The sequence below is a fragment of the Paroedura picta genome, chromosome 14, assembly GCF_049243985.1.
Source record: "Paroedura picta isolate Pp20150507F chromosome 14, Ppicta_v3.0, whole genome shotgun sequence".
In the NCBI taxonomy this organism is placed as follows: Eukaryota; Metazoa; Chordata; class Lepidosauria; order Squamata; family Gekkonidae; genus Paroedura; species Paroedura picta.
The window spans coordinates 25,926,880-25,998,968 of NC_135382.1; the positions used below are offsets into that span (position 1 = coordinate 25,926,880).

Consider the following 72,089-nt stretch of genomic DNA (forward strand, 5'->3'; position numbering starts at 1 on the left):
CAGCAGCATATGAATAAAATCCTACAGGGGGCACTGGAGGAGGTGTGTAGTTAGCATAGATGGAACTTCCTCTACTGGGGATTTCCTGCTCCTTTGAGGAAACTTCCTCCCTGTTTGCCTTTAGAGGAAGATGGATAATTAATCAGTTAGACCGCTAGGACTCTCTCTCGCTCTCCAAAGTTGTATCAGTTCTCAATAAGGCTACTTATTCTTTAAGTACTTATTCATTTTTCTGTCCCTTTGCATATTTATACTCTGCCAACAGTATATGGATGAAATCCTAATAGTACTTTCCTGGGGGAAAACCCTATATAAAATGTGGGGAAGTAGACCTGCTTAGGATCACTCCTATCATTCTACAGATAATGAGTCAAATGAATAATAATTAAAAAGACTTAGATTCAGATCTTCAGGACCCATTACCTCGGAGAACGCAACCGCCTTAACTCAATACCGGTCCTTTTTCTTTTCAATTTGTAACTGCAAATATAACTTCTGCATCTTGAATTCATGTTTATCCTGAGGCAACACGACCATACGAGACCAGCTAAATCTATCCCTCTCCTTGGAAAGTTACACCCTGTTGTTTGGTGCAAAAGTGCCGGTTTCATTTGAAATGAAATGCTTAGCTGGAAACTTTAATGTGAAAATTGCTATCTGTTTTTGCCAGCCGTGTCAAGGAAAACAGTGTTTAGGACCTAGTTGATGCCTCGAATCTCACCTCACCCATTTTTAACAGTTGGGCTCCTCGAGCCATGGAGAGAACCAAAGTAACACATTAAGTCATACTTGGAAATTACAGTGCATACGCTCTTCTTCCACTGTCTTGCTTCAAAGATGTGGCTCCTAAGCTATATTTGATGGATTTAATTAATGCATGTGCAACATTTCTCATGTAAGGTACAAGAAATACGTCTCCTCAGGAATAAGCACATGCCATAGTCTGTACACCAATTCCCTCATGCTGGTCATGGTGGATGAGAAAGCACGTGACAGCAAGATGGATCCAAACCTTCATTCAGAATAAGATCTAGAGATGAAAAAAAGTTGCAGTTGAGAATGGGATGAAGGCCATCATCCTACATGGCTGGCACAGTGATACCTTCTGGCCTAGCCTAAAATAGTGTACCACAGTACCCCATGGTAAATAGAAGAGGTTCTTGTGAGTGGGGGCCCTACATGTATCTTCTGGAGTTCCCATACTTACCAATGCTTCCAATAGATAAGATATCACTATCACTAAACATAATAAAATTCAAGTTGACAACACATTCCCTACCTGATTGGCCCTCCCTGGGGGTGTGCCACTAATAGGGAGAGAGCTTTCTGCTAATGAAGACCAATCAGTTCAAATTGCACTCTGCCCATGAGGGCCAATCAGGTCAAATAGCATGACAACTCACTCCCTACCTGATTGGCCCTCCCTCAAGGTGTGCCACTAATAGGGAAAGAGAGTACTCTGCCCATGAGGGCCAATCAGGTCAAATGGTATGCAGACAACTCATACCCTACTTGATTGGCCCTCCCTGGGGTGTGCCACTAATAGGGAGAGAGAGCACTTAACCAATGAGGGCATATCAGTTCAAATTCCATTCTGCCAATGAGGGCCAATCAGTTCAACTTGTACTCTGCCAATGAGGGTCAATTCTGCCAATGAGGGTCAATCAGGTCAATTTGCATGCAGACAACTTATCCCTACCTTATTGGCCCTCCCTGGGGGTATGCTTCCAATAGGGACAGAGGACTTTCCCAATTAAGGGCCATTATGGGGCTTATCTGTCCACCTCTTCCTGTTGCTTGCAGGGTAGAATGTGCTGACCTCTCTGAAAGATCGTGCTGTTGGTAAGTTGTCCTATTCTCAGCCTCTTCTCACACTCCATCTCCCCCAGGCAAATGAGGGAAGTTAACTGTTTCTTTTGCCTTCTGTGCTGGTGTCAGGTTTCAGCTCTCTGTTGGAAGGAAGCACAGACAAGTTGCCAAGAAGGCAGAGACAATCAGTATTTCTAAAACAAATGCAATGAATGCCTCGACTCAGTCCAGTGAGTTAAGGGCTCATCCAGGCAGTCCAAGGGCATCAGCAGAAAAGGCAGCTCCATAACCTAGGCCTCCTAGCTGCAAGTTAATATAGGCTTTCAGCAGTCTCTCAGTCCTCACTCTGTGATAATTCATAGTCTTCTGCAGTCAGCAATTGCCTTGCTAACATGGTGTAATGCCTTTTAAACTGGAGCTCTCTTCCAAGATATAGCTGTCATTGTTTAATTGGCTCAGGTGAGTCAAGTGGCTGACAAGGTAGGGAGCTGCAGCTGGAGGCTGGGTAGAGTATTAAGGAGCTCCTGCAGCAACTTTGGAATCTAAGCCCTTGTTTCTTTTCAGCTCCATTCTCTTATGCTGGTCAGAGCTCTCTGCCTGTTGAACATCTGGCTAGGCTAAGCTGTCTTCCAGCTGAGGCAAGACTTTTTCTCTGAGGTGTCCTCCCTAACAGGATCTAGTCTTTGCTTTCCCCCACCCTCCCTCTTTTTGGAGGGGCTAGGGGAAATAATTTAGGAAAGGTACTCTGAATTATCTGGAAGAAGAAAAAGATATATATGTATGTCATGCAGACAGCTGCAGTGGTATACTGATAGTATTGGGGAGACAGGTTAAAATCTCCACTGAACACAACATTATTATTATGTTTGCACCTCTGAGTCATTTGATTTGGAAGAGAAGGAGAAGGATGTGATTTGGATGCCCTTAGGCTAATTACTCTCTCTCTCTCTCCTCTCATTTATTTCTTTTTAAAAGATTCATACCTTGCCTTTTTGAACAATTCATTTTTATTTATTAAAAATACAGTCCTTGAGCCAAGGTCCAATTGGGCTAATTATTGGGTGTGAAAATACTGTTTAGGAACAGCCCAAACCCATGGTTTGCTTCCAGTGCTCAATTTTTGCTCTTTTCCTGGTGCTACATGTTTGAAAAGTTCCAGAAGCAGGAAGAGCTCCCTAAAGTCACTGAAGGGGGAAGATGTGTTAAGATGACTTTCAGATGGCACCTTTGAAGCAGAAACCAATGAAGAGCTCCCATTTGCACGGCCTCCTTGGATCCTCCTTTGTCAAAGCTGCTCTCTAACTTGACTCAGTTGCATTTCTTAAAGAAAGAGGCTCATGCCTATCAAATGATTAGCGTTAGACTGATTGTTTTAAAATAATTCGGGAAGCATCTGAATTTATTTACATACATGATACAAGCTGCCATAAACACAGCTGGAGGCAGAAGGCCCATTGAGCAATATTTTTGGAAGTTCCGGGTTGATCAATTGGCACAATTATCTGATAAATAGCTTGATTGCAGATTGAAAAAAAAGAGCATGCGGATTCATTCAGAAGAGGCATCTTTGCTCTCCCACCACTTGCACTCAGACCTCTGTGTTCCTTTCTTACAGGCACCATCCCTTTGAAAACTGTCTCTTCCATTTTTCTGTTGCTGTGGGAAGCTGAATGCAGAATGGCTACAAATTGACAGGCTGTATGTCCCGCTAAAGTGGGATGCTGCCTACAGGAGTGCCACGGGACTTAGGTCGTCTAGTGATCTGCTGAAGCATTTTAGGATTAGACATTTTCACAGTGTTTGTCACTGAAACAAGAGTCCCTGACAGGTCAGCTTAGTGTCTCCAATGCTGGGTTGGGAGATTTGGGGAGCTGAACCTGGGAGGGGCTGCGTTTGAGATGAGAGGAACTTTTGTGGGGGGGAGTTTTATGGGGGGGAGTTTTATTGTTCCCTGAGAGTGGCAGGCTAAAAATCTGATAGATAGATGGATAGGAGGATAGATGATGGATACTGGATGGATGGATGGATGGATGGATGGATGGATGGATATCACTCACCTTTCAAAGCATCTATTTTCTATAGGGCAATTGATCTCCATTCTCCCTAGATGAGTTGTAATTTTGGGAGACGCCAGGGCTCTCCTGGATGTTGGCAACCCTACATTAGCTGGTGTTCTGCTCAGAAAGGTGAGCTGAACTGAGGATTCAACAACTTTGATTTTCAATGTGTTAGGACTTTTTCATCCAAATGCAGGAAAGAAATTAATATTTTTCAAGGCAGTTCAGACAAAAGGGACTGAAATGAATAGTTCCCGGAATGGGGATGGTGTGCACCCACCCTTAAAAGAAGTCACTAAAAATGTAATGTTTTATGCAAAACTGCACAAAAACCTTAAGACCAGGATCTCCGGAAAGCCATCTGTGTTCTTCATGACTTCCCAAACCTCCACTGAATGTTCAGTTTCTATAAGCCAAAATTAATTTTAATCGGACAAAACTTCCCTTAAACGCAAACACTTCGGTTTGGCTGGGTTGTGGGTTTAGTACGTGCTGAAACATGCCGAGCCAATAAGTTTGACTGAGGGGGAAAATTCATCTAACAACTCAATTTGCAAAGGGATATGTTACTGATGTGCCTGAAGGGCTTTGGAGATCTATATATACTTTCACTGGGCTTGCTGCTTGAAAGATCTTGTTTACTTGTATGAGTGAAAAGGCAGCATTCGCCCCGGTTAAACCCACCCCAGATCTAACTTGAATACCTTCTCTCAAGTAACAAAGGCCTCTAGAGAGATGATGTATCCTTGGAATCCCTTATTTCCAGAAGGAGAAGGTTTGTGGCACTGAGTCACACACTTCATTTGCCTCCTTTCTGCAAGAAGCTGTTGGAATGTAAACTACAAATAAATCTGCATATGGAATCCGTCTCCTTAACTATCTCATTGCTCTGCAGATCCTCCCCCCCCCCTCCACACACGCACACACATCTGCCTTCTTGGAGAAGTATATGCCATCATTAGCTGCTATCTGGAATTGACACTAGAGTAATTTGAACTCGGCCTCCCAGGGGCCTACTCCTTTACTTCCTGCTCTAGGAATAAGGTGTGTATTGATTAGATATCAGACTGTAATTGGGCTCCAGTCCCCTGGGCTCAAGATATATGATGGAGATGACAGGAAACAGATACCCTGTTGCTTCTTGTAAATAGTCTGGTTGAACAAAATGGTTTGTAACCTCTTCGGTACCGTGGTCTCGGATGGTGATTGCTTTATCATTCTCTTTGATGGCAAGCCATAGCAGGGAGGAGGGATCTCTCTTTTGCAAAGAGGATGCTGTCATTTTAAAGGCCTCAAATTATCCTGCAGGGGACCAAGAAGAATTACCTAACCATTCTCAGCTTGGAGCAATTCTATAACCAAGTATGACAAAGACATAGAATTAATAAGTCTATGGCTACAAGGAACACCCATTGACTCAGAGGCGCAAAGATAGGACAGAGGGGACATTGTCGGGTTTGAACCTTACCCCCAGGTCGGTAGACGAAAAGAAATCCTAATTATTGTTTGGGGCCTGGCAAGAGAATAGGAGTGATAAAGCAGGAGGAAGAAGATCAGTTTTGACCTTAAACGGTCTCAGCCTCACCCACCTCACAGGGTGCCTGTTGTGGGGAGAGGAAAGGGAAGGTGAATGTAAACCACTTTGAGCCTCCTTCCGGTAGAGAAAAGCGGCATATAAGAACCAACTCTTCTTCTTCTTCAGTAATCTCAGGGATTTCTCAGCCTCACCTCCTTCACAGGGTGTCTGTTGTGGGGAGAGGAAAGAGAAGGCGATTGAGAGCCACTTTGAGACTCCTTCAGGTAGAGAAAAGCGGCATATAAGAACCAACTCTTCTTCTTCTTCAGTAATCTCAGGGCTCTCTCAGCCTCACCTCCTTCACAGGGTGTCTGTTGTGGGGAGAGGAAAGGCAAGCGAATGTAAGCCACTTTGAGACTCCTTCAGGTAGAGAAAAGCGGCATATAACTCTTCTTCTTATTCTTGATCTTAGCCAAAAGGGCAAGAAACTATGTTGGAAGCATAAATATTTTTGAAGGAGATCTCCTTCAAGAAACATAATAGCCAAACGAAGACTCTTCCAGGGCCCAGGTAGCTCCAGTTCTTCTCCAGTCACATCACTTCCATGCTTAGGGAGTGTTCTAAGCAGGCTCCAACCAGCCGAAGGCTAACTGTGTTCAGAAATAAGATAGGGGCGAGATGCCAGGAATCCAAGTTAGGCTTCAGAACGGTCCACTAAATGTTGGCATTTCAAATACAAAGGAAGGCCCATATTTCAAATTTATATGACATCCAGTCCTGGAAATGTTAAGAGCAGATTCTGACTTCAGGCTGACATCCCCATAATCTAAAGGAAATGCAGTTTTTATCATTAGCTAGAGACTTGGAAATACTTTCAAACACATAAAGCTCTCAGTCTCCTGAGAAGCAGCAGACACGGATTTATTTTGTAATCCAATGCTCTCCCCGACCCCCCCTTACCTTCTCGCAAAAAAATCTAGAACGGACAATTAGTTTATTCTGGCCTATGATTTATCGGTGACATTCATGGACAAGTGGAGCCGAATACTGTGGATGGAGGTAACAAAATGTGTTGCTCTCATCTTCTGCGCACAATAAAGCAACCTATTAAAAAATACGAAGGGGAAAGCCCCACAGAGGGTACCCTCGGTGGTGGCAACATTACTAAATGTTTCAAGTCAGGGAGCAGATCGCTTTCCCCTCTTTGTATGCGTTGCAGATAAATCATCAATACTAAAGGAAGTAGAATACAAAATCAATTCCAACCTTCAAGGGGATTCAGATGACAGCAAAATATATTGATAGGCTGTTTGTACAATGGCAGGGGCTGGATTTCAAAGAAACGTTTCCCCACTTCCACGAGTAGCTGGAACTTCTGGGGTGTGTGTTGGGGAGGGGGTGTCATAATTTAAAAAGACAGTCTCCTTGTGGAGATAGAATTCTGATGTTTTTGTAGCTGGTTACTGTTATGTCTGTGGGCATTTGGCCACAGATGCAAATGAGGGCTTCTGCCAGTCAAGGAACTCACCAATCAAAGGAATCTGATTGCTTTGCTTAGAGCCAATCCGATTGTTCCGCGAGGACCAATCCGATTGCTCTGCTTAGAGCCAATCAGAGGCAGCAGCTGGCTGCCTGAAAAAATGCATGATTTTGTCTGTTATTCAGGGCTCATGGGAATTGTAGTCCATGGACATCTGGAGGACCACAGGTTGACTACCCTTGATTTAAATCATAGAATCATAGAATCATAGAGTTGAAAGGGACCATACAAGCCATCTAGTCCAACCCCCTGTTCAACGCAGGATCAGCCCAAAGCATCCTAAAGCAAATGACTAAATGACTAAATGAATCACATTTAATCTCACATTTATCTCACATTTATATTCTGGTCATCTGCCTATGAGCTCAGGTCTGCTTATATGAGAATTATTTGATTTTTATCCCCAAAGTTATCCCTTGCGGGTGGTTATACTGAGACCATGTCATTGACCCATGATTCTAGTTGGGATTTGAAACCCAGGACCTTCTGCTCCAACTTTCTCATTCCAATTATTAAAAAATATGGTTTCCTAGAAACATTCCTGGAGAAACTCCCAAAGGAATATGTAAGAATCCACTGTCTAATCTAGCTGGCCTGGGCCCCAGTGGGTTAGATCCATTCCCAATCAAGACAAATCTCCAAGAAAGGACTGCCCTAAATGAGACCTTTTCTAGGAAGAACCCAAGTGTGACATCAGCTTAATCAAGATGTCTCCCAGGGAACAAACTAAATAGTCAGTGACACTAAATGGTGATGACAGCTTCTTAATGGAGATGGTAATTCTGTTTAATGGAGATGACTTGAGGTGATTTAATGTTGCTCAGAGGCTTTTGTGTGTCTTTGTGTTATGCCAGTTCTGTTTGTTTTCTCTTCTGACAACAGCATTCTGTAACCCCCAGTGCGGTGATAGATGTGGGAAGCCCATCAGGGAAGCCCTGTGATGTAGGGGAGGTTGAAAGAGCTGTGAGAGAACCATGCTTGACCCAAGATGTATGCTGGCTGCACACAGAGAAGTGGGGAATCAAACCTGGTTCTCCAAATTAGAAGCCGCCACTCTTAACCACTACACCAGGGTCAAATTGAAAGTCAAATTGGGGGCCTGCCCAGGAAGGAGTAATTGGCAGAGATTATCCCTCCCTTCCATTAGTAGAAAATTTAGCCTAGATCCTACCCACAGAATATTGGCAGGTTGCATGAGGACACTGATAGCGCTGTTCGGGACTAATTGCTTTGGGTTTTATGTGCATATGCTCTTCTCAAATGCTATGTTCATGTTTGTGTTTTTTGTGGCCTCAGAGATGGGACAGATAAGCAGCCTGAAGATGAAATCTTACTTAGGGACCACAGGCATGGAAAAGAATATAGCCAGACTGGGCTGGAGTGTTTCCTTCACTTTGTTGCTCTTATATATCCTATTTCCATATTAAGAGAATGGTTTTTGACTGGCTTCTTAAATAGGTAGAAGGTGGTCCTTATGTCCCCTTAAGTATTCAATATTATCTTTTTGACAGTGGGAAGAAAAAAGCACATGAAAAGGATATATGGATACATTCTGGTCAAGAGCCCACCTTTGGCTAGCTTCTTGGAAAATTTGACTATTTTTATGAAGCAACATGCAATTCTAAGTAGGAAGATTTGCTTTTGACCTTCTAAGAACACTTAATCATTAAAAAAACTGATTTATTGAAATGTTCCTCACCACCAACAACCTGTAAGGCTGCCAAAAGTGGTCATGACCGCAGAAAGTGACCTACAGTGACTTTGAGAGTTGTGTCATTTATAAAAATGTGTTTACCTTGGGAGCCAGCTTATGAAAATATTAAGGAAAAATAATTTCAGCTGAAATAAAGTTTATTTTCTTTTTTAAAAAATCACACTTAATTGTTATCGAACACGTCTCTTTTATGGATTTTTAAAGGAACTTAATTTTGTGGGTTCATCCTTAGGCACATGGGCACCAATAATCCTGCTTCTGAATTTATATGAATATCTGTGTGCTGTCAACCTATGGAACTCATTGACACAAGAAGTGTTGAGGCATCTGAAAGACTTGAATGCCAGGAACAGAACCTCATATCCACCCTGTTTCAAACCACAAGTTCATCCTTTCTTGCTTTCTTTGTCTCCAAGCTCCCGATATGCTTTAAAAAAAAGATAGTCAGAGTAGACCGCTGCTGGGCTAGTCCATGCTTCCTCTGTTGATCTCCTTGGTGGCTTCTTCTCTTGTGCTTGCATCTGAGCATACAAAGCTGCTGAATACTGAATCACATTACTAGCCTATAAAGTCTCTGGCACCAGCATCCAGGGTCTTAGGTAAGGCTGTCTTCCATAACACTTTCCTTGGAAATGTACAATGGTCTCCAGTGTGGTACCCACGGGTGCCATGATGCCAACTGGTGTGTTTCTTGATCACCGTTTTCCTTTCCCCAAAGTGTCTTCTCCTCAACTTCAAGAGCCCTCCCAGTTTTTCCTCCAACTCACTGAAGCAAGAGATGCTTCAAAAGAGCCCAAGAGGCCTGGCATTTGCGGAATGGAGCCTAGGGAGGACAGAGACCTCACTGGGGTCCAATGCCATATAGTCCCCCTTCCATTTCCCCAAAAACTGTTCCCAATACATCCATTTTCTCCAAAGGAACTGCTCTCTGTCGTTTGGGTATAAAGTGTAATTTCAAGGAATCCCCGAGCAATACCTGGAGGCTGGTATCCCTGTCATGGCTGTCAGTGTTCCTCCAGAGCAGTGACCCGCTGGGAATTTTCCCTGTAAATAAGATAACCTGTCCATCTTTGTAATCCAATTTTTATCTCTTTTTCAGGATTGCAGGCAGTAGTCTCTTCCAGCCCTGCTCTTTGATGCCCTCACCTAGATATGAAGAGTCCTAACTATGGTGAACTTAGATACAGAATTGGCGATAAACAACAGGGTTGGAAGCACGGCCTGCTGATAAATGTAGTTTTGGTAGGGCAGGAAACAGCAAGGAGATTTGACTAGGCCTACCCATGCTGATTTACAGAGCAATGCAGAAGTTGTTTTGCATGTTTAAGATCTACAATAAATGGGGTCTGAAATCCGTGTATACTCAAGTTGCTTGATACAATACTAACCTATGATCATCTGCTTGCCCACTTTGGTTGTCTCCATCTCACTGAACTTGTCTATTGTTCCTTTTTCTAGTTTTCTCTCTTCATTTAGTTCTTTTCCCAGCTTTGTTACTTTCATCAGATCCTGCCTTCACATTCTTGGCCTATCTTATATTTCATGGACATAATCTTTACCCAGCTATACCAGCCAACTTCTAGGTGGCCTGGAATTCTTCAGTGTTTAGAGTAAGCCTGAGAGCATCCTGACACAATGTGGAAGTGAAAATGGGTCACTCTAGGAATCACTAGAATCCATGGTAAAACCATAGAGTTTCTGGCAATTCCTAGAGCTAAACCAAAACCAAAAAAAGGAACACAACCCAACTTTTACAAGTGGGAACTCAGAAGTTGAGCTGTACAATAAAAATAATATAAAAACAGAAATTATTTATTGCAGTGCAAAATTTAAAAACAGAATAAAAACTACATGAAAACTATACAGAACTAACTGCACATAAGACCAAACGCGTTTCGACCCTACTGGGTCTTCCTCAGTGGTCAGAATTATAACATACACTCTATATCAAAAATCTAAACTCATTACAAAGTGTAGCTGAGTGGGATCTGTAGATTATGGTTCCAACCAACATGTAAATTTTTGACTTTTTGGAGAGCACCTCCTATGGCATATGTCTAGGCTCACCACTCTTCGCTATCATATAATTCTGTGCTGAGAGTGTATCAGCAGTTTTTTATTTTTCTGTCTCTGGAACTTGGAACAGTAGCAAGCAACAAGGACAATTGTCAGGAAGCCTCCTACCATAGCTATAGTGGAACCTTCAGAACACCACACAGTTGCTCAACCACTGCGCCATGGCCCACCCAAAGCAGAGAGGATTTCAGGAAAAGAGTTTTTTCACCTCATCTTCCATCTGATCTTTTCAAAGTGAAATGGATTCGAACTGCAATTTAAAAAATGAATGTGAATAAATGGAGCCTGGTGTTCCAAAGAGATTCTTTGCCTTCTGGTCTATGGCCTGCTGCAGACCCACTAACGGGGGCTCCATAAAAATGCCTTCTATTCACTCAATGGAGTTTGAGAGAAGCCCTTGAAAGCCTAAAATGAGCTAGTTTGCCATACAACTGTTGTCTGGAGTGGCTGTTGTCAATGAAGTGGATTTCTCCTTTTACCCTTTAAAAGGCATCTATGACTTGTCACTCACTTGGAGAATGATAATGCCGGTGATTACTGTGGGATTAAGATGTTAAGCAAACAGTAGCTTTGTTAAATCACCCAGTCTTTGCAAATGCATAGCAACGGGTTATCCCGGTTATAAACGCTCGTATATAGCATACTTAAAAGGAATATAGCATAAACCTAAATATAATTCTCCCAAGGCACACAACATGAATTAAAGTCTTCCCACCACCACAGCGGTGTCCTAAAAAAGTTACAGAAGGTGTCTAAGGTCCCAGAACAGAAAGTAGGGAAACCTGATGTGTTTTTAAGATACTTACTAAACAGGATTGTACAAGGCATTAGATGCTGCTGTTCCTTTTTTTTTTTACCAAGAACAAAATGCCTTTGAAAACCATTTCATGCTCCAGGTATCTTCTTCAACTGCACATCTGACATGGATCTAATTTGCATGTCCAATAACATCATCATTAAACCATCACCCATCACAAACAACATCTTTATCATTGGAACATTACTTTCCCTGATCAGATTTAAATTGTGATGTTGAAAGGGAAGAAAAAGCAAAGTCACTGCATTTTAAAGAAGTCTAGGCTTTCTATAGGACAGCTTATGAAGGATGGATGAAAAAGATCTTTGCCATTTTCTTTAACTCTTTCCATGCCTGCTGAAATTCACACAATGTTCCTAAGTGTACTTCTGTGATAAACGGGACCAGGGACCATATGGAAGTAGCAGATTTCCTTCATCTGTCTGACAGTGTCTGATTTATGGCTGGAGGGCTGTTGTTTTGTAGGAGGCAGCTGAGACGCTAAAGAATTTGTTAAAAACTTTTGATTGCCTGCATATGTTATGGATAGATGGAGTCTTACTACAAAGTAGGAAAATATGCCCATTCTCCTCAATATTATTCATTACCTTGTTATTTTTCCCTAACGGGGACCTCAAGAGGCTTACAGAAACAACTAAATATCATTTAAAGGAACAATTTAAGCAAACAAAATGCAGTTTTAATAAACATAGCAAGAAAAAAACAAGGCCGCATCCTGAGCAGGTTCTGAATCCTGAGTGGCTTTCACAATGGCTATAAGTCGGGAACTATGAGCCAAAGACCAAGGACCCTTTAGCTCATGTCCTTAGGCTTGTACCAAAAGGCTCATCTCTGTGGCCATACCTGTAGCCATATGTAGGGATGCCAGCCTCAAGGTGGGGCCTTGGGATCTCCTGGAATTATAGCTCATCTCCAGACTACAGAAATCAGTTTGCCTGGAGAAAGCTGATACTTTGGAGAGTGGACTCTTAGGCATTATACCCCAATGATGTCCTTGTTCTCCTCAGGATCCGCTCCTAAATCCCTAGCAGCTTCCCAACCTGGAGCTGGCCATCCTAACATTATGCAGCTAGTAAGAGCCAGCTTGGTGTAGTGGTTAGGAGTGTGGACTTCTAATCTGGCATGCCAAGTTCGATTCTGCACTCCCCCACATGCAGCCAGCTGGGTGACCTTGGGCTCGCTACGGCACTGATAAAACTGTTCTGACCAAGCAGTAATATCAGGGCTCTCTCAGCCTCACCCACCTCACAGGGTGTCTGTTCTGGGGAGAGGAAAGGGAAGGTGACTGTAAGCCGCTTTGAGCCTCCTTCAGGTAGGGAAAAGCGGCATATAAGAACCAACTCTTCTTCTTCTTCAAAAAAAAATCTCCTATATATTATGCACTACATGATTGTTTTCGACAAATGTAATTATGTTGTATAACCCATCCCTCCCCCTTTTTCCTTTTTCTTTTTTGGAACCCTCACTGTTTTTCTAAAATAAATACATCTTAAACAAAAAAAAAACTTTGTGTGGATGGTTGGTTGGCTAGTTTTGCTATCATTTCCTCCTTTTTGATAAAAATGGTACCTTTTTGTAAAGCCTGATATCACGAACAAACAGTATAGAGATATGTAACTGCATAACCCGGAGAAAAACAGAAACCCAGTTCCTTTAAAAGATTCATTCTGGTTCTTCTAACTACAGCTTGTTCATGTTGTGGCTCGCTACTGCCTTTCTAATGAGACATAAAACAACCTCATTACTACCTTGAGAAAAACAGAGCGGGCGATCTTCGTAGGATGATATTTACCATGCTGCAAAATGTTGGCGGAATCAGCCTCCGCCATGACCCCTACACAAAATCACTTCCATTCACATTATTAACTTCTGCCTGTGGGAAAAAGCCAGAATCTGAATGTCCTTTTATCTCAACAGCTGTATTTTTTTTATATAGTACTTACGCGGTTCCTGTTCTAATGCATCTAACCTATAAATGAACAGCCCCCTCAGTGTTCAGTCCCCACATTCTCCAAATATCCACATTCTCCAAATACCATCTTCTTCCTTATTTTCTCAATTCTCCATTTGTTTACTTTCAAAAGCCTCTTTGTGGCTGCCCACACTCCGTTGGGTAAAATATATATAGTTTAGCTCGTTCTTTCTCCCTTCCTTCCTCCCTCCCTCTCTTCCTCCCTCTTTGTCCCTCCCTCCCTCTTTTTCTTTCTTTCTTTCTTTCTTTCTTTCTTTCTTTCTTTCTTTCTTTCTTTCTTTCTCCCCCACTTCCCATCCCCTCCCCTCCCCTCCCTCCCTCCCTCCCTTCTTTCCTTCCTTTCTCTCTCTCTCTCTCTCTCTCTGTCTCTTTCTCCCTCCCTCTCTCCTCCTTTCTACCCCTGATTCACAGTAGAATTTCAGTGCTTTCATTCGAAAAATGTTGCCGGAGGACAAATTCATACACCAATGAAAATTGTGTTGCCAAAATGTTCCCTAAAGTACATAATGTTCCTCAAATGAATTGGGTTCCATGGGGCATTTTTCCTGTCCTCATCACAAATATGCCGGAATCTGAAATATAGAGCTACTGTTTGCGTTAACGGAACATTAGCACATTTAAATCCTAGAGTATTTGGTGGCGAACATTTCCCATATGTATTTACAATAAGGTATCTTGAATTAAGCCAGGCTTTGCCTTATGCCATGATTATTATTTTCTCCTGGATTTGGAGAGAGAAAAGGTTCCATGGAGCCATCAGTTTCAAGCATGTTCCTGTCACTAATTCCAGTGATATTAGCCTTGATGTCTCCACTGAAATACATAAATAAAAGCTCATTGTTAGGGAGAGGTATGCTGTGCTGCATACTAAAACAGAGCACTGCTCCTAAGCTCAGTCTTCCCACAGAACCAAAACAAAAGTGCACTTCTGCTGAAATAAATAGAATCACAGAATCATAGAGCTAGAAGGGGCCAGAAAAGCCATCTAGTCCAACCCCCTGCTCTATGCAGGATCAGCCTAAAGCATCCAGGATAAGGATCTGTCCAGCTGCTGCTGCTTTAAGACTGCCAGTGAGGGGGGGGAGCCCACCACCTCCTTAGGCAGCCGATTCCATGGCTGACAAGGCTTGTGCGTTTCGGCGGGTGTTGGCCACTTCGGTGGCCATTCAAGCCTGAGGCAGCCAGCGCCGTAGCACAGAGCTCTGCATCTGCGGGTGGGTGCTGGGTTGCACATCGCCACAGGCACTGCCCCTCCCCCCTTCACCATGATGCTCGCCGCCTCAGGCTTGAATGGCCGTCAAAGTGGCCGAAGCGCAGCAAAGCGCACAAGCCAAATGACTGTGAAGGACTAGATGCAAGTGAAATTTTCCACTGATAAATGGAGTTGCCAGTTTCATGTTGGGAAATTCCTAGAGATTTGGGGGTGGAGCCTGCGCAGGGGGAGGGGAGGGACCTCAGCAGAGTATAATGCCCTAAAGTCAATCCTCCATTTCTCCATGGGAACTGATCTCTGTAGTCTAGAGCAGGAGTAGTCAACCTGTGGTCCTCCAGATGTTCATGGACTACAATTCCCATGAGCCCCTGCCAGCGTTTGCTGGCAGGGGCTCATGAGAATTGTAGTCCATGAACATCTGGAGGACCACAAGTTGACTACCCCTGGTCTAGAGAACAATTGTAATGCCAGACCTCACCCGGGGGTCCTGAAGCCCTTCCATCTCCTTGAAATGCTGCTCATGTTGGGGTCCTCAGAAATCAGGGGTCTGCAGCACTTTTGCCTTCACCTCCCCTTCTGTTACTGGAAAATTTAATTTAGATCCTAACATTTTACATTTCTCCAGCAATATTATTTGATTTATTCCAAATATTGAATCCCACCTTTACACTAGAAATAAGATCTCTCCACAGTAGCAAACAATCAAATTAAACGCAGCCAATGGAGTAAAATATTGGGGGAGGGGTATTTTTTAAAAATGTAACATACAATCCGTTTCTTTTCAAGCAGACATGAAGCAATTTTGACCGTATATGTGTATATGTGCATGCATATGTGTACTTCCTTGTTGCAGGGGGCGACCATTTCTCAGTGGCAGCACATCTGCTTTGCATGCAGAAGGTCCCAAGTTCAATCCGTGGCATCTCCTTTTCAAATGATTGGGTAGCAGGAGACAAGAAAGACCTCTTCCTTCCTGAGATGCCAGTAAGCTTCCAATCACAATAAACAATACTGATCTTGATAGGCCAAGGGTCATAGTAAAAGAAGATCCCCACTCAGGGGAGGTGTCATGGCTTAGTGGTAGAGTATCTTCTTTGCAGGCAGAGGTCCCAGGTTTCAGTCCCTGACATGTCAAGTTGAAAGGAGCTTGGCAGCAGGTGTCAAGAAGTACCTCTTCCACCCTGACACCAGTTGCTTGTTCAAAGCAGACAATACCAACTTCTGTAGACCAAGGGTCTGCCTCAGTAGAAGGCTCTTTTTGTTTTCATGGCAGTTTTCAGGTAGAGTATTCTGTATTCAGTAATTAGGACCCATCACAGGCAAACAGATTGTAATGCCTTATTATGACTTCACTGCCGTCTCAAAAAGCTGGGAGTGGCCGTGCTGGGCGGAAGGAGGACATATGCACATGAGGCCTTGTTGGAGAGGGAACACGACAAATTATAGGCTCCCTGTAGATCATCTTCTTGGTCTGGTATGGAAGTCCTACAATCAAGATGTGTAATGATAGTGTAGGCCTCTGCCCCTACAAGAACCAGACCACTAACTGCAGACATGGCACGAAGATTTAGAAAGAGAGGAGGGAGATCTACAGCCAAGCTGGTTAGAAGGCTTGGCTGAATTGTTTGATTACACCACCAGGATCCCATATGCATTGTAATTACAGCTGCTGTTTCTCAAACCTTTTGAACTCTGTCTCGCTTCTCCATTTACTCTACCTCCCAACCACCATGCCAAGACCAGCCATCAATTTGGTAGGAAAGGGCACTAAATCACTGTGCACAGCTGCAGAGCCTTTGTGTGTAAGGATCTGTGGCAGAGGGCACTTCTCCAGTACTGTCTTTAGAAGAGAACTATAAGGGGGCATCTCAGACTCCCAGAGACAGAAGCGGGAGCATAAGAAGGTCTGGTCAAGTCCCCATCTCCTTACAACTTCCATGATTTGTAAGAGGCAGAAGTTGTTGGTTTCTCTTCAAACTTTGCAAAAGCCACAAAAACAGCTGAGCAACAAACAGCTCAAAACAGCTGAGAAGTGGGAAGAAGGCTGCTTTCTGTCACTCAGCTGTTTCCCAGGCTTCTGCATACCCTGTTTAAAGGGACTGATTCCCCGTTTAAAGGGACTGCAACCTTTCAACAGGATTTGTGGGGCCATGAACCACAAACCAACATGAACAACATTTTCTTGGACTGTGCCCATTCCTATTTAGAATGGACAAAATTATATACATCTTTATACATCAAGAGGATGTAATGATGGCAATAGGCAAAGACAGCTCTAAAAAGGGGATTCATCAGATTCATAGATGACTGTCTATAAGTGGCTAATAGCCCTGGTGATGAAAGGGAATCTCAAAATCCCAGTGCCAGGAGGCAACTTCAGGGGAAGGTCTTGACTTTGCTGCACCATTTTTGGACCTCCAGATGAACTAGTTGGCCATTCTGTGAGAAATGATGCTGGACTAGGTGGACCACTAGTCTGATCCAGTGCTCTTCTTATGTTCTTCTGAAACAAATAAGTTCATGTAATAAAATCAAAGAATCACAAACTGTGAGATGGGAAGTGAAGGAAATAAATATACCTGCCAATTTTGATATATTTCCTTCACTCTGTGTTCCCATGGAATTAAACCAGCTTGGTGTAGTGGTTCGGAGCATCAACTTCTAATCTGACAAGCTGGATTTGATTCTGCACACCCCACATGCAGCTAGTTGGGTGACCTTGGGCTCAACACAGCCCTAATAAAGCTGTTCTGGCTAAGCAGTAATCTCAGGGCTCTCTCAGCCTCATCCACTTCACAGGGTGTCTGTGGTGGCGGGAAGAAGGGAAGGGAATTGTAAACCACTTTGAGACTCCTCCTAGTATAGAAAAGCAGCATATAAAAACACACTCTTCTTCTTCTAAACCCCCCCCCCCCACACACACACACACAAATGGTGACTATATAAACTAAGGTTGTTATCCCTGTTTGGTCTTTGCATCTGTTAAAAACCTTTATTATGCAGTATGCTAATTTGCTGCTCACCCTCTGTCTATAACTATGTACTATTAACTTCCATTTCAAAGAATCCGAAGAACTGTTCATGCACACAAAAGCTTATACCCTGAATAAAACTTTGTTGAACTTAAAGATGCTGCTGGACTTGAACTGGAATCAGACATTCTCCTGGTTAAGACAATATAAAGAAGGCACAAGATACAGAATGGAATGGCATTTAGGGGTAATCATGGTCCAGAACCAGGAGAATCCATTCATCTTTACTTTACGATTTTCTGGTTGCATCGAGCTAATCAACTTTATTGTCCCCATTTGTTGCTTTCTGTTTTATTCACAAAATACCGCAACTTGGTGGAAGAAGGGTCCTGCCTTTCCTTAGATTTTTTATTATACAACATAAAATGGTTGCCCAAGAGGCAAATCATAAAATCAGATCAAATTGGCTCTTTCTCAGCTACCAAACTTCAACACTGCACAAGTCTGATCCTATTGTACTAAGGCTAAGAGAAACTGCAATGGCACGCCCATATTTTTAAATATTTGTTTCAGATCAGTTTCTAAGTTAGAAGAGATGCCCTTGACATCATTCTGCCTTTGTTAATCTGCCAAAGCTCATTCCTTTCAGAAGCCCAAGAACATCATGTTGTTCCATGTGCCAACATAGATTATTGTCCTTTTCTTCCCACCATTGATATACAGCAGTTAATCCTGCAACGTAGCAATATTTTGTGATGTCTAGAAGAATGAAACCATCTTTTTTGCTACCCTTCATCACTTTCCTGGAGCTCTGTTGCTCTAAATTAAGTTGTTTACATTGAATTGAGTTTCTTCTTCAGTACCTTTGCTCTCATCTTTAAGAAAGCAAAGGAAAAATGTGAAAAGGTTAAGTTTATTTCCCTGGGAGAAAATGGACACTTTGGAGCAGGCTTTCTCAACCAGAGTTTCATGAAACCTTGGGGTTCCTTGACAGCCCTGGGGTTTCTTGATGGCCCTGGAAGGGTATCCCAAATGGGTAAGATTTAATTACAGGAGACATGGTGCCGTTGAAAACCAGAACAAGATGACCGGTGAATGCAATTGCTTCAAATTTTGAGGAAATCCAAAGGACAGTATATGACAGAACTCACTCCAATTGGCCTTGGGAATTCAGTGGCTTATGGGAAATGAGACTCATGTTGTGTTTTCCAGTCTTCTGATAATCAAGTCGGCCTTTTGTTTTTTGGAATTACAGTTTTGGCTGTGATTGCTTTTGCTTCCAAAACAAGATTCTACCCCTCTGTTTCTGCATGACTCACTGTTTTGGGTATCCTTTCCGACTGGAAGAATGCAAAGCCAAAGGATGCTGCAATGCCCATTCTTGGTGGTGGGAGGGGAGGGGTAATCCCCATTAAATAAAATACTTCTGAGCAGGCCTGTTTAGACACACTTCCACAGTGGAACAGGTAGAGGTATGAGACATCTTTTCTGTACAGTCATTTGTTTTGATCTCTGTAACTGTGTGGTTGAATATTCACATCCAATGCCTGGGGATGTACAGAGAAGCCATTTTATATTTCTTCTAGAGTAGTGAATATTTTCATTTTGGTTTTTTTTTCTTTGATTCTCCCCACCCCCGTTGTGTCTGTTTGTATGACACTTTACAGAATTTTAATGCCATTTTTCCCATATGTCATATCTATGCTATTTAATACTATTTATATTCTAAAGCAGGCATGGATTTTACCATTCGTTTTACTGTCAAATTATACTATTGGTTAGGAAAAAATGGCCAGAAAAAAATGGATCTGTTCTTGAAGGCAATAAGTGCTCCCAGAATCAGGGTATCCACTGATAGATCTAGGGGGAGGGCAGAGTTTACAAGCCCTAGTATAAAAGATACTCAAGTTGTTGCTCGGAAATTGCTTTTTTGTTGAAGTCTTTGTTATTTCTAGACCAATCTCCCGATGTTTTGTTCTGACTTAATTTTACTACCTAGTTTTAGCCTTTGTGATCCTTTTTAGAAGGGAAAATGTACAGAGTTTACCTCTGCAGCACGTAGACAGAAAGGCAGACAGTGTCACCGGTCAGCTAGTGCTTCATGATGCTGAGGATTCCTCAGAGGAGAAAGGACCATGTCTAGTCAGTCAAGAATCAATAGAAGCCAATCAAAAGAATATGAAGAGTTGGTGCAAAATCATCTCCACTCTCCACCTCTTATCCAGTAGGTGAAAATCAGTTGGCCATTCCCAGTCCTCCGAGGTCATCTACACCTTTACAGCAACTCAGAAGAAGGCTGAGGATGGAGTTACAAGCTCGGCAGCAAAGTGCATGCCTGCTGGCTTGATGCTAGTTACTAGTGAATAGTGAAGATGAGTCTTTGCAACAACAATGACGTCATGCGTTTCTTAAGTTGAAATTTTGCCCACTCCTTTACATGTTATTAATACTGAGGGAATCTCTAAAGAGCCATTTATAAAGCCCACTATTATTGACCTGCAGAATGAACTGCTTGTCACTGATTGCAGACAGAAGTGGAACAGGTTCCATCCATGCTGCAAAATAAGACATTAATCCATTTGGAAAGATTTTCAGAAATGACTCAGGTGCTCGGAAGTCAATATAGAGGTGATTGCAAGAGAATCACCTGTATTTCGGCTGCGTATGAGAGATGCAGGTGTGATCTTCCCTGCTTGCAGCTCTGCTACCCTGAAAGTTAGGCGGTTCCCCAAGCAGCTACGACAGAGACATCAGTGGAGACTAAACTTTCAGCTAGTTAAAAACAAAAGGTTGGTAACCCGACTCCTGACCTTCCTCTGGAACTCTACACTTTCACCTATGAAGTGAAAGCTACTGATTATTATTCTAAATCTAAAGAAATCATTTGGGATTCCTTTAGACTGAATTTGAACAGGGGTAGAGGCACCTGAAGAACACTCAGATGCCTATAAAGAACAGAGGGAAAGGAGTGTTTCCATCTGCTCAAGGGGATGTTAAATACTTCTTACAGCCCTTATTTTTATGGATGTTATGGTCACAGTGCATGCCAGAGCACCAAATACATATGTTGTTTAACCCATCCCTATTATCACCGTGACCTCAGCCTGCTAGATATTTCGCAGGGTGGGTGGTACTAAACAGAGCATGAGATGAAGTTAATAGATTACTAGGGAGTATGTTATTGCAAAGGGAAAGTACCTGTGGAGCAGCAGATTTACCTCAGTTCCACTGAATGAGCAGGTGAAAAGGGCCCTGATAAAACACGCCAGTAAAAAGAACCCGCTTGCTTTTCCTCATGTATTTGTTGACAAGGGGATTTCAAAGCATACCCCCACAAGCATGGAGTAATTGTGAAGGGGGGGAGGAAGCAGTATTTTTCACATTTTTCATCAACCTGTCTGATAAAGCAGGGTGAAATTATTAACATACAAATAGGGCAGTCCTGTGATTAAAACAGCAGCCACCATGCCAACCAAAGGAGAGAGGGGAAAAATAACTCTCTATAGAGAATGTAATTATGACTGCAAATTAGCCCAATTCACTTACCTCAGGAGCCAGCTTGGAATATCAGAACATATTCAGGAACACCATTGTGGCCAATTTGCTGGTTTATATTGCCTTCAGTTTTGAAGAATGCTTTACTTCTTGAATTTTCGTAATAATACCATCAAAGGTATATCCAATAGTTGCCACTGTTGGATCGTAAGTCTACAAGACAAGAAAAATGAAGTATTATATGACAAAAGCAGGGATTGAAAATAGTGCACTTCGATGCTGTATATATGAGGGAGACAGACAGACTGACTGTCCCTTGGTTCATTCCAACAATTTTTAAATGTATGTCCTGATACATGATTTATCTCCTTATTGGGAGCCCAAAGTAGTTCTTCCCTCCTCAGTTTTCTCCTCACAATGACCTGGGTCTACCGGATTTAGCCCAGCATTCTAAGTATAAAATCACACTGACTGCCTCATATTTGTTTAATATGGTTCTTTATCCTCTTAGTGGGCTTGATCTTAGTGGGCTTGATTGCAGTTTTTACCTCTTGCAAATAAAGGCAGAAGTAGTTCCCGTCACCCACCAAAAAGGCTATGAAGCTATAATGGACACCCAGGTAAAGATTTCCTCTGACCCCCTCCCTTCACATTACCCAGAGCCAATTCAAACATTCGCACAAAAGCATATCACACAACTAGGTTGGCTTTATGGGTTCCAGAATCTTGGCCTTCTACTCCCACCTCATCTTGGCAATTCAGCCCATTTCTTTTGTGCTAATCGTTTTTTGTCAATGCCTGACCAGTTGGAATGTTCATGAACATGCTGTAACTCCTCAGAAGTTCATTCCACATTGATGGCAGGCTCATTTCAATCAACCCAAGGCAGGGCTGTTGCAACCATCAGGTGCAAAGGTGTCCAATTACAGGATTGACTGGGGCTTAAATGTTTCTAATTCTCGGTTGCTGCTGGGATGATCATTTGGAGAATGGAAGGAAGTTGAATTTCTGTATTCTCTCCACCATGGCAAGTGCTGGATGGCACAATTCTTAAGGGTCAGAATGGGAAAAGTCCATGCATTTAGCCCATCAGCATTCACATAGCAACATGATGATCACAGAGTCAATGATTAGGAAACATGACTTTTTCCCTCCCTGAACTCATGCTGACAAAGATTGTATTTGCTAAGTGTAGTGGAACAGCTGGAGCCTTGGACTACGAACTAGAAGACCAAGGCTGGAATCCCTGCTCTGCCACGGAAGCTTGCTGAGTGATCTTGAGCCAGTTACACATTCTCAGCCTAGCCTATCCTCACAGAGTTATTGGGAAACATAAAATGGAGGAGACAAGAATATTGCAAGCTCATTGGGGAGAAACATGGGATTTAAACAAAGTCAACAACAACAATAAATTCCAAGTTGAAGAAACGGCATTTGCCAGTTACTATCTATCACATGTTTACTCAATAAAAGCAGCATTAATTTCTTTATTGTCCCAATCCTAGGAGACACTCAGATTGTTTTACATATGACTCCCACCTAGATACTTTGCAGGGCTGGGCTGACCTAGCTTCAGCAACAAGTCTCCAGGGCGTATAAACAATAGAAATTATAACTAGAGAAGAAAAAAAAGAAAACAATGGTGAATCACTTAGCCAATTGGATACGGAGACAGGCAATCTTGATGATAAATATTCCCAAGTATGCTTTGCCGAAAACTTGGCCTGGACAGTCCCTTTGCAGGACATTCAGAATTAGCCTGCTTAGCAGACTTCATATGTCGACTCCTCAATGTGAGCTGAGTGCCGTAAAAGAGATGCTCTTTTTGAATTAGCACCACATACTGGGTGACCACTATCATAGGTGACACTTGGACAGCAGGTGGTCGTGGACTCTTAACTATTGCTGACTGTAGCTTCAGGCTGCCTGCTCCTCTACCTGCTTTGAGAGTCAGATAACCATAACAACCTGTATTACAAAGGACTGGACAATGGAGACATTGGCATAGATACTTCTTTTACAAATTAAATTATTACGTTGCCTGAGGATGCTTAAATTGCCTGGATTGTGCTCCCTATGTATGCTTTCCTACTGGCTCTGTCTATTAGGCTGTATGTCTTTTTAACCCTCTTACATTTGGGATGGGAGTCAAAATGGATTCTGAAAAGGCTATAAAGCACATAAACCTTTTCCCCTTTAAATGTGCCACTTCCTACTCTATGAATTGCCCAACAATAAAGAAGGTAATGGATCTTTCACATTTGAACTGCAGCATCTCAGATGCCCAAAGGAGGTTATTTTTGGAGGGTGTTGTGGTCAATTAGACCCCAATTAAAGAGAATGAAAGCGAGCATTATGTTCCTGACTGAAATGACCAAGGGTCTAAATCAGTGGTCCCCAACCTTTTTATCACTGGGGACCACTCAACGCTTGACAATTTTACTGAGGCCCAGTTGGGGGGGGGGGTAGTTTACTCCTCTACTCTCAATCACTGCCCTAGAGCTCTCTGATCGCTATGGTGATGTTTAAACATCCCTTCAAAATAAGATACAGACACGCCACAACAATGAACATAAGGAACATTTTATTTTCATGGAAATTTTAACTCATGACAATGACAAATCAATGGGAACCCTGAGCTTGTTTCTCTGCAATGAGATAGTCCCATCAGGGAGTGATGGGAGACAATGACACCCGAAGTGTGTTATAAAAGGCCGGGGGGATGAAGTAGGGCTGGGGGGGGAGGCGTCCTTCGTGGCCCACCTCCAATTAGTTGACGGACCACATGTGGTCCACAGCCCACAGGTTGGGGATCGCTAGTCTAAATGACACCGACATGGACAAGTATGCTCATTAAACAACAAAATAACTACTTTCTGTTTTAGGAATACCTAAGGCTTTAACCATCCTTTTTCTTTCTTATCAAAAATCATGATTTCTGGCAGATCTGAATATTTTTTTTTAAATGTGTGAGAGAGATTAGGTTAGACCCTGTAATAACTAACACTGAATTTCATTATGGATTTCAAATTCTGACCTGCCAGAATTGTAGTATTTAACAGTACCCTTAATACCATGTCAGGCCTTTATATTCTGGAGATAATAGCCAAAAATATCATTGTTCTTATATAATGGCTAACGTGGGGTTTGTTCAACTCCATAGCTGCCTAGAATCACACTTTTTACAAGCCTAAGAATTGCTGGCAGGGACTGGAGCGGGATCTTCTTGGGAAAGTATACACATTTCTGGAAGTGAAGCACATTTCTAGTAAACGTACTCCTTTGTCCCTCGAGCATCCTTAAAATCTGCAGGTGTTAAGTGTAACCTGGCAAGATAAATGTACTAACCTGCAAGAAGCCATCTGGGTTCAATTTCCCAACAATTATTTGTTAATTGTACTTGATTAATTGATTTAGCACATTTCTATGTGTCTTCATAGTTCTTGAGGTAGCTTACAAAAATCGATTCAAAATACTGTAAAATCTGTAAATATGAACGTGCAACAAAATCATTAACGTATCTGAGTATAAACCAAGGCTCGCGTTCACTGGAAGATTTCCACAGGCAGTAGGGTCGCTGCGCAAGCAGAAGTGTGAAGGAAGCCTCACAATGGCTCCAAACACAGCACAGAGTGCAGAATTTGAATAAACGAATGCAAACATAGCACAGCCTTTTCCCACTCATGCACGAAATTGTGCAAGGAATTTTCTGGGCTCCCTAAGGCACGGGTAGTCAACTTGTAGTCCTCCAGATGTTCACGGACTGCAATTCCCATGAGCCCCTGCCAGCATTTGCATGAAATTTGCTGGCGGGGGTTCATGGGAATTGTAGTCCATGGACATCTGGAGGGCCACAGGTTGACTACCCCTGCCCTAAGGCATAGGAAGGAAAGCCCTGGGTCTTCAAGGTCTCAAGCAGAAGTTTGTCATTATCTCCTGCCTGGCTCTTTTAACTGGAAATGCCATGGACTGAACCTGAGAGCTTCTGCATGTCGAGTAGTTGCTCTACCACTGTGTCACGGCCCTCCCCAATATTGCTATTTATGCAGGGGGTCCTCATTATGCGGAACTTTGATCCCTGTTTTAAAGCACCAGTGAGCTGGCTATTGCACGGGGCTCACGTTTTTGACAAATCACTCCGGCTTTCCCTACCCCCTTCTCTCAGGAATTGTTAAAAGCCTTTTGGAAACAATTATCTGTAGCTCCAAATGCAGTTTTTCTTCTGGAAAAAAAATGCTGATATTTCTTGCCTCCCTGCTGTGAGCCCTGTTGAAATACGGGATGTCAAATCCATGGTAAATCCGCAGTCTCAGTCTAGATGCTCAAACTCAGACTGAAGAATCCACAACAGGAGGAACAGGTATGATCAAAGTTTCTTTTTTCCTTGCCGTTCAGAGAATGTCAGGGAAGCCTCCTGTGGCCATGAGCTAAAGAGTGGGATGAATGGAACTTAGAGGGGGAAAGGCACGTTGTGCAAGAGGAACCCCTCTTGGGAGTGCAACCAGGAAGCTGAGGAAGGAAGTCAAGGCTGAACTTCTCGGTTGCTTCCTAATGTGCAGCAGGGTCTCCATTGTTTGAATGACAAAGGTCTGTTTCCCACACCCCAGCCTTCCTGCTGGACCATTTCTATCTAATGAAATGACTCTGCTATCCGCCAAATTATGGGCTCTCTTCCACCAACCCTAATGAGATTTGTACTCTGTAACGGAAGAGAAATCTTCATTTCATAACTCAGCTGAGGCTGACACCCTCTCTCTATTTTTTCCCTCCCTTTATCTTTTCTTCAGCAAAAGCACTGGTAGCTTTCTGGATGCCCACTTGAGCATGAATGAGAGCTATTTCCAAATTAGCTTTAATAAAGGCAAACTGGACTGTGGCACCTGATTGAAGACTTTTGAAACCCCTTTAAGTTCCGTAGGACCACAAGCACTTATGTCCAGGATGGCTATGGGACTTAGCAGAAATGCATGGGTACTAGGGAAATGGACAAGTGTATTCTGGAGGTGTTTGCAATGCACACAAAGTCCAACCACATGCCACCTTGTTGATTTTCTTTTTAAAAACCCACACTTCTCTCTTCTATTGTGTTGTACATTGGACATGGTTGGTTGCAAATTCTTTCAGATACTTTGGGTAAAGGTAAGATTGCTCAAACTGAGTTGGGAAAGTCCTGGGGCCTTGGAGGTCGGGATGCCAACCTACAGGTGGAACCTGGGAATCCCTTGGAATTACAGACTACAGAAATACATTCCCCTGGATAAAATAGATGTTTTGGAGGGTGGACTCTATGGTTTTGTACTCCTGTCCTCCCCAGGTTCCATCACTGAAGCTCCAGGAGCTTCCCAACCTGAAGCTGGCAATCCAACCCCCTAGTCCCATTCCCTACCAGTGGCCAGGGAGGACATGACTACCCTATTTGGAAGTGTAGCCTAGGGATGGTAGGACTTGTGGAGGAGAAAGACCTCAGCAGGATAGAACAGAGTCCACCTTCCAAAGCAAGCATTTTCTCTAGAGCAGGGTTGGCCAAATGGTGACTCTTCAGATGTCCATGGACTATAATTGCCAAGCGCCCCTGCCAGCATGCCAGGGGTTCATGGTAATTGTTGTCCACGGACATCTGGAGAGCTACCATTTCGCTGCCTTAGCTCTAGGGATCATGATCTCTATAATCTCTGTAACATGCAGATTGGTTGTAATTCTGGGAGATCTCCAGGCCCCAAGTGGAGGTTGACAGTCCTATGCTCAGGATATGTATGCATTTGTTTTCTTCTTTTCTGAGATGCCTTTGAAGTGCATAAAGAAGGCTCTGATGTTGGCTGCTTGTGAAAGTGATTCAATAATCCATTACTTTACTTGTTCCACTAGCTCAATTTATTGCACTTGCCCGCATGGGCTCATACCTATTGGGAGGGAAAGCAACATGGTACAGGCTGCCTCTGCAGTGGTCTGCCATCCAAGTACCATTCCTTCTCTACTTCCAAAGTCTGATGAGATCAGGCTGTACCATGTTGCCTTCCCTCCCAACAGGAGCTTAAAAAAAAAACAGAAGCATAAAACATTCTGCAAGCCAAATGATGCTCAGTAACAGTCCTCATGATAGACATTGGTGGTAAAAAGAAACTAAAAGCATAAAATACCATCTTAAAAGCCTAGGTTAAAAAAAAATTTAAAAACCCTTTCCATCTGGCACCTAAAAGATAGTAGGAGCAGTACTTGGTGAGCAACAAGGTGTGCAGATTTCTAAACTGGTGGAGTTCATATTCCAAAACAGACACTTTTATAATTTCCCCCTTTGGTTTGGCTCATGCAGAGATGAATCAGTTTTGGACATCCAGTCCCTGTTAAATTCAAACTATGATCCCTTTTACAAATCAAATGGAGAACAGAACAATAGAGAAGTAATTTTAGAATCACTGAGGAAGCCCCTCTATCTACTTTTTGTTAACTTCCATGTCTGATCTGCTGGGAGAAAAGACCAATGGTCATCATGCCATGACAGGTAACAAAGTGTTTATTCAATTTTTAAAAATGGGAAAGATTCAAGCCAAGTGCCAAGATCCAGAATGCATATCTTGAGATGCTTCAGGGACACCCAAGTACAAGATAAGGTGCTTCCTATTACTGACAAACATATTTTCACAGAAGGATTTCATCCAAGGTTAATGTTGTAAAAAGGAAGGAAAGTCAAAAGCAACAGCCATTAATTTCTGGGGTAGATCTGAATTGGTTGGAGTCAAAGGACATTTGGAGTTATCCTTCAGTTACCTTTGGTGAGAACAAGGAAACAAATGCCTTTTCAGGGTGGGTTCTGATAACTGTGGTTGTTTACCACTGATAGCACCTCTGTAAAAGTCTTGCTCTATTTCAGTGCAGGATTTCCACTACAGTATAAGACTCATGACAAAAGGGGGCAAAAAGTAAGATGTCCCTTCTGGTCTAAAGCACTGTTCCTTTTGGCAGATCTTAAACCCACGCTTAAAACCCACGCTTTTGAACTCTGGTGCTGGAGAAGACTCTTGCGAGTCCCTTGGACTGCAAGGCGAACAAACCGGTCAGTTCTAGAGGAGATCAGCCCTGACTGCTCTTTAGAAGGCCAGATCCTGAAGATGAAACTCAAATACTTTGGCCACCTCATGAGAAGGAAGGACTCCCTGGAGAAGAGCCTAATGCTGGGAGTGATCGAGGGCAAAAGAAGAAGGGGACGACAGAGAATGAGGTGGATGGATGGAGTCACTGAAGCAGTAGGTGCAAACTTAAAAGGACTCCAGGGAATGGTAGAGGATAGGAAGGCCTGGAGGATCATTGTCCATGGGGTCGCGATGGGTCGGACACGACTTCGCACATAACAACAACAACAAAACCCACACATGACCTGTCATGCAATGGGCAGGGTTGTTTGGGAATAGGACATCTTGGGAATAGGATCATCTAAAAATTGGGGGTTGGAGTGGTTTTGAGGATAAACCAAATAAGGGAATATCCTGTTAATGGACCAGAACTCCTTCGAGGAAAGACAAGAATTCAGTAGATAAATGGACACATGGAAAGAATAATGGATAAATTAGTGAATGGATCGATAAGGTGGTGTCTTACTGTCTTTGATGGGTTGGGTTGGATTTGTACTTGAGTTGGGGAGACCTAGGACCAAATCCCTCTCACCTATGAAGTTTGGTCAGTGAATACTGTTTGTCACCTTCTCAGTCCTAATCCATTTCCCTCTAGAACAGTAACAGCTACCCCTTAGAGATAAGCCATCCTGAACCAGGCATTTCATCTCCCGTCACTTTCCCCCCATCATTTAGCTTAAAAGCTGCTCAGCCAACTTCTTGATTTTAAGTGCCAGCAGGCTGGCTCCTTGTCAGGACAAATTGAGACCATCTCTTTTGTACAGGTCTTGCTTGTTCAAAAAAGCATTCCAGGGCCAATGTAAAGCTTTCCTCTCTACAACACCATCTCATCCATACATTGAGACTCATAACTTGTGCCTGTCCAGCTGGTCCTGCAAATGCAACAGGCAACACTTTTGAGAAAGCTTGCTTAGAGTCCCCTGGCCCTGAGTCCCCTGCCTAGAAGCCTAATTTTTTTTCCTCCAGGACTACAAGACCACATTTTCCCCACATCCATGGTACCAATATGTACCACAACCACTGGCTCCCCTTCAGCACTGTCTATGAGCCTATTTAGCTGTATACCAGTCTTCTAACTTTGTACATGGCAGGAAAATTACCATGTGGTCACTCCATTGGTTTGCAACCATTTTAAACCCATGGTGGCAGCCTGGATCAAGCCCCATCTACTCCCTGGAGGTTTCTTTTAGTGGTCGCATTAAGGATCCCAACATGCGATGCCATTGGGTCGGCCAGCAAACATTTCCCATCTCTATTTGTACGTCATAACGAAGCTTCAGTTCCCTCTCAAATATGAACTAACTAGGTTCTTCCAAAAGTTCCGACGCTAACCGGGTGCTTGCTTTCAAGCAGTCCCCACTCTCCCTCCTTAGGGATTCTCAGCGAAATTTGCTGAGGCTCAGAAGTTTTCATATGCAATTAGTCTAACGGGCTGTGTTGAATGTTTAAGACCTTCTCTCAGAAAGATTTAGGAATGCAGCTGTTTATCAGATGGAATGAAAATAGAGGCACTGCATTTTCCTTTTGCAAATGGATTAGTTTGTTTGAGACGCTGAAGGACTAAGCTCCACGATCTCATTTTTACAGCCAGCACACTCTGAAATTAATTCCACCCATGATGCACATTGCCAGTCTCCATAATAAAGGGAGCACTTAGATGAGAAAATGTTTGTTTCAGTAATGAAAAAGCACCTTCAGATTTCCTTACTTATTTCCGTGACAGCATCCATTGCTCAGGAGAGGCTGCTGGGGTTCTGATCGCTTTGCACTGTCACAGTGGGTTGAATCCAGGTGAAGTTTCCTGCGCAAGGAAGGCACTTCTTTCAGTGGCACAACTTCCCTACTCCCTCCCTCCTGTTGCAGACATGCTGATAACCCCAAACAGAGGACCCTCAAGAGCACCATCAGCGGAAAACCAGGGGTCTGTAGTGGGGGACATAGGTGGAAACTTCCACTCCCCTTATGATAGCAGGCAATTTAGGCTGGATCCAACCCCCTGTCTTTCTACCAAAATCTACCATTTTGATGCTTCAAGAACCAGAGAGAAAAAAGTATTTTGGCAAATCTAATAGAATCATAGAATCATAGAACCATAGAATCATAGAGTTGGAAGGCACCTCATGGGTCATCTAGTCCAACCCCCTGCACTGTGCAGGACACTCACATCCCTATAGCTCATCTACTGTAACCTGCCACCCCTTTGCCTTCACAGAATCAGCCTCTCCGTCAGATGGCTATCTAGCCTCTGTTTAAAAATTTCCAAAGATGGAGAACCCACCACCTCCCGAGGAAGCCTGTTCCACTGAGAAACCACTCTAACTAATAGTCCATTCTGGCTGACAGGCTGGATCAGGGATCCTTGCCATGTAACCATCAGGAGTGGTGGGCCCTCACTAGAACCCACATGTAAGTCCCCAATTTGTATTGTGACAGTACATCTGGAGAAGGAACGTCAACCTTCTCCCCTACACCATCTCCCTGTCCTCAATATTCCCACAGACTGATCATTGGCCCACTGGGGAAAGGGACAGTGATGAATGGGCTCTTTATTGTCTAGTGTTGCTCCAATGATGTATTTTAAATGGGCTACATTATCCAATAGACCCTATCCTCACAGCAGTACTAGGTCTAGCACCTAATATAAAGAGCTTTAAGCACTTAATATGTTGTTTTTTATCACGTAAAGAAATCACTTGAGATCTGCAAGGAATTCAACATTCAAAATCCATCCTAAAATTAATGACGATTTCTATACAGGAGTTCATCATGGCAAGATTAGGCTTGTCAAATAAATGGCATGTACCTTCTTTATTTTTTATGAACGGCTGAATACGTTTCTCTAAAGCAGGCTTTCTCAACCAGGGTTCCATGAAACCCAGGGGTTTCTTGACAGCCCTGGAAGGGTTTCCCAAATGAGGGGGAGTTTAAATTTGTTAAACATTTATACAGTGATATGACCATACATGGCCTTGTTAACCTGCCCCTTCTTCCCAAAATGGATGATGGACCTGGAGGGGGTGGGGAGGCGAAGGGCCCCAGTTGGGCATGTACACAGCTGTGCTTTTCAACCATATTCTGCACAGTCACACAACTTCTGGGGTTTCTTGAAGCCTGAAGGATGTTTCATATCCCACTTGCTTAAGTTGCAGTGCAGAGCAGAGACATACTTTAGCACAGGGGTAGTCAACCTGTGGTCCTCCAGATGTCCATGAACTCCAACTCCCATGAGCCCCTGCCAGCGTTTGTTGGCAGGGGCTCATGGGAATTGTAGTCCATGAACATCTGGAGGACCACAGGTTGACTATACCCCTGCTTTAGCAGTCAGAATTTATCTAGTGAAGAAGTCACTAGAGTTTTCAGCACACCAGGAAGAAATTTTAGAGTGGAAATGAAACATTAATAGTATATTTCCAAATAAATCAATTTAAGGGGAGATGATTTTTAGTTGATCCCTGTACTGTAAATCAGAAGCAAGGGCTTTACTGCTAGAGAAAATGCCTGCCTCATGTCCCTGTCTAAACTTCTACTGTTCCAACTTTTCCCAGAAGATTTGCAGCACACCAGAGTATAAAACCTGGCATTAAGAATGTGAAAGATCCTTGAATAATTAGTGTTTTTCAAAGTGGGTTAGAGAAGACTTAAAGTAATCTGACATGATGTAATCCTAGCAAAATTGCAGAAAAGCAGAAATTATTTGTTTGGGGTATTAAAGCATCTCATGTAAGATATTATTAAGCACTGTCATTAACTTAATATACTTCTTAAAAAAATAAATAGAAACTTAATATTTCAGCTTTAGAAAAATAGTTGCTGTACATGCATAATACATACTTCACCTTCTGTTGCTTTAATTACTCTTGACTGCCAGAACTGAGAGAGAACCGTGCTGTTAGAATCAGCAGAACTAAGGCACAATCTATTAAAAATGTCTCAGTCATTTCTAGGATAGAATTTCAGGCAGCTGCATTGATTTTAGTGGACGAGGCCTAAACAATCAAAACTGTGTCCATAAATAGCAATGGAGGGGTTGAAATCAGGCATCTAGGAGATCTTTTCAAAACCCTGCATCAAATAGCCCAAGATCAAAAGTTCAAAGAGAGCCACTGTCAGATGGGATTAGGAGTGTGCAACATTTTTCAATATTTTTGGGCTCAGGTCTATTGGATCTGGAAAAAAAAATCAGGATTCCTGAAAAAGTCATATCCAAATACCAGTAGCATATTTGGATTTGGAATTTTTCAGAAATACCAAATTTGGGGGGGGGGGACCAATAGACTTAAACAAAAACAAAAAAATACAGAAGAAAAAAACAGCAGCATAGCTGCTATAAATAGCTGTGCTGCAGCTTAGCTGGGGTTCTTTGGGTGCCTTTAAATTCAAGAGCAACTGACTCTGTGGGAGAAGTCTCTCTGCAGGCTTGGCTGGGCAGCCTGGTTTGAACCAAGCCTTGTAGCAGAGCCCACCAAACAGCTGATCTTGCCAAGAGAGTTCTCTCAGGAGGCTTGATTTGGGGTATGCTGGGTGGCCCCGTTTGAGCTGAGCTACACAGCAGAACCAGCTAAACAGCCCATTTGACAGCCTGTCAAACAGCTGAGCTGCAGAAATAGCTCTCTCCACTGGCTCAGCTTGGAGTCTGCCGGGTGGCCCAGTTCGAACCAGGCCACCCTAGACAGCACACCAAACAGCTGAGCCTGCAGACAGAACTCTCCCTGCAGGTTTGTCCTGGGATCTGCTGAATGGCCCATTGAACAGCTGAACCTATGGAGAAAGCTCTCTCAATGAACTCAGCTTGGTGGTTGTTGGTGGCCCAGTCGAGTAAGTTGACCAGATTTTAACATCGGTAAAGCGGGACATCATTGACCGGGGGGTTCTTGATTAAAAATTTGGTCTATATGGAACAACAAAAAGTTTCATAGAATGCATAGAATGCAAAAATAGCATTGTAATCTATATATTTTAATTTTAACATAAGTACAGTGCCAGGTATCCCAGATGTCCCTCCAATAGTGGGACAATCAGGTCACCTTACAGTAGAGTCCACAAAACAGTTGACCCTGGAAAGACAGCTTTCTTCGCAGCCTCAGCTAATTGATTTTCACTCTTTCCTGCTCCAAAGTTGCCAACCATTTACACCTAACCTATTGGCAAATCTGCCGATCATTTCCCTAGGCAGACATGAACCCATGTATGTGTATACTGTGACAAAAATGGGTGAGTACATATTTATACAAGGCCATGCAAATGGGCATTGCAGAATTATCACTGGCACCACTAACATTGTACAATTTGTCATGTGTCCATATACAGAGTTTCTTGTCTTCAGGGTTTCCCATTGACTTTTGGGGCCACCACTGTCCATGCCTTGGCTCTTCTTCCTTCCACCTGTTTCCCTCATGGTGCCAATTCTTTACTCCATGTGTTGCTCAATTTTATTCACCTAAGGCAAAGGAGGGAACGCACCAACACAGAGCATCAGAGGCCTGTTTGATGTGTTTTGGCACTACTAGAGTGACTTCATCGCAAGACTGGCTCTCCCGTGCCAGTTTCTCAACAGAGAATGCAGGTTGAAATGGAAGACAGGGATATACCCCCCTGAATCTTGCTGAATACAGTAACCTGGGTTTAATCTGAAAAATATCTGTCTTCAGGTTCCAGTAATACATCGTGATGTCATTGTAATAGATTCAGGGGTGAACAGATGGACTTGAGTCCAGTGACACTGTAGAGACCCGCAAGATCTTTAGGGTACCATCTTCCAAAAGTCAAAGCTCCCTTCATCAGATACCTTTGATGAACTTTTCTAGGGAATACCAAGCTGATCTAACCAAGTAACTGGAGGAAGGTACATTGGGGTTTTTATGGGGATTGTTTTATGTGAACTGCCTTGAGTCCTTGGAGGAAGAGGGCCTCTAAAACTTCTTCTTCTTCTTCTTCTTCTTCTTCTTCTTCTTCTTCATCATCATCATCATGTTCATGTCAAAGTTCTCAGCATGGCTACACAATGATCGTTTTGCTCAAGGATGGACTGCCATGGGCTGAGGCTGTTTTATTGGTTGAGGACCGTAATAAATGAACTGAGGGTATTGCATGGAAGGGCTCGTACCAACCAGCTTTGTGTACCAAGCATCCTGGCAGAATGGAACAGAGTGATTCTGCAGGTCCGCAAATGCTCCTGGGTTTACCTTGCATTCGTGGAATATCCAACGGCAGCTGGCTTGAAGAGGAAGTTTGTCGTGATCAATTATTTTTCTGCTTTTGCCACCTCATCCTCCCCATCGCAACCCAGATTTATTTCTTTTCACTACTTTGGCTCTTAAGTCATTTCTTTGGTAATAAAACGAATAGCGCTTAATGGAGTCACATGCTTGACATTAAAAAAAAAAGCAACCTGAGTGGCTGAGTCTCAAAGACTCATAGAAAAACAGCTCGCTAATCTGTTAATTAGAGAGAAGAAGGAGATGAAGACTGGAGGGAGAAATTGCCCGTGAGAGAAGAATAAGGTGAAAATTGAAAGCAACCTGGAAGGGGAGGGGAGAGGGTGACTAAAAAAAGAAAAGTGTTGTAATTGTTCCAATATTTTCTTCTTCTTCTCCTTTTGCTTTTTGGGCATGGGTTCCTGGCTCGATGCGTGCTGCCAAATCCTGTTACCACTGCATTGCTGTGATCATTTGCCAAAGCTTGGGCGAGGTTGAGGTGTGTTGATGCATTCGTGAGGTGACATAGGCAGGCTCTCACCTTGCCTGGATTATGATAAAGGGGCTGTGAAGAAAAGAGAGCTTTGGCAAGAGGGATGCCGCCAGAGCAAATTCTTGAAAGTAGTAAAAAAAAAAAAAAAGGCCTTCAGTCCTGTGCAAGAACACCTTAACTCAAATGGCAACTTGATTTCAAATTCCATGCAGGCCATTGAAGAATCAAACGTTCGTGTTTTGTCAATAGGCTTCCCACCTACCTCTGAGGAACAGGAGGAAAAAAATGGCCTCCGCATAATGATCTTCTAGGAATTTCCTCTCGTCTCCTTGGTAAAGGCTATATACAGGGCCAGTTTATCCATGAAGCACGTGGTATGGGTCCCATGCTCCCAGGGGCCATGCATGGTACCTTACCCACCCCCATGGACTTGGGCTGTAGCCTCATTCCTCCCCACTTTTCCCTCTTTAAGGACACTTGGAGTGACACCCCTTTCCACTGTCCCCTGTCTGGCTGCTCCTGCTGCAGTTTGCTCTGCTAGGGCCCTGCAAATCCTTAAACTGGCTCTGGTTCTGTTGGCCCCATGAATCCTTAAACCACTAGCCATGAGGGGGAAAGTACAAGAGCAGACAAGCTGGACCCCAAGCTTCTAAACTTCCTATTCATCTCACCAACTGGAAGTCTGTTGGCAGAGCGATTAACTTAGCAATGGTGCACAACCTGTTCAACTAGCATTCTTGATAGCAAAGAGGAGAGACAGAGGTAGGTTCCTAACGACATCTCCAGCTGAGAAACAGGGTAGGACAAAGTGTGGGACTTCCGACAAGAAACTGGTCATTGCCCTAAGAGTAGCAATCTGGAGACTGACAAGGAATGACGCTGAAAAGGAGAGCGGGGACGGACCTCACTATCCTATTGAATTGTCTTCTTGCTGCCCCCATCTTCTCTTCTTCTTTGTACACCGTGACCAGACATTGTCTATTCCAACAGAGTCATCCTTGCAATAACATCTGGAGATGGTGGTGACTGAGATGGTGGTATCTAAGTCATGGCAGTCTGCAAATTTTACTGCAAAGGAATCATAAAAGGTTTGTGTGTTTTCCAAGTTAACATCCTCTGTAGCTTGAGTTAAAAGCCCTGTCACAATCTGGAAAAACTTTGCCTGGTGCCATTGTGTGGACATGATGATGGCAGATTATGGTTTGAGGCCAAGAAAACTTCATCTAGTATGAAAAAGGAATGTTAAAAAGAGTCCTTAAGGAGTAATGTGTGATCATTTCTTTTCTAAGGTCTCTATTTATTGCTCCATTGATCAATAAACACAAAGGGGGGGGTGACTTATTCTTGGAGGAGGCTGCATGGTGCATCTTTTTTAGTATTTCACATTTGCCCATTTTTCCTACATCTCCCAAAATTGATCAAATTCATTGAGTGTTCTCAACAGGATCACTAATATTTCATACGTTCTCCTAGTGCCTCCTGGGAACTGTAGTTTTATTCAGTAAGCTCTGAGCATGTGTCAATTTAATTACACAGGCAGTATATGCATTCAAATTATAGCTGTTATTAAATGATATAGGACCTGCTCATGATCCCGGGCCACATGTAACTCCAATACCACAGTTAATTGTGTGCATGTGCCTGTAGCAGCTATCTGGTTTGCTAACCTTGCTGACAGCCACCAATGGCAGAGATGCTCGAAATATTGCTCAGGGTGAACAAATCGTCAATACAATTACCAGAAGTGTGCGACTCGAGAGGTTTTACAAATTGGGTAGGTTCCATTTTCAGATTACTCGTGAAAACTGCAGTGTAATTATCCTTAAGAACATACAACATGACCCTTTGATCGGCCCAAGGCAGATCAGGTCCCCAGCGCTCAGCACACAGAGAGTGTAATGAAATTCAAATGTATGCGCAGGGTTCAGCAGAGCCAAATCATCCAGGTGCGCCATGACTCCACACCCACTACTCCCCTGTTGCATCCTCCACTGCATTACTCAGCAACATTTGGCTCAGAATTGCTATTTTTAAAAACGTGTCTACCCAAGGACACCGTCAAGGGGGCAAGTCCACTCGATCCCAGCTTTTCTGTCACTCAGCTGAGCTCATTCCTAGCCATTGCACCTGCTTTTGCTTTCCCATCTCTCAAGAGTCATTCAAAGTTCAGAGACACTGAACCCGGCAGACAGAAATCCCAGGGTTCATTGTCATTGTCGTCCCCCCCCTCCCCTCCCACAACACGAACATGATGCGCAGGTTCAGATGTGTTCCCTGTCCTTTGTTGGTTCCTTTTACTTGTTTTATGCCTCACATTCTTTCTGCCGTTCAGAAATCTCTCTCCTTCCCGAACAAAGACAGGGAAGCGGAGAACATATGTTAACCCCGTCCCTGACCTCTGAGGGGAACTGAAGAAAACATTTTCCCCATAAGGGTGGGCTGTAATTCAGGAACAGCGCTGGACCTGGTGAGGTCCCTTCCTGAACAGACAGCTGTGCTGGTAGCCCTGGGAACGCTGCTGCCACCTGTCCTGATAGCAAAGTGTGAAGTGTACCATGGGGATAAGGAGAGGTTTAGCCTGCCATGCCACCAGGTCTCTCAACTCTCATAAGCAAGACTAACACATTCTTTGTCTCTGGGACAAAAAAAAGGCCTGGACGCATCAACGATCCAGCAGGGCTTTCTTGCTTTCCTGACTCGTCACCGGTGGGACTCGGTTTGCAGGACTGACCAGGTTCAGATGACTGAAAATCAATTTGATTTGACAGCTCTGTGGAGGGGGAGGGGAAGGAAAGCAGGGAGGGGAATGCTTGATTGTACAAACATTTGAACAAAGATAACTCTCTGTATTGGTATAGATGGGGGCATCCGAAGAATTTATTGCCTGCCTGCCTGCCTGCTCTTTCTGCGTGCTTCGGATTTGTGACAGCTCAGCTTTCCCTGGCCTCTTGTGGGTATGAGCAATCCATTCCTTTCTGCCTTTTGGCATTTCCCATTGGATTCTCCAATGCAAAAGGTTACTTGTGGGTTTCCATCCTTTCATAGAATCATAGAATCTTAGAATCATAGAGTTGGCAGGGGCCATACAGGCCATCTAGTCCAACCCCCTGCTCAACGCAGGATCAGCCCTAACCATCCTAAAGCATCCAAGAAAAGTGTGTATCCAGCCTTTGCTTGAAGACTGCCAGTGAGGGGGAGTTCACAACCTTGTATGGTCTTGAGCTCTTCAGCAGATGCCCTGCTTCATTCTTTCGGGACAGCATAGCTAAGCTTGGGAGGAAAGGCGGTGTGGTGCAGGCCCATCTTGTTAGATCGTGGAAGCTAAGCAGGGTCAGGACCTGAATGGGAGACCACTAAGGAAGAATCTGCTGAGGAAAGGAAGAACAAGCCACCTCTGCTTCCCACTTGCCTAGAAAGGCCCTTGCCAGAATCGCCATAAGCCAATTGTGGCTTGACAGTACATACATGTGTGGTTAAACTTGGGCTGTAGGGACAGAGATGGAAGATCGTATGGGTCTTGAGCTCTTCAGCAGATGCCCTGCTTCATTCTTTGGGGGGCAAGATGGCTTAGCATGAGGAAAGGGGCTTTCTTACTTAGTCCATCTTGAAGTGGAATGTTTCCCCCACAGAAACTTGCTCAGTTCTACATCTGTTGGTCTTCTGGCAGTCAGAAGAAAATATATTTACTACAATCTTAAACAGAGTTATATTCTCCAAAGTCCATTCACTTTAAGCTCTCTTGTGGAGGCTTTTAGCTGATATCTTACCGTTTATCTCCTGTTTATGTTTTACCAAATGTGCATCCTCTTCTGATTCGAAATTCTTTCTTTCTAACTCATATATTTACTCTTTCTGTACGTACACCTTTTATGCTTTTATAGGATCTTGGGGATTGTTTTGCTGTTCTGTTTTAATGATGGTGGAGCTTAATTCATTATGTAAATGATGCTGACAGGGAATAAAAACCTTCAATAAGCAGATAGATAGATGAATGGGTGGACACAGCTAATCAGATGTCCGTGTCATGTGTCGTCAAGTCACTTTGGACTTAGTGTGACCCTGTGAATTCATGACCTTCAGAGTGTCCTGTTATTAACAGCCTTGCTCAGGTCTTGCAAACTGAAGGCCATGGCTTTCTTTCTTTAGTCAAACCATCTCATGTTAGCCAGTCAGATGACACACGGTAAAAGGCATGACAATTCACAATGATGCATAATACCATGATGTCACATGAACTGTACAGCCATGATGATGATGTTATCCGTTAAGTCATGTCCAACCCTCAGCGACTCTATAGGAAAGTCTTTGGCATGCGCCCCTGTCTCTGACTGCTTCTTTTAGTTGGTTCATGGTCATCCCTTTATCGGCTTTGATTGTGTCAAGCCAGCAGATCCTTTGGTGACCACGTTTCCTTTTGCCACTGTTCATGCCAAGCATTAATTATTTTTCTAGTGAGTTTGATTGCATGGTGTGTCCAAAGTAAGTGAGCTTTATCCGTAATATCTTCCCTTCTAATGACATAGTTGGTTTGCTCCTCTCTATCGTTGTACAGCCATGCGGGAAGAAGAAGAAGAAGAAGAGTTGGTTCTTATATGCCGCTTTTCCCTACCCGAAGGAGGCTCAAAGCGGCTTACATTTGCCTTCCCTTTCCTCTCCCCACAACAGACACCCTGTGAGGTGGGTGAGGCTGAGAGAGCCCTGATATCACTGCTCAGTCAGAACAGTTTTATCAGTGCCGTGGCGAGCCCAAGGTCACCTAGCTGGTTGCATGTGGGGGAGCGCAGAATCGAACCTGGCATGCCAGATTAGAAGTCCACACTCCTAACCACTACACCAAACTGGCTAAACTTGGTTGACCATGGGATGGAATGGGTACGATTACTAGGATCCAGTCCATCCTTCATTCCCATGAGATGTTGTTATTGTTGGCCCTCAAGTCACAGCTGACCCCGTAGGGTTTTCAAGAAAAGAGATGATCAGAGGTGGTTTTGCCATTGCCTGCCTCTACATCATGATCCTGGTATTCCTTGGAGGTCTCTCACCCAAATACTAGCCATGGTCAATCCAATTTAACTTCCAAGATCTGGCAGGACTAGGCTAATCTGGGCTCTCCAGGTCAGGGACACAAATTACATTATTTCGGAAATAAGTGAAATTATTAGTTTTTGACTCATGAGCTTATGTGACATGGGATCAGGGGAATGATGGGGTGGCACTTGTTTGTACTGAACATTGAGAAATTATGATATCCGAAGACATGAGCAGTGACTCATGGTAGCTGACACCCTGTGACAATTTTTGTTAGTCCTGAAGGTGCTCCTGGAACCATGTTCTTTTCTAGCACTAGAAAAGTTATGTTTTGGCTCCGCAGACTCGATCCCTTCCTAACATGGTGAGGTACGTTGTCATCATGACTGGTTGTTTACTAGTACTACACCAATGTTGTCAACAGTGCTGATTTTTGTTCTCCATGGTTCCAAAAGCTGGAACTGAAATGAAATTGCCTCCAAATTAGTTAGTCTGCTGGCAGTTATCCAGGTGTGTGAATATTCTGTGAATATTTGAGGCTCAGCATTTGGTATCTGAAAAGTCTGCAGCAGTGACTTTGTTGGGGCTGGCATGACATGATCTGCCACAGAGATGTCACATTCAGGGTCCATCACATCAAGTTCAGCAGATTTTCTCTGCACATTTCACGGCCACTTCCAAAGCTTTAGATCAGGCTTTCTCAACCAGGGTTTCATAAAACCCTGGGGTTTCTTGATTTCCAGAATGGGTGGGAATTAATTATATATATAATTTATTGTACAACATTTATTGTGTGATATGACTCCCTCCCAAAATGGCCAATCATGGGCCTGGAGGGGGTAGGAAGGGGAGGGGCCCTGGGTGGGCATGTACACAGCTCTGCTTCCCAACCATATTCTGCACCATCGCACCACTTCTGAGGTTCCTCGAAGCCTGAAGAATGTTCCAGGGGTTGCTCAATGGTAAAAAGGTTGAGAAAGCCTGCTTTAGATTCATTCTCCAAAGTTCATCTGTCGACAAATAGCTAAGGCCTTAACATTCTGGGGTGGGAGGGGTGATGCGTAAGGCAGATTTCTTCTTTCTTCCCCCTCCCCCCCTGCACTGGAGTGGAAAGACCCCTTTAAAAATCAATTTCTCGATTCTTTGCTGCCAAGCCACACCAAGCTGCCTGCTAAAATTGAAAGATTTAACTGTTGGCACAGCATGCTACAATTCCTTCCCTATGCCTTGCCTGCTTCAATAATAAAGCAATAAACTGATTGATTCTCTAATAGTTGCATTAATCAGCAAATTCTACACTGGAGCAATACGGCAGATAATACAACCTCCTACTTTCAGATATAAGATATATTTTTTAAAAAGAAATCTTGAAAAGAGGCCAACTGGAATGACTTTCTGCATCTTCTGAACTCCCAGCTGTTTCCAATAGCCCTCAATTCAAAGGAAGCACACTGCATTGTTTTGGGGGGAGCTGAGTCCATTTGAAAAGCAGATCCAGGCATGGAACCCTTCCATCATTCAGAAGTCTTCACACATGAACCCAAGTCCATAGTATTCAAGCAATCCATTGACGGGTCTCCTGTCAGGCTCCCAGGCTCCCATCATTCCACAGAACATACAAAATGGAAGGGTTCAAGAGGGCATTTTAATAAAACGGACACCTTTGCTCAGGCTCCTACCTGGGGAAACAGCCTACCTGACCGAGTTATGAATTCTGTCCTTGGAACAGACCAATTCTGTTTTGGGAGGTCCTGGGAAGAGAATTCCTCTCCTGGTTACCTTCCTTCTCACCCAACTACATGCCTCCCACTTAGGGATGCCAGTCCCCAGGTGAGACCTGGGGATTCCCCCAAAGTATATCTCATCTCCAGACTAAAGAGATCACTTCCCCCTGGAGAAAATGGCAGTTGTGGAGGGTGGACTGAGGACCCTCCACACTCCTTTATACAGCATTGAGGTCCCTCCCTGCTCCAAATTCTGTCCACTCCTGGCTCCACCCTCAAAATCTCCAGGTATTTCTCAACCCAGAGATGGCGACCCTACCTCCACTTGCCCGTGTGTCCTTCCACTTCCTGTTTCTGAACCATTTCACCACCACCAGTGCTCACAGCTGCCTGCACTGTATGAATCCCTTTCCCCAGTGGCGCTAGCAATGTGAAACATCAGGCGGTAGCAGCAGATAGTTTTTCCAGGATAGCTGGCAATCTTATGCCATCAAATGAAGGTTCTCTCAATAAATCCTGTCTAGCCAGTCTCAGCTTCTAACAAGATTCTTCAATACTGGCATTTTGGATTAAGCCCAGAGCCCAGCTTGGAGAAGATATAGTTAATAAGGCACAAGGCATATGTTTACTGGGCTCTGCTCAGTAGCTCACCACTGCATTTTACATAACTGATGTTCTCCAATCCATCTTTAGGGGCCCATTTTTATGACTGAACCAGGTTTTGGACCTCTGATCCTGCAAGCCAAAGCCATTCTGCTACCCTACTGTGTCAGCATAGTCAATGACCAATTTTGCACCAGCTGCTCCCAACCCATCTTAAACGGACCATTTTCACAATGGAACCAGGCTCTGGACCTCAGGCAAACCCTTTCTCTGATACATTACCCTTTCTCTTACTTTTTGCTCTGCCATTCTCTTTGCTTACGAACCAAAGGTGCTAATGATCAGATTCCTAAGCAATCTCATGAATCTACTTTGATGCTCCCTTTCTTAGCAAATACAACTGGGCTTCGAGCTTTCAGCTGAAACCCCTGAACACTGCTCATAATGAAGGAATGTTTTAGAAAAGCTAGAATATCTGGCCTGGAGCCATTACCCACAATATTCAACTGAGGCTGGCATTATTTGGGGACTTGCAAAAAGAAATCAACTCCAAGATCTGATTTCGTTGCAAATGGCTGTAAAAACAGCATTCGAGTTTTTAAGAGGACCCTGGCACTCCCAAGGAGCACTCCTGATTTTTTTGAGAAGCTAGCTAACGATTAAAACAAGGGTGCTCTATAAGTTGTTTAATAAGGGTCAGTGATGTATCTTCTCTTTGCTTTCTGGCTGAACTCCCAGCCTAAATCACGCCTGCTGCATCTCATCTGGATGTGCAAGACAAACTCTGCCGATTGAAAACATCTGGATATGGAGAGAGTGAACCGCACGGCCGCGATGTCATGCCGGGATTGGCTTCCAATCATCCCCCTTTGTTTACCTTGAAAGGAACAGTGCAAATAAATACAGTAGGGGCTGTTTAAACAAAGAGACCTCAGATCAATAAAAGGTTTGTACAGCTTACAACCTTCCAGCATGAGCAAAAAATTGGGGATAAACCTCAGTATTCGTGGGTCAATTGCCATAACTGTCCACTTTATTCCACCACAAATGGCTTAATGGATCTGGTGTGGGAGAAGATTTTGAAACTTTTCCGCATTTTTTTGTTGGTACCAATCTTTGGAAGTCAACATGGGGATGACGTTTAGTATTGGAGGCCATGTGAAGTACTTGACATGCATGACTAGTCGCAACTAGGGATGTGCGCTTTGGGCCGCCTCAGCCGACCCCCCGACCCCCGAAACACAGCTACTTCAGAGACAGATTGCCCCGAGGTGGTCTGAAGTGCCAAAACTCATTGGCAAACAGATCCAAATTGGTCTTTCTGAGGCATGCTTCAGGGGGGTCTGAGCCACTTTGACATGGCCATTTTAAAGGAAAGGCAGGGATGTTCCTCCCTCCCCGCTCCCTCTCTCCCCCTCCCCAAGTGCAGGACAATGAAAATGATGCATCTGCCCACCTCCTCCACTCTCTTTCCCCCTGCATGGCTCACCCAGTGGCCAGGCTCCGCTCCAGTATGCAGCGCACCTCACGATCCACCCGATGGAGGTTGTGGTCCTGGCAATGTGCCTGGGGAAGCATGCCTGTCCACGCCCACCCCCAATGGCCAGGCAAGAGCTTCTGCTGCCGGATCAATGAATAAGATAAGTCTGGGGACTCTATACCCTCATTTCATCATATATATTAGACTTCCAAAAAGCAATGGCTTTTCAGATCAAGCACATGACTCTTTGTTTGAAAAAAGAGTTTCATGTATCTTTGCTCTTGAGTTGATTACACCAGGTAGCCAGTGTGCAAAAAAACATGTTCTGTGTTAGGAAAAACAAATAGCTTTAGATAGCAAGCTGAAGTCTTCTATAAACACATAAATGCTTTGATGCAGGAAAGACATTTGACTTTGAAGATATGAGCAGAGTAATTCCTCTATGCCCTTGTTGGGCCTGCAAACAAGAGATCCAAGCTATGGTCTCAGCACAAGTGTTGTTCCCCCATCATTAAATAATTGAGGTCATTACCCACTTCCAAATCCAGAGACACTACCTCATAACTGGTGGGTCATGGGACAAAAAAAAAAAAAGAAGTCTAGGGAAAAAGAAATTGTGGGATGCTCTGGTGATTTTTATCCCTGGAAAGTTCAAGCTTGGTTTTAAGGTCAAGAGAGAGACCAGTGGGCTAACCACATGCTCTCCTAGCCAGCTTCATTGGCCAAGATTGGCCCGTTTCTTGGTGGGCTGTTAAGGAATGTCTTCAACTCTAAAAAAGAATTAGTTTGGCCCAATATTCTACTTTCTTCCATATACGCATTAAAATGAAACTGGAGAGATTTTCCACAAATATCCTCCCATTACAATTTCCAAAGAAGTATGAAACGTGTGGTTGTGATTACAAGAAGAAGACGTTGCTTCTTGGTATAATGCTAGAGCGCTCATTCACAAACTTCTCGCTAAGGCATGCTAGCAAGACTTCAGAGAACAGTAATGTGCCTTGAGATATACATTGATTTAATAATTAGGGAGGCTTCCAAAACTCCTGTTATGCAAATATCTTGCCGAATGCTGAGTCCCCTAGTCTTGTTTTTGAAGTGGAACTGATGCATTAGACATCCCTCACCATTTGACTTGTTATTTTTAAATTTTGCACAATGCACTGTGAAATAGGTGCTTTGAGCCAACTTTCAGTTTCGTTGGTTCAATCATATGCTTTCTTTCCTTTACACAGTTACTACACACTTGTCTATTGATAGTGCGAGTGCTCATGATATCCTGGTTCTCATTGTAGGATGCAGATGTCGTGATTATACCAAAAGGAAATCTCAGTGCCATTGTGTGCAGAGCTGTACAGAGATTCTTTTTGTGCAGTGGTGTTTTATCTGTGTATGAGCAGGGCATCCATAGCCATGGGATGCCCCACAAAGAAGGGATCTTGGAACAGTTCTATGGACCATCACACCAAAATTGCCTTATTTGGAGTATTTTAGCAGTGACTATACATTGGCAATATAGAAGGAGAAGCATAAAAACCAATTGAACAATACAGCATATTGTGTTTGTCTGCTATCAAGGACCTGCAGCACTGGTTTGTACTGGATTGCAGCTGCACTGGATCCAACTGGTTCTATATAATTTGGGATAATATTTCATCAAAGTCTAGCTTCCTGGCTTCTAAATTTCAGACTGGCTTCCTTTGCTGGATCATGCAAAAGTAATTTTTATTTCTGAATGGAAACTTTTCCGCCCTATTTTGTATTTATTTAAATTCCAATTTCAAAATTCAGCTAGATGCACCATCTATTTTCCCTTACAGAAAAGTTTAATATTGTCCATTTAGGTGAACTTTCTACAGGCCTACCTAAAGGATCCTGTAGACATTTCAGAGTGATTGATTAAGTGCTGGGGAAAAGTTCTATTATATAAGGAAATGCAAACAGCAAATTGAGTTGTTCTCAAAACATTTTTGTTTGAAAGGCCAGCTACAGCCTCGGGAGATGAAAGGTTTTGGAATGTCTTTGCTGGGGGGGGGGACAGACTGTGAAAATATGTAACAATTGAAATCATTAGACAATTATTTTAATTTAATGGAATGCATTGAGATTGAAACTGTGGTCCTGATTCAACAGTGTCCTGAAATAAAGATATTTACTGTGACGGGAAGAATACCTTCAAATTCAGCCTTCTGGTTTGAATTCAAGCCACCATCTGCTTTCAAGCTGAGAACTCTCTAGTCCAGCAGGCAGGGGCTCATGGGGATTGTAGTCCATGGACATTTGGAGAGCCACAGTTTGGCCACCCCAGCTCAAGTCTGTAACAAGGTGCCCATGGCTGCCATGGCTCCTACCAACACCTTTCTGGTACTTGCTTTCTGAAACTTGGCTGGGCCAGGTGGGTTTTTTCCTTAGTAGGACTTCTGATCAGGCATTGTGGAACTGATTGGCTGTGCAGATTTTTTTTAAGGGATTCCAGCTGCACCTGCTACCACAATACCATGTTTTTTAGTATATGATGAAGGTAAGCAATGTGCACGCAACACAATATTTTAAAACAATATATTAATTTTTAAAGGCATCCTGTTAAAAAGAGAAATGCTGAAGGGTTACTCATAGAGTTATACATGTCCTTGTTCTTGGCTCTGCTTCATTTGACGGCCATTTGGAGAGGGCTCCATTCCTCTGGAATCCATTTTTTGGTTGTGCCCATGATCCTGTGTCAGAATTCTGAAGCCAACCACTGGGGGCTCCTGCTCTAGTAAGAAAGTATCTGGATGATCTCTGCCTTCTACTGAGTTAGACTACTGACCCATTTGTCTACTCAGACTGGCAACAGCTATCCGGAGACTCTGGTGAAGTGCTGAATGACACATTCTACCTGATTCTTTCAACCAGAGATACCCAGGATAGGTCCTCATGCAAAACTGATGCCCAGGTCCTGAGCTACACACCTCCTCAAGCACAGTCCACCTCAGTAGAAGACCAAGAATGGTAATAAAAGGAGATGACCTCCCCATTTCATGAAATGTGCCTTTAGGTCTTGAACAAGCTTAGCCTCATGAGAAGTGTGAGGCAACCAAAGCCCTTATGATCTCTTCAGGCCTGAAGAATCATCCCCTCGATTAAACTGGATCCTGCCTGATCTCAGCTCCTGATCCTGCCCTCAAAGCTATAGTCTAAGGTGACCAGATTTTAACATTGGTAAAGCGGGACACCATTGACCATTCTTGATTAAAATTTGGTCTATATGGAGCAACAAATTTTTTCATAGAACGCATAGACCGCAAAAATAGTATTGTAATATATATTTTTTAAATTTCAACGTAAGTACAATTTGCCAGGTGCCCCCAGATGCCCCTCCAAAAGTGGGACAATCTGGTCACCTTACCACAGTCACATGTTCTTGTACCTTCGAATCAGAGCCCACATGCACTCCATGCAAACATTGGAGATTGGAGCTGAGACCTTCAAATGTAGTCACAATTAGCCCTCATTCTGGTCAGTTGTGCCCAAACAAATATCTGAAAAAGGACTATAAGAAAAAAAACCTTTTAGTAGGTAACAGAGAGAGAGAGAGAGACTCTACTTCAGATGATAAAACAGAACTGAAGAATATAACACAAAAGAATCCGTAGCCATTAATTTTAATAGCTGAGACAGATACTAATATTTTATGGGGTTTGGAACTATCTTTGTGTTAAAAAAAAGAAGTAATGCTTAGCGTGATACTTTTGGTTTTAAAATAAAGATAAAACTGTCATATTCTAGTTAGAAGGAAACAACATTATAGTTAATAGTCCCTTTCTTTATGGGCCAGGCTGGCTCCATTTGTCAATATTTTGAAAAGCAAATCCATGATCAGTCTATTCTATTTTTAAAGAGCCCTTTCCCTCATACCTTTCTTTATTTTTATGAAGCATTATTTTCTGTTAAACGGCGGTGCCGCTTTGACACTCGCCTTCTTCAGGAGGGGTGTCGTTTGTGAAATGTCCCCATTTAAATGTAGATTTTGACTTTACACCGGAGGCCTTCGGTGAAAGGCTTCCCACTGCCACAGGAAGGGGGAGGGGGGGGAATGAACCTTGCATCAGTGTTCATTCCACACACCCACACCTGCCTTTCCATAAACTCCTGCTGTGTGAGTCTCATTTGAACGCCTCTTTATTCAAAATGCTACTGTTATACCAAAGAAAACAGCTATGCTGGAGTCAGATCTATATGTTTATAGAGTTCACAATGAAGTTTTTGAGGTCAGAGAAATCGATCACAGAAAGATAGTCACAGAATCCCTCACTACGGCTACGGTCTCTTCGCAGCTGAAGTCGAAAGCTCTCATCCTAAACAAGTTTTGCCACCTCTTGTAAAGAGTATATTGTGGCATTTCTTTCATCATAACTAGGTTCAAGTCAATGGCAAGACTCACCAACATGGTTAAGAAGAGATCTCCGGAAGAATATGATGAACAGTGGAGTGATTATTTGGACTTCCTTAAGAAAGACAGCAGTAACTGTTAGAGTAGGACCAATATGTAATGGGAACTAACTATATATCTCTTAAGATAATATCAGACTATATCAAGTATGATATACGTGTATTGATGACACCTATCAGCTGGTCACTTTTTTTTTTTTTTTTTTGTCTTTTGCTTTTCTGTTTTTGTTCTTTGCTTTTCTGTAAATGCTTTTTATAAGAACAAATAATAATAAAAACTGAATTAAAAAAAAAAATAACTAGGTTCAAGTCAAATTTCCCTGAGTTAATGTTTTCTCATGTTTTCTGTAATGGGTTTGGGTCCCCAGCCTGTCATGGAAGCTCACTGGGTGACTCTGGCTTACCATTTTGAGTCAGCCTAGAGTGCCTACCTCATAGGGTAGTTGTTGCGAGGATGAAACAGAGGAAAGGAGAACAATGTTGCAAGATCCACTGATACTGAGAAGGAAAATGAACGATAATCAAACCCAGCCTGGACTTAAATTTAAGAGTCAATGCTCATGCATAAGGGAACGGTGATTCAAGACTGGTAATTGGTGTACGTAACTTGATTGATACACAAATACCCAGAGTACCTCTGCATCGGCCTCCCTTAAACCCAGGAATCACTTTGTGTCTGTAGCCAAGCCATTCATAAACATTTCTTCTTGAGACCAACTTACCTGGAATAGGTTGCTGTCAAATTTAGTAACATATTCAATGAACGAGATGTTATTAATTTTACAGAGCTATCCTGCAATATTAAAAGCGAGTAACGATAGAAGGGTTTTCTTGGTTCACATGTAGTCAAAGGGGATTTAGGAGGAGACCTCTGGGATGAGCTGTTTGCTTCAGTGTTCTGGGTAGTAGTTATATCCTGATCATCATAAGGATCCCTCTGTGTTAGATATTGACTCTCCTGAGGACATTGTAAGTGCAAAATTTTATCCTTCAATTGAGATTCTATTAATTCCATGGATGATATTTCCCTTTTATTGAAATACATCAGTGAAACATCAGCAGGGAAATGAAAGACATCCCCTTCAAGCTAAGAGGCTTGCCATGCAGTTGGCCATAGACAATTGTTGTGCACCATTGACCACTCATAGACCACCAGCCAGGGATAAGGAGTCAGCCATTGTAACAGTGTTATTAGTCATTCTGGAAATCAACCAAAGATTGCTTTCTTCCATTTCTTCAAACCTTCCTGTAACTCACACTCCAAGGAAGACTATCTCTGTGCACAGAGCCTCTAGTAAGCTTATTGACATCATCATAACTAAGAAAAATACTTACAAGGACCTCAAAAGATCTCTGCTTGATAGAAGAAGAGCTGGTCTTCTCTCTACAGCAATGCCAAGGCAGAGGTTTCCAGGAAGCTTGAAGACTTTCTCGCATTATAAGATAGAACAGAAAGAAAAAATGAAAGAAAAATCAGAGAGAGAGAGAGAGAGAGAGAGAGAGAGAGAGAGAGAGAGAGAGAGAGAGAGAGAGAGAGAGAGAGAGAGAGAGAGAGAATATATTTCATCATGACAATCTCATTCTTTCCTAGCCTACCATGAAAATGAAAGGGAAAAAAAACCCCTCTGCCACTCTGGATGGAAAGACTCAGAGCCCTTTTCCTGTCACTGCAACTTGCATGCCACACGTTGTCCCCCTTTGTATACACAGGATAGACAGCCAGGGTTTCTATAAACTGTGGCAGTTTCATCCTGGAAAGTCCTATTTTGCACCTCATCTGGTCTAAATATTGAGCTTAGGAGGAATGGGCAGGGGGAGGAGAGACTGTTGCCTTGCATCCTGTGTTATGGATGCTGGATGTTTATTTAAAACTCAGTTTGCAGGAATGTTTTCCAGACATGTGGTTTGCCGCAATAGACAGTTGTTGATATTCCAGTCCCGGGAGTGTTAGAATATGTTACGAATTGCGACACTTTTTAAAAACCAGATGTTCTACATAAACTACACCAGAATATCGAAGGGCAGGGGGAGCTAAGCATGCACATATAACCATCGTTTGGCAAAACAAAACACACACACACACACACACACACACACGGGTTGCTGAAGAGCACATGGTGAATTCTCTGAATCTATTCCATCCTGAGAGCGCAAGCAAAGAACGGGTGTAAGAGAGAGAGGAACCTTGGAACTGAACAGGCTCTTTGGGATTCCGAGCAGATCTAAGGTGTCTCTTCGCATGCTGTGTTCTTTAAATGTACAGATCAAAGGATTGTAAAACCTGAACATTTAACATGTAATAAATGAGACCAAAATGTTTTTGGCAACAGGTGCATTGCACAGAAGAAATAAGTTGATGAGCCCAATGTTTTTTAATGGTTCATACCCTTGTCGCTGATTTCAGATCTTTGCTTTTTGCTATGTTGTTGTAGCTGTTCTTTGCCTCAGCCCTGGGTACAAATATATGTATATTTGTATGTATCTATGTATGCTTACAGGAGCCTCTTGAGGCGCAGAGTGGTAAGGCAGCCGTCTGAAAGCTCTGCCCATGAGGCTGGGAGTTCGATCCTAGCAGCCGGCTCAAGGTTGACTCAGCCTTCCATCCTTCTGAGGTCGGTAAAATGAGTACCCAGCTTGCTGGGGGGTAAACGGTCATGACTGGGGAAGGCACTGGCAAACCACCCCGTATTGAGTCTGCCATGAAAACGCTGGAGGGCGTCACCCCAAGGGTCAGACATGACTCGGTGCTTGCACAGGGGATACCTTTACCTTTACCTTTATGTATGCTTACATACACCAGAGATCCCTAACCCTATGGATACTCTCACTTTTTAACGAAAGATTAGTATGCACCGCCGCCACAAAATGGCTGCCATAACGTGATTGTGCTCATTGCAAAATGGCTGCCAAGAAGGAAGCAGTCACAGAATGGGTAGAAATTCCGAGACAAGAATCCTTGTATGATAGCAACAGGGGTCTCCAAATGGGTACTCCCTGAAGACCCAAAGTCACTTCCTGAAGTTAGATGAAGAAAACTCAAAAATAGCTTTTTGCTTTGAAGAAGAAGAAAGGGTGTTCATCAGCAGTTGTCACACCATCCATGGGAGTCATTATCATCACTAAACATAATAAAGCTCAAGTTGACAACTCACTCCCTACCTAATTGGCCCTCCCTAGGGGTGTGCTGCCAATAGAGAGACAACACTCTGCCATTGAGGGCCAATCAGTTACAATTGTGCTCTACTAATGAGGGACAATCAGTTCAAATTTCAGGCAGACAACTCATTCCCTACCTGGTTGGCACAGTGCCACAGAGACCATCCCTCATAAGCAGCTCTTGCCATGCAGCCACCCCCCCCCCCCTAGGAAGGCCATAGAGCAGGTACGTATCCTAGCACCCATTGTTTCCCTGGGTGCAATGGGCTTTGCTTCTAGTTCCATTTATAAATGCAAAGTATCATTCATGTTATGGGGCCCAAAGTCTTCTGGTGAGCTTCATGATAGGCTAAAGATCTGAACTGTAGTCTTTTCCATTGCAATTCAGCACTCTAACCCCTGTGCCACAGTACCTCTTCCTATAACTGGCTTTAAAGCAGAGTTATCTGCCTGCCTGCCTCTTGCCTGCAAGACAGGGTAGACTAAAAATCGACACAGTTTTTTAGAAAATTTTAAGAGGCTGCTCTTTTGGGCTGCCCTTCCCGCGGAACTTCAGACTTGGTCTTTTTAGCTCTTTGGAGGACAATTTATTAAGGAAGTTCATGGCCATATTTATTTTACTGCTAAAGAGTTTGTTAGCACATTTTTAAAAGTGTGGCTATTGCCTGCTTAAGTTTATTGCCTGCTTGAGTGAGTTATTGCTTACCTGAGCGAGTCTGCTGAGCAATAGTTCACATTAAAACTCGCCATTCATCATGTTCACACCAATCCAAAATGACCACAGTGCAAAGGTATAATTATTCGTAGGCTGCAGGGCTATGCAATCAGGTCTAAGGAGAGGGAAACAACAGGCATGGAAAGCTGCATTTAAAAAAGGAAACTCGAGGACAGGGCATTCAAGAGCATTGCTCTAATATGAGTGGAAGAGTATTGCACATTGCTCCTCAGGAGAAAGGCTGATCGACCAATGGGTTCCGTTCTAACCTTAGACTGTATTTTACTGCATTTTGCAGCAGGACACTTTATGGCAACTGATCAGCAGTTTTGCTGCACTGTGATTCAGCAATGTATGTACTTCTTTTCATGAGCTAACCAGCGCTGCTTCAGTCTTCTGTAGTCCGCATAAAGACCTAGGTACAAAAGAAAATCTGGAATCAGATAAATGAATGGTTATTTTTCTTTTGAGCTTTTTGTAAAGGGAGGAGCTCTCTTCTTTTTAAGAGAAGGAATACCAAAAGTGGGGTGAATGGGGGGAAGGAGATAAATGGCTTCCAGCTTCACCAGTTTGAAGAAGGCTTCCAAACCCTGGTCAAGAAGGGACAAGGTAGTGCTAACTATGGGTAACAATCAGTATACCACAACGGGCCACCACCAATTCCTAGCAGCCGGGCAGCATGCCCCACACATCCTGTGTACACACAGGGGAAGAAGCCCCCCCCCCCCGGCACACATGGTCCGCCCCGGAGTTGTGCGTGCATATGGATAACTCTGGAATGGAAAAGTTCCATCACCGCCATGGGGAGGGCAGAAGGGCATGGGCGTTCCATTGCAGAATAGCGGCATGCCTGCCCCAGCGGGGCCTGTGCTGGTCCCCACAGTGGACCATCCAAGGCCCTGATTCGGGCCAGGGCCAGGAGGGGGCCAGGATGGCAGCAACATCGTGCATATGCAGGGATTAGCCCTACTGCCCTGCTGCCACCAGCCTGGCCTTCCCGCCCGGTGCATAATCAGTCAAAAGAAAGGCAGAGAGGCATTGTGTATTCTCCAGGCTGTCTCTCATTTTGTGAAGAGTCAGCCTTATATAACTGCATTGGTCCTGAGGGCCTTGTTACTAGTGGCACCTATAACTACCAAGAAAAAAAAGCCTGTAGAAACAACTTGAACTAGAGCAGTGGGAATTTTACTCAGTCTCACAGGATCTGAATTTCCGTTTCTTTTGAAGAATATTCCAGAAGTGTGGTTTCTTTGGACTACGTAGGTCTCAGAATGAGACCATATTTCCTGATGCAGCTTGGGAACACACCCTTTCCCTTCCCTGTCATGTCGTCATAGCCTTTGAGAAATCCCAGGGATTGTGTCACATTTTCACCCAACATTTCTTGGAGTGCAGCTGCATAAGAACGTCTGTATAATGGCAATGATGAATTGATAATGAAAATAGTAGGCTATGCTCTGTGCTGCTCCAGAACACACACTCTAAAAGTTCCCTTTGGCTCACTGAGTCTTCTGGAAAGCCTGGCCTGTCTTTGCAAATGACAAAACCCAAACTTTTGGAGTGTACATCTAATGTCCAATATGTGTTGTACACATTCTTAAAGGAGCAAGAATGGAGGAATCAAAAGTTTTCAAGGAGAAAAAGAGGGGGGAATCCACCTGTATCTTAGAGTAGACCTTCTAGCAATAAATATTGGGATATTTTTCTTGTAGTAGCCTAACCAGCAATACGAGTATAGGGGAGGCTTACACCAAAGGGGTGTCTAAGTGGTATATCTGTTTTCCATGCAGAAGGTCCCAGATTCGACTCCCTGTATCTCCAATTAAAGAGCTTTGGTAGTAGGTGATGTGAAGGACCACAACCAGAGATCCTGGAAATCTACTATTGATGGGACTGCCAGGCCTTCTGCTTTGGGGGGAGTTCCTGCCCCCCCCCCAGCAGCCCTTTTTTACTTGCTGCTGTTCCAAGCAGTGGCAGGAGTGGGGAAAAAAATACAATGTTAGCAACATTGCTATATCGCTTCCAGTTTTACAATAGAATTCCCAGCTATCCCTAAAGCTACCTTGTGTCACTTCCAGGTTTTCCCAGGAAGTGACTTAGCAATGCTGAACCGCCCTCATATCTCCCTGAAGGGGGAAATTCAGCACGAGGAAATAACATGGCATAAAAATAAGATTTGAGTCACACAATAAAGAAGCACAATCAACATGAGGATATTCAGCATGAATCAGCAAGGTTACAAAATTCAGTCACCTCCTTCCTCTGAGTACCAGGTGGTTGTGATCCTGTTCCACAAGAGGAAATTGGTAGTATGGTGTGGTAGTTGAAAAAAGATTTGGTTCTTATATGCTTTTCTATACCCAAAGGAGTCTCAAAGACCGTTTATGCACTGGGAACTTCACTGCCCCACCCCCCTGTCAGGAGCACAGATCGGGGGCTGATGAGGTACACCAGGCCAAATGCTCCCCCATGTGGGTGCAGGAAGAGGTGGGGCAACCTGCCATGACTAAAACTCCAGCCTGCAGCCTGGAATAAAACCTCCAGTGCATAAACGGTCAAAGTGGCTTACAGTCACCTTCCCTTTCCTCTCCCCACAACAGACACCCTGTAAGGTGGGTAAGGCTGAGAGAGCCATGATATTACTGAAGAAGAAGAGTTTTATCAGTGCCGTGGTGAGCCCAAGGTCACCCAGATGGCTGCATGTGGGGGAGTGCAGAATCGAACTCCGCATGGCAGATTAGAAGTCTGCACTCCTAAGCACTACATTAAACTGGTTAGAATGTTGAACCTGGGAAAGTCATGTTCAAATCCGCCTTGTCATGAAATGTATTGGCTGACTTTGAGTCGGCTTCACTTCCCCAGCATAAACTACATCACAGAGTTGTTATGAGAATGAAAGAGGGGATAGGGGAAGAACTCTAGACTCCCTTGAAGATGAGCAGGATAAAAACATACTTCATTGGTTCATTCTTGAGGTCCTGTTGTTCATAGCCCCGGTCTCCTGATTGCTGATTTGTCAATCTCTTCAATAATATGGACATGTTCTGAGATAAACTCAATCCACTGCAAGTTCAGTTCTTGCAAACCGTTTCATGTGCTTCCCTCAACAAGAATGATTAATCGTGCCTTTATTAACATCCTTCCCCAGCTTTGTTTTAAGCAAACGTTTTAGAGTGTTCAAAACCTTGACTTTTGAGTAAAGTACTTTCCATGTCTGTCACTCCTCTAAAGATCGATGGGCAGCACAGAGTCTCCAGGCTAAACTGTTTCTGAATATTCACCCAGCGTTTTTTTGTCATGAACTAAGAGCAGAGAAGTTAGGTGAGTTGAGACAGAGAGCTTCATTTAGGGCTTTCCACAAGTAAATAATCATGCATCCCGGCCACTTAAGACAGGAAACCTCCTCACAATTGCTGTCACCCTTACATCGAGAGGTTAAAGGTCACGCTTGTCAACAGGTCAAACTACAGCGCTAATTCACCTCACTAATGAGTCCCAAGCAACCCATGGAGCATTTGTTCACAGCTCTTGGCAAGCCCCCAATGAATAAAGAAAATGAAAACCTTCTGGAAGAGGTTAGCTTAGCTGTTGTCACACGTGCATGGGAAATTTCCTTGCGGTTCTCTCTGCAATAGCTACAGCCGTGATGGGATATTTTGTACATGCTTTATGGGTGTGTTGAATGGAAATACGAAATCTGATAATGATGGACAACAATTTGGAAATGACTTGCAAATATAAATAAAATAAATTAGGGCTGAAGGGGGTGTAACTTTACAAACATTGTTCCCACAAGATTAGGGTGGCCTAGCATCCAAATGGTTCCTAAAGAGCTCCCAGAATTAACTCCTCCAGGTGACAGAAATCAGTTCTCCTGAACAAAATGGATGCTCTGGAGCAGGGGGAGTCAAACTGTCCAGATGTCCATGGACTACAATTCCCATAAGCCCCTGCCAGTGGCCACAGTTTGACCACCCCTGCTCTGGACAGTGGAATCTAAGGCATTCTACCCCAAAGACATCCTGCCCTTCCCCAATCCCTCCCTAGTCTCTACTCTACTCCAGGTATTTTCCAACCCAAAGGTGTCGACCTTAACAAAAACACAGAAGCAACAACCAGAACAGCTTACATATAACATCTGGTTTGCTAGAAACTACTCTTCCCATGATGTTCTGGGCACACCACATTTACAATGATGCTTCCTAAAGATGTACAGAATCTGAGGGGTCCAGAGGAAGAAGAGAAGGAAGAGAAGTGTATTCACGCAGTAGGCTGGAAGTCCACCACAACCTCACACCGCAATGACAACAGCAGATAAGTCGATGTGGATCTTCATTGGACTTCTAAGGATGCCGCCATGAGCATTATAGGGTTTCAGAAACATTTGGTCAGTCAGCATCCAGCTTGATATATCCCATTCCCAACCAATTTGCAATTTGTTGGAAGATTTGTCAATCAAAGCCAAGAGTGGGGGACCACCCATCCTGAATTTACGTGAAGAACTTTGAACACGGCGATCTTTTTATCAGCTATCCATCATACGTGCATTTACAGGACTTTAAAGTATTATTCAGATTTGGAAAGGTCTCTGGGGATGCAGGCTTCACAAGAGGAGAAGAAGCTTGGGAACTGGTTTCTATAATTAAGCTAGATTTAAGTCCAGTGTAGGGTTGTCAGCTCTGGGTGTGAAATACCTGGGGATTTTGTGGGTAGAACCCCAGCAGGGCAGATTTGGGAAAGGGAGGGACTTCCATTGGGTAAGGTGCATAGAGTCCACTTTCCAAAATAAGCATTTTTCTCCAGTTGTAATCCTAGGAGATCTCCAGCCATCACTTAGAGGTTGGCGAGCCTAGCACCATAGAGAGCAGCAGCAGACAGGTTATTCTCAATGGGATCGGTTTAATTCCTTCTGTTTTCCAGGAGGAAACAAGCAAACAAAACCCCCACAAAAGCCTCCCAAATGGTGGACTCCATGCATGTGAAATACAGCCATTATTCCTATTTTTTTTTCAGCATCTACACTATGCTAGGCACGGAAATGATGTGCGTTGTTCCAATTTAACATTTTTGCTATGAATGATGCTTACATTTCAACTATACTTTTTATTCATATTTTTCATAAGTAGACGCTCAAGTCGCTGTTTTCCCCCAGGGTCACCGAGAGTTCACTAAATGCTGATAGACTGTGTTCTGTATTAATGGTGCTAAGCTAACTGCCTCCCAATTCTGCCAGATCCCTTTATTTAAAGAAATAGCTCTGTATTTCACGGGAAAATATTTTGCAAAGCCTTCCCCGCTGATAATTTGTCTGGGGGGGAAAGACAGGTTTAATTATTTATATTGACTGGGAAAGTTGGGTATTAAATGTGTTCAATAAGGTCTGTGCTTTGTTTATATAGAAATATATGGAGAGAGATGAATATCCAGATCATTGGAAGGAGCCAATTTCTTATTATTGAGCTGAATATCAGCCAGTAGCTTTTTGTGAGATAATTATCAAATTCGGAGCATGACGTGCAAAATGGCTAGCTAGAGCCCATGGCTCAAAGGCTATTGAATGCCCTTTAAAATGGTGGCTATAATGTAGCATGGTGAACAAAAAGCTGGGCTTTCGTCTGAGAAAACCGTGTTCGAGTGTGGCCTCTGCCTGTGGCATTGGGCATGTCGTATTTCAGCCCTGTTCCCTTTAATGTTGAAATAGCAGCATAATACAGCTTGAATGTTGAGTCTGCTATGGATCGGCACTCTCCTGTTTTTGGACAGACATAAGATTCAACACATAAACAACCATTATTTTTGCCATTTCCAGAGCAAAGTAGTGATTGTCTGATAAGTGACCCACACAGCTCACGGAAGAGGAGCCATGGCTTTGCTAGCAGAAGGCCCCAGGTTCAATCTCCCGCGTCTCCAGCTAAAATAATCTGGTAGCGGATGATGTGAAAGACATCTGCCTGACAGCCTGGAGAACCTCTGCCAGTCTAGGTGGACAACATTAATCTCAGTGGATTAATGGTCTGACTCCACAGAAGACACACTGATGTGTTCATTTCTGCTTTGACCTGAGCATCCCACTTTTGACTTCTCCTTTCTGTGGACTGAACTTGTGATTCCTTATTTTCACACTGTTGTCTGATTTTTGCACTGATCCTTTCCCATAATGAGCTACATTTTCCACCTTTGGACACAGTACATCAGCATTATACATGTATTAGAAGAGGAAGAGTTGGTTCTTATATGCCGCTTTTCTCTACCCGAAGGAGAGAGCTTACATTCACCTTCCCTTTCCTCTCCCCACAACAGACACCCTGTGAGGGAGGTGTGAAAGCCCTGATATTACTGCTCGGTCACAACAGCTTTATTATGTGTGCATATGAAATTTATGGCATGTATAAATGTAGTTTTGTTGTTTATTTAATCCACTCATTTCCATGGGATCTAAGGTAGCCTACAATTTAAAAAAAAAACCATAAATATACACAGAAACTGAACAGAGGAATCATATACAGAGAGACCCACATGCCCACACAGTACAAATCTGAGAAACCAAAACCAGTAAAATAAAGTTGACGTGAATATAAAATCAGATAAAACATGGCCTTTTTGTCAATTGTGAAGTGACTTTCCCCACAAGGTCCCATCCAGCTCAGCAGTAAGTTGCTGGCCCATGTGACAGTTCCAAAGTTTATTCACACAGAGGAACACTTTAAGAGCCAGTGGGATGTAGTGGTTAAGAGCGGTGGCTTCTATTCTGGCCAGCCAGGTTTGATTCCCCGCTCCTCCATATGTAGCCATCTGCGTGACCTTGGCTAGTCACAGCCCTGTTAGCGCTGTTCTGTCCAAGCAGTCCTGTCAGGGCTCTCTCAGCCTCCCCTACCTCACAGGGTGCCTGTTGTGGGGAAAGGAACGGAAGGCGATTGTAAGCTGCTTTGAGACTCCTTCAGGCAGTTAAAAGCAGGGTACAAAAACTAATCTCTTCTTCTTCAAAATGAAACTTTAAAAAAAATACCACATATACACTTTAAATGGTAAACATGACCAAACAAAAAAGAGTGTCCAAAAGCCAAAATTCTGTCCCAAAGCATTATGTAGGGGCACAAATGCATACTCACATCAGAACTAGCATTGTATGCCCATAGAGGAGTGCGGGTGAGGAAAAGCAGGGCTTTCCCACAGCAGAAACATAAAAAGAACTCTGCTGTATCAGACCACAAGTCCATCTAGTCCAGCATCCCATTTCAAATAGTTGCCGAGCAGTTGCCCTGGAGGGCCTACACAGAGGGCATAAAGGTCACACCCACAATCTGACCAATTTTACACAAGGGCATTGTGAGGCAATGAACCTAGCAAAGTCTCGTTTCAGTAGGCTAATAAACTGTGTTGCAGCAAAAACAATGAATGTTTTTTGTGCCACCTTAAAGATGATCAGATGGATTTTGACGGATTCTGTTCTGGACCAAAATCCAAGGCATCAGATGGAGCACTCTGTTAAAAGATGTGTACATATACATGAGTGAAGAAGAGGAAACAAACAGAGGGAGGGAGAAGGGATAAAGATAAACAGTGAGGCCCAAATTCCAAGGAATGAAAGTGTCAAATGAATTCTGTGACATTTCTAAGACATTTCAAACATTCTGGTATAAGAATGGAGTAACTGGTTCACAAGTTAGATATTGCTTTCAAGCTATACTATTCTAATGGTAAAAAATATTTGAGGGCTCAACCATATAAGACAGGGGTAGTCAAACTGCGGCTCTACAGATGTCCGTGGACTACATTTCCAATGAGCCCCTGCCAGCGACTGATGGCAGGGACTCATGGGAAATGTAGTCTATGGACATCTGGAGGGCCACAGTTTGACTATTCCTGATATAAGATATTGGGAGCTACAAATAGAGCTCCTACTGTACTTTTTCTTTGAGGTATGGGATAGTGTTCTTCCTAAAATAAATCTGAGTGGAGCCTTCTCAACTGTTTAACAGAGCTGTGTGAAGCCCTCAGGAGAAATTCTAATACTCTTTTTGTCTTTTAAGTTCATCCCTTTACATTTGGCTGGTGATATGAGAAACTCTCTGGACCCTGGTCATCAAACTTGTTGGACCTCCTGAACTTTGTCGAAGTACTTTAGTAGAAACGCCCCAATATTATTTTCTTTAAAGAAAAACTCAGAACAGATATGCATGTAAAGTTGATATCCATTTGTCACCATTTATTCCAGTCAACTGTCATAATCTCCATTTAGTCAATTTAGCTTCTAGGGAGTTTAGACTATCTATGAGACCTCTAAACATAATGACATATAGTAGGAAAGTAGGTATCCTATTAACACAGGTGATAGGCTGAAGTTCTACATTCCTTAGTATGTTGTTAGTTCTTGGCCTGTCATTGGCAGTACTCCCTGCCCCAAGTTTGGGATTGGGAGGCTGCCTTGCTCCCCCCTAACTGGCATGCATGTGACACCTTGGGAAAGGGTGGATGCTTTCAATTTGAACCTCCAGTTCTTTAGTACTTCTCAGCAGAAAACATGCAGAACAACGTTCTTGTTTCAAACTTGATGGCGGTTATGTTGTTATTTTTTTTAAAGATGGGAAAGGAGAGGAGAGATATGCACTAACAAACCAAAGGCAGAGGCAGAAATGACGCCGGATCTGGTCTTTACGCGCCCATTGCCTCCTCAGTGATGGAACAATTTTATGAAGCTAACAAAACCCTTCCAATAAAATGTAAAGACTGGGAACATAAAATGTGCAATAATCCTCAGCTAAACAAAATGACTGCTACAGCTACATCTTGCTAGGTTTTTAGTAGGGCATTTAACAACAACAGCCCTCTCGGAATGGCACACAAATTTTCAGAATTAATTGTCCCATTTAAGTCTTTTTAACCAGCTCCTTTACACAAGCAACTCAGCCAATGAAGAACAGGATTCTGCGGCTGTTGGACTGTCCATAAATGGGCTGGGGGCGGATGGAGACATTTTGACAGCTTCAGAAACAGGATTTTGCTTTTGCCTGGTGGGGCCTGGAGACCTTTTGGGATTACAAGTGATCTTCATCCTGCAAAGATGAGTTCCTCAGGTGGAAATGGCAGATTTGGAGAGTGGGTTCCATGACATTCCATAACTCTCTGCTCCTCATTTACCGCCTCCAAATCTCCAGGAATTTCCCAGCCTGGAGTTGGGAATCCTACTTTCTGTCCAATTCCTTTGCAAACAGATAGAGATCATCTGTCCTGAAACCTACAGGTAACACATAAAAGGAATGACATGGCTAGTGAGCCCTGGTTGGCACATGAACTGCAAGATCCATGCCAATCCTGCACAGATGAAAACAGGAACGTTTTTCTGCCTTTGTTGTTATATCACCCCCCCCCCATGTTTATCATGTTGCTAGACTGTTCTGCATTAGCTGCATTGATTTTTTTCCCCATCCTACACAGTTAAACAGACTGTTCTTTTGATGCACAAGAACCTCACTGGAACATCCAGACCCTTTTTCTTTTCACCCAAGACAACCTGAATGTTCAGAATGGGGTTGGGAGAGATGGGAGAACCCCTTGACATATAATACCTGGATTATCACTTTTGGTTTCTGTGAAAAGTTTTTGTTAAGCCTCCCTCCCTAGTCCAGCCTACTAATATAGCTCTAGATTATCGTACATTTCCCAGGATAGTTTATTCCAATTGGTATGCTTCTACTTCCACATTTGACTTCCTATCAAAGTTTTAAAACACATGCTGCTGTGTACCCCACAATGCAAGCATGTCTGCATTAAAATCTTTGTTTAATATCTGTTTAGTAGTTTGTGGGAAACTACTCACCATGACACTGTAGCTAAAGTGGCAGGGAAGTAATATGAGAAACACCCCCCACCCACCCAATGTTCCTTTTTAACAATTAGGGAACAATTCCAGCGAAACTGGTCACACAAGCCCAGACAAAGCCATCTCCGATGGGAAGCAAGTTTCAAGGTGCATATCATTTATTTGATCAGAAATGTTGAGCGTCAACCAAATCTCCATTCAGACATACGTCTGCATGCACATCTGAACGTGCTATTCAGTGAAGGGCACGTTTTGTTGACTTGCATTTTCATGGCAGTGATTTTAGGATAGAATACCTGGCCAGCTTTCTGTACAACCAAACATGGGATCTTGTTGGTCAGTTTCCACTGTCCTTGCCTGACTGTCTCTGTGCTTACGAGGAGAATTAATGGGTTGGCAGACCTGGCCTAAGAGGAAAAGCTAAAGAGACATGGGACTCTCCAGTTTAGAAAAAGGACAACTCAGAGGGAACATGATAGAGGTGATGATGATGTGCATGGGGTCAAGAAAATGGGCAGGCAAAACTTTTTCTCCCTCTCCAATAATACAAGAACTCAGTAGCTTCCAAAGATATTGATGGACATTAGATTCAGGATGTACAAAATTGTGTACTTCTTTATTCAATGAGACATCAAAATGGGTTCGGATAGAAACCTGGAGGAGAGATTCTTCAAGAGCTAATAGAAGGAACCTTCCTTTACAGAGGCAACAAAACTCTGACGCCCAGTACTAGGAGGCATCAAAAGAGAAAAGACCTTGATCTCTTAGCCTTGTTTCTTCGATCTATAGACCAACAAGTTGGCTACGATGTAAAACAGTATACTGGACGAGATGGTCAGAACTTCTTCTGTTCTTATGCAAATCCAGTATGATAAATCAATCTGTGAAGTTGGTTTTCATTTCAAGTACAAACTTCCATTCAGCATTGAAAATTCCCTGGATTCCCTAAATCTCTGTTTAGGCAGTCTGTGCAATTTATAACTTTCATTCATTCATTCATTCATTCATTCAGGGTATGGCTTACATGCTCTGGACCCAACACACATTTAATGGCATAAATACAAAGGACACTGAATGTTCATGGGATGAGGATGGGGCCAGCCAATGTAGTCCCAGCTCCAAGTCTTAACTCCTAAGGTCTCAAGATACTGTCTCTTCTGCTAACTTAACTGAGGACCCTGACCAGAATCTTGACATGGAATTCCCCTCCTGCACTCTTTCCCACAACTCTCACAATGTTTATAGAAAAGAAATTGATTTGCATGGGAATTGTGGCTCAGGTAGAACTGAGGCTCAATAGCAGAACACCTGCTTTGCATCCAGAAGGCCCCAGGTTCAATCCTAGCATTGCCAAGCACCTAGTGTTGGGAAAGATTTTTCTCTGCTTGAGGCAAGGGCTGTATGTTTCCCTTGTTTCCTTTTGCCGTGAACCTGTTTCATTGGTTGCTGGCATTTCCAATACATTTGTTTCTGGTTGAGTATTTGCACACCATCAGTTTTAACCATCACAGCTCTAGATAATTTTATGAGTATGGCCAGGGAAAGAGATGAATCTAGTTTAATCTTGAGCAGCAGGAGTTCACAGAACAAACAGAATTTTCTAAACTAAATGATGATTTCACCAAATTCATTGGCAGCCCAACCTGCTGGCATCCAGGGTGCCATAGTGGTTAAGAGCAGCGGCTTTTAATCTGGCAAGCTGGATTTGTTTCCCCCCTCCCCAACGTGCAGCCAGCTGAGTGCCCTTGGGCTCACCACAGCACTGATAAAACTGTTCTCACCGAGCAGTAATATCAGGGTTTTCTCGGCCTCACCTCCCTCACAGGGTGTCTGTTGTGGGGAGAGGGAAGGGAAAGCAAATGTAAGCCGCTTTGAGACTCCTTCTGGTAGAGAAAAGAGGCATATAAGAACCAACTCTTCTTCTTCCACCTGAGATCCTGAGGCACCACTGGCAGTAAGAGAGGACTAAGCTAGATGGATCTGTAATATGACTCAGTTACAATGGAATTGTGTATGTTCAGCTGAGTTGCCCCACGGTCACAATCCCATATTGGAAAATTACACATGGGTTCAAGCCTTAACAGTTTTGGAACTTCCATCTTGCATGGCCCACAATCCTTCCAGGATGTGTAGCTGCCGTTTTCTGTGGACACACCAACATGCTATTTTCCAGCTTGGGTGCATGTAACTGGAAACCAGTGCAAGAATTTCTGATGCCCTACCCTGCCTCTCATTTAACAAAAGCAAAAGAGAGAAGTCTAAAATGGAAGTTTTACTTACACGGTGTTCAAAACAAACAATGGAAAAATAAAAAAGAGAAGCTCTTTAAAAGCCCTCCATGTTCTACCATGGCCACTGCAAAAGACCAGTTTCAAGAAAGATGGAGATCCTAGAAGCCTCAGGATTTCCTTCAAGCAGTGAAAAGGTCCTTCTCACCTTTTGGGCCCCTCTAAAAATTGGTCCCCTAGTCAGTCACCTGGGTTCTCCTAGTGGTTGGGTCAGCCCTGTTGGAAACCAATGTCCTCATACATCAAAGCTGGAAAATATGTCACAACATTTTTAGCCACGTGTACTGGAGGGATGTGGGGTAGATAGAGCACTCTTCCATTATATGAAGTCAGAACACCAAAAATGTGATGGCTGAAAAGGAATACAGTATCCATCATGGCCGACATTATGAAAAAGAAGAAGAGTTGTTTTTTATACCCTGCTTTTCACTACTGTAAGAAGTCTCAAAGTGGCTTACAATCAGCTCCCCTTCCTCTTCGCACAACAGACAACCTGTGAGGCAGGTGGAGCTGAGAGAGCCCTGATAGAACTATTCTGCGAGAACAGCTCTATCAGGACTGTGACTAGCCCATGGTCACCCAACTGGCTGCATGTGGAGGGATGGAGAATCAGACACAACTCTCCAGACTAGAGGCCGCTGAGCCTAACTACTATACCGTGCTGGCTCATATTGACTCCATACTGTGATGGGTGGTGTGATTGCTGTACATTCATCGACCCAGAAGCAAATATTATAATACCCAAGAATTAGCCAAGCAAAAAAAATGAATGTAAAATACAAGTCGTTCCATGGCACAATTTGAGTGATTCTAATTAAAAGGTGGCTGGATTCCCCTCCCCCCCTAAATTGTACATACTTATGAGGAAGTTTTGTAAAATAATATACACACCCAGTCATGGTCAGATATATATATATAAAATGTGGTTCTATTGAACCACAGAACACAGTTGGATGCGACCGTAACCATGTAATTAGTGCTTATACTATCTGGGATTTGCTTGCCAGATAGGATCTTATTTAATTACATGCCCATGCAAATACTTTCATTGTCTGCATTCATGCAAGCAGTTTGTATGCAAAATAGTTGTGCAATTGCACACCCAGAGAGCTACAAACTGATCTGATTCATGTCCCTGAGGCCCCTGGATAATTTCAACAAGATTACAGCACCAAATTGAGTTTCGGTAAAACTGGTCATTTTATCTGTTCAAATTTGAGAGCTGCTTCTGTACGGGCGACCTTGTAATCATCACCTTCAAACGGTGTAGCAGAGATCAAGACAAGCTGATAGGATTCGTGATAATTAAAACAGAAGCTTGCCATTTTTTTTCCCCGGCAAAATAATACTCGGGAAGACATTTGTCTAAGCCTTTTTGCAGGAATCTGGGTGAAAAATTCTGGAGCCGTGCCTTCACCGAACCACATGGGGGATAGCATTTATTGAAAAGTTCCCAGCTGCCCTGGGCTTCAAAGTTCATCATGATTAGTCTTTAGAGGTGTTTTTCATTCTGGCCTGTGTTTGGATTGCACATATGCTAAGGCTGTGTTCAGAAATTTGTAACAAACTGGCACGGTTATGCCAAGAACAAACTGGGTTTATTCTCAGGTTCACACAAGCCCTTTTCCCCCCCTCCCTACTCACACACAGGGTGTCTGTTGTGGGGAGAAGAATGGGAAGGCGACTGTAAGCCACTTTGAGCCTCCTTTGGGTAGGGAAAAGCGGCATATAAGAACCAACTCTTCTTCTTCAGTAATCTCAGGGCTCTCTCAGCCTCACCTTCCTCACAGGGCGTCTGTTGTGGGGAGAGGAAAGCGAAGGCGACTGTAAGCCACTTTGAGGCCCCTTCTGGTGGAGAAAAGCAGCATATAAGAACCAGTTCTTCTTCTTCTTCTTCTTCTGGATGAAGCAAGGCTTTCTCAGGCAGTTCCTGGGGTCCCTTTTCCCCTCTTGTTGGTATGATGAAATCAGATCTGGTACTGGTTCCTTTGCTGGCTTTCTCCCTTGTGCTCTGTGCTGGACGTATTCCTTTCTTTGCTTGAGTCCAAAAAAATTGATTACGTGTCTGCGCCACACATGAAGCTGCCTTCCACTGAATTAGACTATTGGTCCCTCCAAGGTCAGTATTGTCTACTCAGACTGGCAGCAGCTCTCCGGGATCTCAGATGGAGACCTTTCACATTAACTACTTCATAGAACTTTTAATTGGAGATGCTGGAAATTGAACTTGGGGCCTTCTGCACACAAAACAAAGGCTCTTCCACTGGGCCACAGCCATTCCCCAAAGAGCTCCAAGATGGGAGAGGGAATGACAAGGCCAACAGGAAAGGGTAACACAATGCTGCCCTTCCTTGCAAGACTGTTGTGAGGATTACTGCCAAAACATAGATGAAGCACTTTGAAGCTGAAAGCTGAAATTATAGTAGAACTAGGGGTCAGGCCCATTGCATTCAGGAATACAACAGGCACTAGGGCCTAGTCTGCACACAAGAGATAATGCACTTTCAATGCACTTTAGAAGTAGACTTCCCTGTTCTGCACAGGAAAATCCAGCCGCAAAAGCACATTGAAAGTGCATTATCTATTGTATGCAGACTAGGCCTAGATTGGGGTGGGTGGGTGGAAGAACTCTGCAGATGGCCTCCTCCTCCCCCCAGGACCTGGAAATGCTGCAGGCAGCTGTTAGGGAGCTCACCAGCAGGGGCAGCCCTCACACAGCAGGGATCTGCAGCCTCTGAGCCTCAGAGGGAAGTGGAAGGAGGGGGTGGTCAGGGGTGGGGGACAGAAGGCGATTGGCTGGCCACTGGACAGGCAGGCAAGCCGGTTGGAGGAGGAGGCACTCAGGGGTGGGCCAGCCACCCTAAGTGGCACTTAAGCCATGAGACACGCTCCTCCTCCACAGCCTTACTAGAAATATATAGTAGAACAAATTATTATTCTAGGAGTACTCCCAGTACTTATTGCTTCTTGTATAACATCCATTTGTCCTGCAGAAAAATGCCTCTGTGAATGGAAAGGTGGCATAATTTAATGCCTTGGGGCGGGGGGGGGGAATAATCTGCCCTTATGTCCATGCGTCCCCCATGCCATTCACAGCAGCATTTTCTGTTGCAACCCAAAGATGTATGTTTCATAAACAATTTCATCCATCTGGAAGCAGACCTTGAAAATTGATTATCTCTTGTTTGTTTTTCTCCGTCCAAATGTTTCTGCAATTAATACATCCCACATTTAAAAGGAAAAAAATACAGGGGGGAGAACTAGGAAAGAATGTGAAGAATTAAAAAAAAAGGAAAAAGAAAGCAAGACTCTTGTGTTTTGAAGATGAAGCCACTCACGGACATTAGCATGCAGCCTTCTTGGAACAAATATACAAAACGCAGCCTGAGGGTCTGCAAACAGTCAATTTTTTACCCCCTGTGGGGTGGTTTTCACATTATCAGGGACAAAGCAATAGAGCAGAACTCCCTTCTTCATATTCAAAGGTCACTGTGGTTAATATTTATTAGCAGTGGATATTTATTTGGGGATAGTTTTGTATTTTTTTTAAACTTTTTTTTCCTAGGAAGGCCACCAAGAGTTCAGCACTATGGAGAAATGGTTAACTTTGTCTTTATGGTAATCAGTACCAAACAGTACCGCTGCAGTTCTTTATTTTGAAAGACAACTTACATTTTCCACACGTGCACATGAGAGTACAATGCTAGCAATGTTGTATAAATGCCAATCCAGATATTGTCTAAAGAGAAACAGATTTTGCTCCGGTTCCTTAATTTTGATAGCTGAGTAAATGAACGCCTCCAGTATGGCTTCAGTTTTCTTTTATACTCTTTGGACCACATTTATGTTCACAAAGTATTTCTTTCCCCCAGATGATTTTTGAATTTCTCATCTCTGCCATTTCCACCCCCCCCCCCAGCCTCATTTTCGGACTTGGCTTCCTCATGCACATTGAACCCATGTACAAATTGAACCTTTATTTCCATACCATTGTCTGCCTCCTTGTGCCAATTCTCTCCCCCCCCCCCATTTAAAGTATATCTGTTATTCAGGGTTGTTTGTGCACCAATAAAACAGCTGATACATGATATGCATAAACAATGTTCCTTGTCTGGACAAATGCCATGCGTGCAAACTATATATCATATGTACAAACAAACTGACAAAACCCACAGAGAAAATAGGGAAAGCAAAACCTTTGCAAGTGATAAATACATAGAGTTAGATCCATCCAGTTTTTCTGCTGGTGAAAAAGAAAGGAAGGGTTGTTCCCTCTGATCACTGAAAAGGCTACTCTGAGCTGATTGGACCTGCAAGGGCCAAAACCACATGGGATGGGGTGGCAGTCAAGAGACTCATTGGGTGACACTGGGTGTAAAAACTGGCTCGATCCAAGCCATAGATGAAGGCATTCAATTGGAACCATTGGTTGCTTCCCAACATGATCGAGGCTAGTTCAGCTCCACCTTTTTATGACAGTGGATCTCTCTGTGCATGACTCTTGTCATCCACTGGTGGTAGTCACTCCAAAGTGGAGACAGGAGAAGATTCTAATATCTTGGGACCTTCTGCAGGCAAAGTAGAGGCCCTTCCACTGAGCCACAGCTCTGCCAAAGATCCCCCAGATGTGTGTGTGTGTGACCTTGGGCTCGCCACAGCACCGATAAAATTGTTCTGACCGAGCAGTGATATCAGGGCTCTCTCAGCCTCACCCACCCCACAGGGTGTCTGTTGTGGGGAGAGGAAAGGGGAGGCGACTGTAAGCCGCTTTGAGCCTCCTTCAGGTAGAGAAAAGTGGCATATAAGAACCAACTCTTCTTCAGTGATATCAGGGCTCTCTCTGCCTCACCCACTTCACAGGGTATCTGTTGTGGGGTGAGGAAAGGGAAGGTGACTGTAAGCCACTTTGACTGTAAGCCACTCCTTCGGGTAGAGAAAAGCGGCATATAAGTACCAACTCTTCTTCTTAACATACAATAAAGATCTGAGGTAAAGAATGGGCAAAGACAGAGTCAAACCTCGGACGAGAGGAAACCCTACTTGACATATTTCTTTTTAGTCACAGGAACAGGGCAAAGATAATCTGGTGTACCCATCGAGTGTATCTCTTCTTCTTATAATCTAGGAACACACACACAAAAAAGACAGCAGCCACAAACCACACTTCAAATATGCGCTTTGCTTATTAAAAGGACATGCTTGTAGCAAGTTTCTGCGCTGATGATATCTTCTAAATTGTGTGAGGTTTCTAATCGCTGTAAGTGGATTGTGCTTCAAAGGGCTAAATGAAAATATACCATATATCAGTGCTACTTAGGTTATGTGGAGCAAAAAAAAGAAGCAGAAGTGGGGGGGGGGGCAACACAGACCGAAAGACCTTCTGGCAAAGAGGAACAATGCGAATGAACGAAGCACCCATTTAATCTTCTTGTGGGTTTCTTTCTCCCCTTCTAGGTTTCACTGTCAAACAAGTTGAAACCCAGCAGCCATTTTAGAACAGAGACCAGACTGCTACCAAGAAAACTGCTACAGCCATGCTAGGGGAGAAAGACACCTGGTGGAGTGCTGTTAAAAGGGGGATCCATTTGATCCCAGGATCGTGGGAGCTCCTTTCTTTGAAGCAATTCCATGGCACTGGGTGCATCTTGGAATTGTGTGGACATAGATTCTGTCAAGGGTCTTTTTCTATGTGATTTTTCTCTAACACCACCCCTTGATCAGGTAACAATAGAGTGGGAGAGGGCCTTTCGCAATCAGTTCCAGCATGGGTTCTGGTGTAAGTGTGGCAGTGTAGGGTTTTTGCCATGTAGAAATGGATCTCACGCTCTGATACTATGTGTGACTGGGGCCCAGATCTAGATGTCACATCGTTCCTGCTTGCATACTAAAGTGCTATCAAGTCACAGTCAGCTTATAGCGAGCCTGTAGGGCAAGCTTTCACAACCAGGGTTTCATGAACCCCCCGGGGTATCTTGATGGCCCTGGAAGGGTTTCTGAAATGGGTGGGTGTTAATTAATTTTGTATATATTTTTAAGCAATTGTGAAATGTTTACTGGGTGATACGACCATATATAGTCATGTCAACTCACTCCCCCTTCTCAAGATGGCCAATGATGGGCCTGGAGGGGATGGGAAGGGGAGGGGACCTGGGTGGGTGTGTCCCAACCGTATTCTGCCTGATCATGCCATATGCTTCCCAACCATATTATGCCTGATCGTGCCATATGCTTCCCAACCGTATTCTGCCTGATCGTGCCACTTTGGGGGTTTGTCGAAACCTGAAGAATGATTCAGGGGTTCCTCAACAGTAACAAAGTTGAGAAAGGCTGGTTTAGGGGTTTCAAGGAAAGAGACAAAAATAGGTGTCTTGCCATTGTCTTCCTCTACACAGCAACCCTGGCCTTTCTTTGTGGTCTCCCTCCCAGGTTCTAACCAGGCTGACATGGCTTAGCTTCCACAATCTGACAAGATGAGGCTAGCCCGGGCCATTCAAGTCAGGACACAACTAATAACAATTGTTAACTATTGGTTCTAATAACAGGCACAACTAACAATAGTTAACATTTATATGGTGCTTCTAGTATTCCATACGCATTTTCATTGCAGAGGTCCCGTCCACCCCCTCCCCTTCGATTATTGTGAGAATTCTAATAAGAATGTATGGTACAAAGATGGGGGGAGGGAGAGAGCAGCTTGATAGTCTGTGACGGGGTAGTCAAACTGCGGCTCTCCAGATGTCCATGGACTACAATTCCCAGGAGCCCCTGCCAGCATTCGCTGGAAGGGGCTCCTGGGAATTGTAGTCCATGGACATCTGGAGGGCCGCAGTTTGACTACTCCCGGTCTGTGATGTCCCTCATGCCCACTGCCCTCTTGGCCCCTGAGGGTTCCCACTTTGGCCTCAGACATGGAGAAGCAGGAATGAAACATCGCCCAATGCCACCAAATGCCTTCTTGGAGTGACAGCCCTTGGAGTGACAGATGAAATAAGACTGCTCCTTGGCAAGGAGGTATTTGCTCCCTTAGAAGTAAGCTTGACAGGTATCACGAGAGATATATAAATCTTTTGAGGAAAAAGTCATCCCAGGAGGCATAAGCAGCCAGGTTGTTGCGTTCTGCGTGTGTGTGTTTGTGTGTGTCTGTGCCTTAACAAGGAGTATCTTGCGGCTGGAGAAACCATGCCACTCATGCTTTCAGTATCATTGTGAAACTTTCTTGCCACAGTTCTTCTCTTTCCCATCTGGAGCGCCATTCATAGGGCTCCCTTTACTGGAAACGGAAACACACGCAGAACTCTGACTCATTTCAAGAACTCCAGGTAGCCGTCCAAGATAAGAAAGTCGGCAAACTCTGAAACAAAAACAGAATTTTGAAGATGTTTCCGCACAGTGCATGCACTTCAGAAAAACAAACTGCAAAATAGGCAATATGAAACCTGTCAAAAGTATTGTATAGCATGTCATTTACGTAGAAGTCAGCCTCTTCTATTCGATGAGACTTTTCCAGGGAAAAAATGTTTAGGATAGCAGCCAAGGCTTAAGACTGTCGTCTAAAGGGGTCACCCATCATGTTCAGTCAGCAATTACCTTTGGAATTCTGACACAGACACAAAATGGCCACCTTTAGTCATACACACTAAAGATCCTCTCGCGAAGGTAGCCGTGCTGCCAAAGCAATATGTTGTTGTTGTTGTTGTTGTTATGTGCAAAGTCGTGTCCGACCCATCGCGACCCCATGGACAATGATCCTCCAGGCCTTCCTGTCCTCTACCATTCCCCGGAGTCCATTTAAGTTTGCACCTACTGCTTCAGTGACTCCATCCAGCCACTACATTCTCTGTCGTCCCCT

The 72,089-nt window shown here is 43.5% G+C and overlaps 1 long non-coding RNA gene across 1 annotated transcript; it reads right to left on the bottom strand.

Moving 5' to 3' along the window:
• Positions 1-15,251: 15,251 nt before the first annotated feature.
• Positions 15,252-49,731, bottom strand: LOC143823787 (uncharacterized). The gene is made up of 3 exons (XR_013226579.1): positions 49,597-49,731; positions 21,233-21,394; positions 15,252-17,217 (listed from the first exon to the last, which is right to left on the bottom strand). It is a non-coding gene; the product is annotated as an uncharacterized LOC143823787 (long non-coding RNA).
• Positions 49,732-72,089: the final 22,358 nt, after the last annotated feature.